Source organism: Micromys minutus (assembly GCF_963924665.1).
Source record: "Micromys minutus genome assembly, chromosome: 4".
Taxonomy (NCBI): domain Eukaryota; kingdom Metazoa; phylum Chordata; class Mammalia; order Rodentia; family Muridae; genus Micromys; species Micromys minutus.
The window spans coordinates 41,294,414-41,355,361 of record NC_137973.1 but is presented as its reverse complement, the minus strand read 5'-3'; the positions used below and the strand labels follow the sequence as shown (position 1 = coordinate 41,355,361).

At 46.6% G+C, this 60,948-nt stretch overlaps 2 protein-coding genes and 1 pseudogene across 3 annotated transcripts; 2 read left to right on the top strand and 1 right to left on the bottom strand.

Annotated features, from left to right (window-relative positions):
* Positions 1 to 1,509: 1,509 nt before the first annotated feature.
* LOC308420307 (chymosin-like) lies at positions 1,510 to 9,856 on the top strand (the record flags this gene model as incomplete). The annotated part of the gene is made up of 9 exons (XM_080916259.1): positions 1,510 to 1,571; positions 1,721 to 1,868; positions 2,712 to 2,829; positions 3,208 to 3,326; positions 5,302 to 5,501; positions 6,803 to 6,916; positions 7,656 to 7,800; positions 8,365 to 8,463; positions 9,725 to 9,856. 9 exons carry the CDS (start codon positions 1,510 to 1,512, stop codon positions 9,854 to 9,856), a joined length of 1,137 nt encoding a protein of 378 aa, XP_080772385.1.
* Positions 9,857 to 33,962: 24,106 nt separating this feature from the next.
* KCNA10 (potassium voltage-gated channel subfamily A member 10) lies at positions 33,963 to 35,498 on the bottom strand (the record flags this gene model as incomplete). Its single annotated transcript, XM_080916253.1, has 1 exon — positions 33,963 to 35,498. The coding sequence occupies one exon, from the start codon at positions 35,496 to 35,498 to the stop codon at positions 33,963 to 33,965; it is 1,536 nt and encodes a 511-aa protein (XP_080772379.1).
* A 1,745-nt stretch (positions 35,499 to 37,243) lies between these two features.
* Positions 37,244 to 39,112, top strand: LOC308420075 (mediator of RNA polymerase II transcription subunit 28-like; annotated as a pseudogene). The gene is made up of 2 exons: positions 37,244 to 37,268; positions 38,489 to 39,112. The product of its transcript is annotated as a mediator of RNA polymerase II transcription subunit 28-like (transcript).
* The last annotated feature ends 21,836 nt before the right edge of the window (positions 39,113 to 60,948 follow it).

Sequence of the window (60,948 nt, the reverse complement as noted above, 5' to 3'; positions counted from 1 at the left end):
GGTCCTGGACCGGGAGCAGTACCCCAGGGGAGGAACACAAGATGTAAGCTTCATCACTTAACACTAATTTTGCCCCTTCTCTGGCCTTAGGAATAGAAGGTGCTGAACAACAGCTGTGTGTATCTGTGACCATCTCTCAGGGGCCTGAGAAGCAGCCGTTTCCTGGCCTTCTGAGGACACAGAAGGTAGCTTTGTGAAGAGTTGTGCATGACAGAGGGCATTGCCATGGTAGAGACGAGTCTGGCTCCTGTCCTTATGTCTGTTCAAATACTTCTGTGCCTGGCGTCTTCGGGCCCTCCTAGAGCCCCCATAAGCCAAACGTGTAAAATTTCAGTTGAAACATCTTTCAAAAAGGCTGATGTATCTAGATCCTCCATATGGCCTCAGCTATTGCATCCTGCCCTCTCTCGGTTCTCCACCCTTGTCAAGCCTTCCTCTCTATGTGGATGTTTGTCCTGTTAACAGCAGGCAGCTGTCACCATGTTCTGTTGTACATCATACTTCTGAACCTTCTGCCTTCCAGTTTGCCCACTTTATCCTGGCTTCATTCCGATTTTCCAGTTCATAGGCCTGGTACATAACTGTCTCCACAAATGTTACCGACACAGGCTTTAGTGTCTTTCCTGTCTCAAATCTCTCTTAGGCCAGACAGCATGAAAATATGGCTTCTGACCTGGTCTCCATTAGGGCGCTCAATATATTCACATGGGTGTTCTCCCTGTACCTATGAGTAGGTCTTCTACATGCAGTCTCAGCCTCCCCTCCTCCTGTCACTGCCATCTTTGCTGTATCCCTTCATGTGGGACATGCATCTGCCTCCCCAGTCCTTCCAGATGCTCCAGTGAGCAGGCCTTTGCCACTAATGTTCTCAGCATCCTTTCCATTGAGGGTCTCCAGGGATGCACGTGCCTTCTCTTTTAGACAGTGTTCTCAGTGGGAACGTGGGGCACCGTTGGCCTAGGCTCGAATGTTGAGCTTCCTCTACTGGGGTGATAGATTATACAGACATTTTTGGTCTCAGATGCCACTTTGAGTCTAGATCAAGCTTTTTCTGGAAAAAATTGTCTAGGTGGCCAAAAACAGGAGGACCTTGGACATCAGTAAAGTCTGGCCTATGGGTGGGCAAAGAGAAGGGAGGTCTGTGGCTTGGTGGGAACAGGCTGCTCAAAGAGTAGAAGGCACAGCATGAAACAAGTTCCTGGTAGCAGCCCCACCTGTGTTAGCTCAGAGGTCCCGTCTAGAGAGGGATTTGGTATAAAGGGGCCTGTGTTGACTTTTCCCAGCTTGGAGGCCTGTGTACCCTTCAATGTTGAAGTCTTTAGAATGATAGACTTTGTAGTTCTTATCAGTGTGAGTCTTGGGTAGTATAGGTGCTATCTCACTATGTTTGTGAAGTAGTCTAAAGTTGGGGGTGCCTCTGAAGTCTGGGCATCCAGCCAGAAGGAGCCCCACTCTATAAAGGCTGAAAGGATGGGTACTGGCTAGAGAGGCCGTTTCCCGTGGTCCAGAATGAGGTGCTTCGTGCTGCTCCTCGCTGTTCTTGCCGTCGCCCAGAGCCATGTGGTCACCAGGTGAACGTTGGGCCCTGGGTGTGCAGGGGGACACTTGCTCTTCCAGCCCTCAGTTTCCTTGGGGCCAGAGGCTGAGCTGGAAAAGAGTATGGGGTTGGTGCATGGAGCCCAGTCTTCTTCCTTATTGTGGCTTCCCCCCACCTCTTCAGGATCCCTCTGCACAAAGGGAAGTCTCTGAGGAACACCCTGAAGGAGCAAGGACTGCTGGATGACTTTCTGAGGAGACACCAGTATGAGTTCAGTGAGAACTCCAACATCGGGGTGGTGGCCAGTGAGCCTCTGATCAACTATCTAGATGTGAGTGTCTCTGTAGGCCTTCTCAGGGATGAATTCTAATGTTCCTAGGCTCCTGCCTTGCCAGAGCATTTCTTTTTTCAAGAACTGTGGAGCCTGTGGGCATGGAGGCTACCTCCTTGCCACCAGTAGCTTCTCACAGGTCAGCAGAGTCAGCAAAGACAGTCCTCTGGTCTTCAGGGCTTCAAAAGCCTTGCTGGATGGGTCTGAGTTCAGATGGCCTTCATCCAACAGCCTACTTTTCGGGATCAGGGAAAACATGTCTTAGTGTGTGGACATCAGATCTGGAGGCAGCAGATGTCCGGTCTTTAGTTTCTAAGGCATGGGTTCTATTTTTCCCTTCTTCTCACCCAGGCAAGAGTACCATTGTGCCCTTTTCCTTTCTGGAGCCTGCCCCCATCCATCACTCACGGCACTTAACGATCAATGCTTTCATGACTGCGCCTTCATTTCTACATCTAGGTCACAGTCCCGGCCCAGCCGCAAGGGAGCTGGAAGAAGCAGGTAGACTGGAAGCTCGAATGGGCTCCTGGGACTCGGCCCTCAGCAGATGCCTTAGGTCTATGGGTAGCTTCTTCCTGCCTTGGCAGGGTAACGTGGTCTCTTCCCCATGTAGGACTTTAGTTCTGGCTCACGGTGTGCTTCTGAGCTGATTCCAGACCGCTGTAGGCCTGGGGTGAGAGTGCAGAAGACTGAGATGAGGAGCCCTCCCTGTGGAGTGAGCGCCACCTTCCCCTTTCTCCTTGACGCTCCCTCTCCCAGACCCTGGAGTAGAAACTCACAGGCATCTGTACCCAGCATCCCCATCCCTGACTACACCTCTGACCCAGCGCTGTCTGTTCTCAGAGCGAGTACTTCGGGACAATCTATGTTGGAACACCACCCCAGGAGTTTACGGTGGTGTTTGACACAGGCTCCGCAGAACTCTGGGTACCCTCTGTCTACTGCAGCAGCAAAGTCTGCCGTGAGTGACTTCCCACTCTGCCCACCCCTCTTGTCCTCTCCTTTTCTGTCCCCCAGATGAGGAAATGGATGTCCGGAGAGAAAAAGGATCTTGGCTAAAGCTACTCAGATAACAGAAAATGGGTTTGGAAAACACACACCAGGGTTTTCTTCTCTTTGTGTTTGGAATTACATGGGCAGGGGTTCGGGGATGGGGGTTGGGTTTCTGGATTAAACTATGGGACCAGGTTGCAGAAAGCCCAGGCTATATATTTTCCCCAGAGGGAATGGCTGATCCACAGCTGTGATCTTACAAGGCTTAGTGGGGTTTTCCACCCTGCCTGAGAATGATGAAGGCAAGAGGATACTGAGGATCCACTAATTTGGGTCTTTGTCGCAGGAAACCACCACCGCTTTGACCCATCCAAGTCCTTCACCTTCCAGAACCTGAGCAAACCTCTGTTTGTTCAGTATGGTACCGGCAGAGTGGAGGGCTTCCTGGCCTATGACACTGTCACAGTAAGTGAGGTGGCAATAGCCTGGGCTTCCCCTGACCTTGCCCCAAGGCCCCCAGTTTCAGTGGGTTGTGCCTCTGGTGGGAATGGGGGCCCCTTGGGTCCTGTCCACTGGGTGGCTTCCGAGAGGGGTTGCTCCTGGTACTTATTTGTGTGAAGTTCCCCTCCCTCCTCCATTGCTTGCTGGGACTGCTCTCAGAGCTCCACTTTAATGCTTCCCCAGTTCCTGGTGTTTATGTTCTCATCTTGGCCAGGACTTGGGTCACTCACAGTTTACTCGACTCCACGCACATCCTGTATATGGTGCCAGCACCTCTACTAGCCTTCCCTTCGCCTATTCTAACCCAGTCTTTGCTTCTCTGCACAATGTTACTCTACCAGTGAGCTCTCTCCAGCATCCTATAAAAGTCACATGCTGCCTATGGCCTTACCCTGATTTATTTATTCTGAGGGCTCATTGAACCTGACCTGTTCTATATCACTGCTTTTTAAAAATCCACTGTTGGCCTTTCCTGTTGGGTGAAAGGTTCTCCATGGCAGGGACTTTCTTCTACCCATTGATACATCCCCAAAGCCTTACACACAGCACATCAGAGCTCCTCGATAATAGTTTGTTGGCTGAAAGAAAGAGAATTGAGTTATGCCTTAGTACCTAGCTACTGTTCATTTGTTCACACCATGAGTGCTTGCTCTAGGAAAGATGTAGTGGGGGACAAGAGGAGAGAGGACCTACTTGTCTTGTGCTTTCTAGCAAAAGGCACTCGGGTGGCCTTGTGAAAGAGAGGTCTACCTTCAAAAGACAAGTCAAATGGCTGTGAATGTGCAGAGTAAGGCATGAAAAAAATAAAACTAGAATGGGTGGACGAATGCTTTGGTGGGCGTGGTGGACAAGCTGGAACCCAAATGATACACTTCCAGAAGCCAGGCCAGAGATGACCTGGGCTCAGCACTGCAGGGGAGCTGATTGCAAAGATCCCGGGTCAGAGGCCAGCACTGAGGATGAACCAATGTGAGCTGAGGGCCAGGGATGAGGAAAGTGAGAGGCAGGACCAGAAGCAATGATTCTATTCTGCATCTGAGATGCTGGAGGCAGGTATACCCTGCGTGGCGGGTTTGATCTCAGGTTTGAAGTCCACATTTGTTGCCCTGTGTGGAGACTAATTTTATGGGACAGAGCAGAGGCAGAACTGCTTCATCCTCCTGTGTGGTCCAGAATAGGCAGATCAACATAGCTACCCTCTGGGGAAATGGGCTAATGAAGAACAATTCCCTTTAGCATGGTACCGATAACTGTTCAGTAAACAGACATTCAGTGAAGGTCCAGTGAGTGTTCAGCTATTTAGCTTAGGCACTGATTGGAGATTTAGGCATTATTATTCCGTCCATCAGATAAGGGCCTGGGGCCTGGAGAGGAACTTATCTCAAGCTCAGTAAGCAAGTGACTGAATGGTGACCCCATGGCACCTGCTTTGTGCATGGTGATGCCTTCACAGGAGGGAGGACCACAGGAGGGAGGATAATGGGAGAAAGGATCATGGTTGGGAGGATCATGGGAGGGAGGATCACAGGAGGAAGGACCATGGGGGAGGACCACGGGGGAGGACCACAGGAGAGGACCATGACTCCGAGGTGCAGCTGCTTCTGCTGGCAGCCTTAGAACAACCACCAGGCCACTTCCTTTGGGTTTGTCCCCAACATGAGACCTGTGTCTATCCCAGCACTGTCTCCTCTTCCCCTTCTGGTGTCATCCGAACAGTTCTTAGAAGCAAACAGAAAACGTGGAGGGCCTGGGCCACTCCATGTTTAAGCTAGAACTAACCCTGTGCTGTCTATCAAAGTGGAGACAGGACAGTGAGGGCTGGGTTCTGACACTGGACTGTGATCCCAGACTGGCTGCCCCAAGCCCTGGGATCCTCCATCTCTGGCTGCAGAAGCTCACAGGTGGAAATCACCACAAGTTTCTTTTTTCATTTTCCCAGGTCTCTGATATTGTAGTTTCTCATCAGACTGTGGGCCTGAGTACCCAGGAGCCAGGTGACATCTTCACCTACTCTCCATTTGATGGCATCCTGGGCCTGGCCTACCCTACTTTTGCCTCCAAGTACTCAGTACCCATATTTGACAACATGATGAGCAGGCACCTGGTGGCCCAAGACCTGTTCTCTGTTTACATGAGCAGGTAGGAGCTTCACCCCCCAAGGGTCTGACTGATATCTGGAAAGCACTGGTGAAGGTGAATGTATGCCCCTTGGAGACACTACCTACTAAGGTAGCCACCAGCATCCACACTATCTCCATCCTGGTTTCCGGGTACCTCCAAGCTTCTGTCCAGAGTTTACTGGGCCAAAGATGAGATGATTTCCATTCTACATCCCCGTCCCCCTCAAAGCCTTGCTGGAGATGTGTTAGAGAGCTTGCATGTGCTAGGCCCCAGGTTCAATCCCTGATGCTATAAATAACAACGACAAAAACAAAGCCTATTTCCATCTCTAGATAATGTCTTTTAACATGTTCTTCCAAAGAGACAGGATCTTTGGAATCATTTGTGGATGTCTTTGAGATCCTCAATCCTAAAGAGCACAGGGTTCTCCTTTACCAGAGAAAGGGAGGATTGCTTATTCAAGAATTTGTGTTGGAGCCAGGCCTCCATCCCAGGGAGCCGGCTACAGTGTTGCTACTTTATCTTCCTGCTCCTTGTGATGACCTAGCTCCTCTTAGACTTGGGGTAGGTGGCAGCACAAGAAGAAAGAGACCACCCCTGGAGAGGAAGCTGGGCAGCTGAGGAGACGGGACCCCAGGGAAAGAGTAAGGTGGTACATTTCATTTATGCATGCACTTAGATAGTCATTCATTCATGTACTCCATGTATATTTACCAGGTCTTGTATATGCAGAGTTTAGGCCAGGACCTGGGTATACACAAATGCAAACAAGACAAGCTGGAAGATATATTTTAGCAAGAAAAAGAGACAGCACACAGCTATTCACATTGTAATCAAGCAGTTTTGAGAAGGGTGCCCCAGCAAAGAATGGGGCCTATGGGTGTCTTAAAGCATGGAATGTCCACTTTGGCATGTGCATATATGCCTGTGTGTACATGTGTGAACATATACACAGGGCAAGGCAGGACAGGCTTTATTGATGATGGATGAGAATTATCTAGGTGAGGGGCAGAGAGCAAGCACATTTTAGGTAGCAGCTGCTATGCTCTAGAACTTGGAGGTAGGAAGGACTCAAGTTCTAGGTGTGGAACAGTGTGAGTAGCTGAGACAGTGCATGAGTGTGGTCCCACTAAGCATTAAGCATGCAACCGTATCACAGAGGGAGAAGAAGGGATCTGGCTTTGGGAGACAGTTTTAATCCAAAGTGTGGGACCTTGTTGAAGATAAGATGGGTCTCTACCCATCTGTCTTGGGATGGGACTGGGCACTTTTCCCCAGCAGGATGTCTGCTGCTACAGAGAGGCCTTTCTTGGTTCCAGGAATGAGCAAGGGAGCATGCTCACACTGGGGGCCATCGATCAGTCCTACTTCATTGGCTCACTGCACTGGGTGCCTGTGACTGTACGGGGATATTGGCAAATCACAGTGGACAGGTAGGTGATCAGAACCTTGTATGGACCCCTGCTAGAGGCTGATTTTTGGTGTATGGCTATGGAAGCTTGGGTGTCACACCACAGGGCTGAGAAGAGTTGTTCCCAGTAGCTTTGAGATTATTGATTGATCTCACAGCTAGCTGGGGTTCTTTGCATGTGGTTATGCTGCAAATCCAACCTTGCACTGACTGCCTCTTGCCTGTTGGCACTGTGCTGAGTGGTTCTAGAGATGCCTCAGTGGTTGCCACTGGATTTGTAGGAGGAGGGTACCAGCATTGCTCTCAGTGTGTAGGTTATTGACTTTTTATTTGGGTCTCATGACCATCATCGGAGGAAGCTGATTCATAGATTACTCATGTACCTGTTTTGTTCATGAGAAGCCCAAGTATACAAATGGCGGGAGACCTGTCTGAGACAGGCATCGGGTAAATGGCAGAGAAGATGTAAAACTGGACCTTTAGGCAACTAGGAAGTTCTCAGTCCACCCACGTAATGGTGTAAGGTGGATTGTTTTGTTATTTGGATCCTTGCAATTTGAGCTGTTCTCAATTCAATTGCCAGTTGAGGGGAAATTGTTTCTTCATTGATCTTGAGAAGTTTTGGGGGTTCCTAGAAGAGGCTCAAAAGGATTTAGACTTCCCCCCTTCCTTGAGGATCTTGATAGGGGTAGGATGGACCCAGAAGGAAAAGGCTCTGGGTATAGGTTGATATTTTGGGGCCCTTCTGTTTAATCTTCCAGGATCACAATCAATGACAAAGTGGTGGCCTGTCAAGGTGGCTGCCCTGCTGTTCTGGACACAGGCACTGCCCTGCTGACGGGGCCTGGTAAAGACATCCTCAATATTCAGCAGGCCATTGGAGCTGTGCAGGGCCATCATGACCAGGTAAGGTCAGGCCCTCCCCTTACTTCCAGAAACTTCCCAAATCAAGAGCCTCTTTCTACACAGAAGAAATGTTGAAGGAGAATGCTGGGTGAACCCATTTTTTTAAAAAATGGCCAATGCTTCCCTTCCAGCTTTGGTCTGTCCTTGCTGTGGGGCTTTATACTTTCTTTGCACAGTGGTGATACTTTGTTTCCTGGTCCTCTGAGAGGCTATACCTTTTGTGGTTCACTAACCTTTGCTGCACCTTCTCATTCTATTCGGTCTACCACTATCACCAGTCTGCCCACTCTCCCTTTTTCCTGAGATACTTGTACACTTTGGATAGCCTTATAAGGAAGACACAGAGGCAAGCTTTTTTTTTTTTTTTTTTTTTTTTTTTGTCACATTGGGGTTTGTCCTCGTGTTGCTGAAAGCTGATACTTCCAGCGGGACTATGCCTTGAGATTCGGCCTTATCTGGAGAGCCTCCCTGTTTCCCTCTGAGAAGAGTGACACAGTGTGGAGGAAAGAGTTCTGCATCATCAGTGTCTCTCTTGATAAATGACACCCCTTTCCCTTCTCTCAGTTTGACATCGACTGCTGGAGGTTGGACATCATGCCCACGGTTGTCTTTGAGATCCATGGTAGAGAGTTCCCACTGCCACCCTCTGCTTATACCAACCAGGTATGCACTTCCAGAGAGCGAGGCTCTGGGTCCATCTAGCATCCCTTGCCCTGGGACTTTGGCGAAGGCTAATGGCATGGACCAGACCAAGAGTACAAGGTCCCTTGAATGGGTCATGGTATTTATCTTTGAGCTTCTTTGTGAGGCCACTGTAGAGTCTCGTTAAAAGAAATGGAAAACAGGAAGGACAGAGAGCCAAGGGCTTTGAGGAAGGATATAGATTGGATCCCAACTGCTCATTGGGACCTCTATTCATTGTTCAAGTGTTTAAGCCCTGGTAGTGTAGAATTCCATCTAGGGTTTCCTTAGCTCTTTTTGGCTGTTGTGGGATTGCTGGTCTCAATGTGTACCCTAAGACACCCTGAGTACCCTAATGACAATTAAGGTGATAGATGCTGAGAGTTTGATGGTAAGGGGTTGGAAATGGGGGTACAGCACATGGGGGCCAAAACTCAGAGCCACAGGGCCTCACCGGATCAGTGCAGATTAAGCCAATTTAATTTTTTGAGCTCTATTTATTTATTAAGTTTTTAATCCCAGTACATGGGAGTCAGAGGCAAGAGAATTTCTGTGAGTTTGAGGCCAGCCTGGTCTACCTAGTGAGCTCTAGGCCAGCCAGGACTACATAGAAAGATACTGTCTCAAGAAACAGAACAAAATTTTAATTTTTCTTTTATTTTTATCTGAGTATTTTGCCCACATGCACATATAAATAGTATATGAGCCTAGTGCCCATGGAGGGTCTTAATAAGATGTCAGACCCCCTTGGGATTGGAGTCACCAGTGGTTGTGAATCATCATGTGAGTGCTAGAAACTGAAACTGGGTCCTTGGGAAAAGCAACAAGTGCCTGATAACTCCTGAGACCTCTCTCCAGTTCATTGTTTTTAATTTTAATTATTTTTAGTGTGTGTGTGTGTGTGTGTGTGTGTGTGTGTGTGTGTGTAGAGGGTATATGCATGTGAGTGCAGTTACCTGTAGAGGCCATAAGATCCCCTGGGGCTGGATTTACAGGAAGTTTTGAGGCACCCAAGGTAGGTGCTGGAAACCCTGATCCTCTGCAAGAAGCAAGTTCTGGTACTTGCTGAGCAATCTCTTCAGTCCCAACTCTCTCCATCTGTTGAGTGTGATGACTCTGATTCTCTTTGCTTACCTGGGAAGGTGATTTTAAGATTTGATGAAACAACAGAGAATAACTGAGGGTTGGGGTAGAAAAACTCTGGCCATTGAATCCAACCTCATCGCAAGCTTGTTTTGTCCAGTTCCAGGGCTCCTGCTCTAGCGGCTTCAAGCATGGTTCCCAGATGTGGATCCTCGGGGATGTTTTCATTCGGGAGTTCTACAGTGTATTTGACAGGGCCAACAATCGTGTGGGGCTGGCCAAGGCCATCTGATTATACAACCACACACACACACACACACACACACACACACACACACACACACACTTTATCAAGTGAAACGCTCCCAATAAATACTGCATTTCTTCAAAGACTGGTTTCTCTTGTTTTCAAGGGCACTGGAGCTCTGCACCAACATGAGGTTGGGCTGTCCCAGCCACGTGGGCAGAGCTGTGACCACATGAATTGGGGAGGGATGGGGCTATGGTTGGTGGGTAGAAACTTTTTGAACTGAGGTGGAGGAGACTAAGTCTGCCTTGCCCACCTGTCTTTCCACTCTAGAACTTTCTAGAAAATAGTATCTGAGGAGTAAAGGTATGGTATTTGTGCTGAGTAGAGAACACTCGGCCCGTGGAGAGAATGTCTCCAGGTTCACAAAGAGCACAACATTGCTGTTGTAGACCTGGATAGGAGATGCAAAATGTCTTGGAAGGGTTCAGGGTCATAAGTTGCTATTTACCTTGGGTGGTTAGAACCGTGGGTATCGTCCTAGTCTTTCTTGGACAAGGGACCATCAGTGCGCAGGCATACGCATGTTGGCCTGCTTTGAGGCTGGTAGTTGAGGCCAGGCACCAGCAGTGAAGCTTCCATAGAAGACTGGGTGTTGAGTAGATGGAGTGCCTCTGCCCTCAGCCTTGCACATTCTTCCTGAAAGGGGAGTTCTGGAGAGCCAGACGTCAAAGATGAGAACTAAGGATTGAAGCTAGATTTGTTTGTTTGTTTTTCCCCCTCAGTCACCTTGGGGCACAGGCCAGGGGAGATCTCTGAAGTTGGGGTCGGGCTGACTCTCTAGGAAGTACTTTTCTGGGCTTGCACATGTGTGCTTCTATTCCCTTTCCTCTTTTTTTTTCCACGTGTGTGTATGTGTGCAGGAGCACATGTGGAAGTCAGAAGACAGCCTTAAACATCATCCTCAGGAACACTGTCCTTTTGAGGCAGGATTTCTCATTGCCCTGGAGCTCACCAACTAGGCTAGGCTGGCTGGTTAAGAACCCTCAGGGATTCTTCTGACTCTGCCTCAGTGCTGGGCTTACAGGTTTGTACCAATATGCCCAGCATTTTTACACAGGCTCTGGGGCCCACACTCAGGTTCTTATGCTTGCAAAGCAAGCGCCTTATTGGTTGAGGCATCATCTCCTAAGTCCTGGCACTGCCTTCATTTGACAGGCTTCTCCCGAGGATGATATGAGAGCTCAGACCCTGTTATTAGTATTTTATAGTCACAGCAATACCACATAGCGGCAGTGGAGGATTAGACTTGGTTGTACTTATGGTATTGACTCACTGCCTCCTGGAAGACCCACTTTGTCTTGACCACTGGCTGGTCCCGCAAATAGGGGAGGAGCCATAAGATAGGCGGTGTCTCAGGGGCTGGAAGCTCCTGGCTTGGCAGTAATGCTTCAGAGGAGATTAAAGACGGCAGTGGTGGTCAGAGTGGAAAGTTACTGACTGGCCCATCTGGAGGCATCTCTTGGGTCCTTCTCAGAGCTATTGAGATTGAGAGACCAGGGCAATGGGGTCTTTAGAGAGGCAGCTGTGGCCTCTAACAGCAAAGGCACAGAACTGGGTTATGAAAATGAGGAATGACCCCGGAGATCTGAGAGTCTGGGGTGGCTTGGGGCAGAGGGCATGAGACTATAAGGGATTTCAGGACAGGGAGTATGGTGGCTGCAGTGGTCAGGCCCTGGTCTCTGAGCCTCAGGGAGCCAGGAAAGCAAAGTCATTGCTAAGAAGGAGTAAGATGTGACTTCTCTAAGTCTCACTTTTCATAGACCAACACTGTTTATTTGTGAAGAGTGAGACAGAATTGGGCCATGTTCTTTATTTTCAGCCTTTGCATAGATTTAAAAGAAAGCAAAAGAGTTATCGGATAAGTTTATAAAAATCTTGTTATGCACTTTAAAGGTTTACAGTTTAACAACTGCACTTTAAACCCTCAAGCCTTATTTGGAGATCATGGAAAAAGTCTAAGTGTGGTGATTGTCATAAATGCAAGACTTGGATAGAACAGCGTCACCCCATAGTGCTCACCTAACCCTGGTACTGTTCCCTGTGTGAGCTGTTGGTGAGAATACAGTAAGCCTGGCGTAGCATCCCCATCCTGGGCTTCTCTGGCTGCATGGTAAACTGGGACCTCGATTCTTCAGCTGACTCCGGCCCATGCTCTACCTGTAATGTTCTCTATGCCAGCACCTGATGGATGCCTTTCAGTCATTACCAGATCTTAGATCAAACTGCTGGTCCTCAGAATGTCTTGACTAGGCAGGTGCTTAGTACTGACCATGTGGGTTCGGGGGGAGCACTAATTGCCTTTAGAGAATTAGTTTACAAAGGGTCTCCTGAGTGCTGGGCCTGGGCCTGACTTTTCAGGGGCTCTGCTAGGGATGAAGGAAGGAGCCACCAGCACATCTAACTATGGTGTGCCTAGGGGCCGGCATGGGGAGATGCTCTGCCGGGCTGGGCTGGCACACACACTTCCCACTATCTGCGTGCAGTGGTGGACCAGCTGGAGGGGAGAACAGCAAGGCCCCTGGATGGCTGCTGTGTATAGCCTCACCCAGCACCCAGTCGCAGGGCTCTGGGCCACATTCTGCACGTCTCTCACCTTCAGCTCTCCTCAAGCTTCAGAGCAACTTAAATATCATCTGATCTAGGAGGAACCCTGATCTGTTAGTCAGCAGTGTTGTTTAAGACAGAACATCTGAGTCATGTATCTCTGGAGATGCTGCAGACAGTGGGGTATCTGTCTGTCCTCTGAATCCTCTGCTGTGTGGTTCCTGGCACAACACTGAGGCTCAGCCTGTTCCTGCAGGCAGCCGTGCCTTTGTAACATGAGGGAGAATACCTCCCATAAGATGGAATGAATAGTGTGAGACACACACACACACACACACACACACACACCATACACACTACACATAAAGACACACAAACACACAAAGACACACACAGACACATGCAGATATACAGATACATATACAGACACATACAAACATGCATAGACACACACATATACAGAAAAACACACACAAACATACACACAGACATATAGATATATACACATAAACATACAGACATACAGATATGCACACACAGACATGCTCACACAGGCATGCACACACACACACACACACACACACACACACACACACACACTCACACTCACACACATGCCCTGTCCTACCCTGAGTTGACAAACACAAACCTCAGGCTTCGGGCCCATTTCCAGCCCCTCTGCATCCCCATCACTCACCTCCTTGCCAGTTCCCATCCTAATAAGAGGAAGTGTTAACCCAGGGAACTGCTTGGAAAGGAAGTCTTTGAAATGGAAATGTTGTGACAAAATGATGGATTGTTTCCCTGGAGCTGCACAGCTTGTTTCTTCCTAGTGGCTGAAGAGCAAACAGAATGGACAGAAATGGCAGAGTCCGGAATGGTACAGCTCAGGGATACCCTTACTGAGAGCGGGACATGAGGCCTTGGGAAAGGCGAGGGAGGCTGAGGGCGGCAGCCCCGCTGCTGTCAGGTAGCTCTGTTCATCCCCAGGGCCAGGGCCACAGCTTGCAGCAACTGTGGGGAGAGCACAGTACCAATGCCAAGTGGGACACTGGGGCTGCCCATCTGCCTGTGTTGTACCCAGCCTCACACAGCTTGCCTCAGACATCTCTGCTGTCCCCTAGGCCTCCCATCTCTACCTTCACCTGCTCCTCCTCCTTCATGCCAGCTTGAGTGTCACCTCCTCTGAGAAGGTGCCTATTATTCACAAACCCACTTTTCCCAAATAATCGATCCAGGAATAATCGATGGCTGAGTCCTATCCCGGGGACAGCTTTTCGGCCCCACTAGACAGTTGGCAGAAATTTTGACACTACCAGGACAAAAGAAGTAAGTCAAGGCAGGGCTCTGGAAATTGGCCAGGATCAAGAACATTTACATTTGAAGCTCAGGGCAGGCTGTCCTTTTGTCTCTTCCTTCTGCATGTAATTAAAGTGGTTTAAAAGAGGACTGAAATATCCCAATTCCGCCTCAGCCTCAGAACTGGCTGGAGTCATGTTATAGTTTTGTCTAATTCTCTTTTTTTCCTTCAATCCTCGCTCCTGCCCTGGGGAATCCGTTGTTTGATCAAGCTGGTCTCAGTCACCACCCCTAAATTGTTACTTGTCGTTTTAGAATGGGACACTGTGTCCATTGTGAGCACACAGAAAGGTTCTCCCATGTGGTCTTTTGGGTTTTGTAGACACGAAGACATAGAGATGCATCCGTGAGGGCCTGGGAGCAAAGCTCCCTGCCTAGTGTTTGCCCGGAATGCACCAGGACCTGGGTTCAATTCTCAGTGCTGCAAACGAGACAAAAGAAAACACCCCAAATAAAGCAAACAATGTGCATGTGGTTATTGTCATGTTTTATAAAGAGATAAGGGAGAGAAGGAATATGTTTGGTGGATGTGCAGTCAGGTACTGGGGAAGGGATGGCTCTGCGGGTCCATGCTGAAGTATCCCTTCCCCCTGAGGGACCAACCACATGACGGATGGTATAGCATAGCACAGAGTTTATTCAGGGCATGGGGAAGGGAGCTGAGGGACGAGAGAGAAAAAGGAGAGAGAAGAGGTGCAAGCAGCCCCGATTATAGTAAGTCAGGCACACCTGCTGTTGCCAGGTAACTGTGGGGGCAGAGCCTAGACTAAGAGCCAATGGTTATCAGTGGGTTGAGTGAAGACTTTGAACACAACTGAGAATCTTGAGCTTGAGAGTGAGGCTAGAGCGGTAGGGTCAATGGAATGCAATGGTTGGGCAAAGATATGAAAGAACGTTATCAGTGCACCAAGAGGGAGAGAACCAGTGGGTTGTCAGGTCTCAAACCAGAGGCAAAAGCTAACTGAAGTTCCCATTAACATATCAAAGCAGATGCCAGGTTCTCCCAGCATCCCTCTGTTCCCTACTCTAAAACCTTTCAGCCCAGGGCTAGGCTGCCCACCCCTGATGACCTTCTCTATAGAATCCAACCATTTTGGTTATCTGGCACTTTCTTTTTACCCTTGGTCTGGCTCACCCTTCGCACATGGCTCAGGGTCAAGTCTACTCTGGACTCCCAGCTGTCCCTTCTTCTGGCCATGCTCTCCCTTTATCTACAATGGAGTTTCTCCTTCATCATACCTAGGAGCAGCCATGTCCTTCCTTTTTTAAAATTTTATTTTGTTTTCATTCATGGGAAAACATAAATACATCATGTTTTGCTTACATTGTCTGGCTTTCTAATGACAGATGGGTCATTTCTAATTCTTTAGAGTGTTTAGTGCTGGCATAGAATTGTCCTGTAGCTTAATGTTGAATGAATAAACAAAACACACTTCAATTTTCCAGCCCAGGAAGCAGCTCTAGTCCTGGAGCGCCCTCTAGTGACCACACAAACCTAGAGCATCTTGTTTATACCCTGGTACATTTTTGCCACTTTGGGGGCAGCGGTCAGGTCAATAGACTTGACTGTCTTCCTCATGCAGAGCACAGTGGCAGCTTCTTCAGGAGACAGATAAGGCAGGAGGTCCTTTTACTCCACCCTTAACTCCGAATATTTCTGAATGAGATGGGTGTCTCAGGATTTCTATTGCCATGAAGAGATGCCATGGCAACTCTTATAAAGCAAAACATTGAATTGGAACTGACTTACAGTTTCAGAGGTTGAGTCCATTATAGTGGGAATAATGGCAGTGTCCAGGCAGACACGGTGCTGGGGAAGGAGCTAGGAGTTCTACATCTTGTTCCGAAGGCAGCCAGGAGGAGACTGGGTCCACATTGGGCAGAGACCTGAAGACACAGAAGACCTGAACGCCTGCCCCCACAGTGACACAATTCTGCCAACAAGTCCATGCCTACTCCAACAAGTCCTTCTAATAATGCTACTCCTCATGGGCTAGGCATTCAAACACACGAGTCTATCAGAACCAAACATATTCAAACCATCATAATGGGAAACACAGTCCTCTTTTTTTTTTTTTTTTTTTTTTTTTTTGGTAGAGTTTCACTTCCCTTTTGAGGATTATGATGGCCTTGGCTGTGTTCTCTGGTATGGCAGATTTGGTTTCCAATAGCCATGGTTGAAACTTTACCTCTGAGCTCCAAGTTCAGACCATGACACTTGAGAAGCCCCTTCTTTCCCAGGACTATGTTTAGCATCTAGATTAGAATAACTGTCTGTAAGAGGGAACAAAGAGTCTGCACATAAGCCTGTATGTGTCTCTGGCAGTGTTCTGTAGCCATACCTCTTACAGCTTTGAACTGGTGCTGAAAGTAATGTCTTCCCCTGTGACCCCCAACCACAGCTATAGTCTACGTACCAGGTCTCAGTTGCACAAATCTCAGTGCATGTTCTCTATGCGTGAGACAATAAACAAAGAATAGAGAAAAGCCTTTCCCTGAGTCTACAGGATCCTCAGAACCCCTGAGCACATCCAACAGAGAGGAGATAGATTAGAAACCCAGACCCTTCAGAAACTCTTTAGATGGAGTCAGTGGAACTGAACACAAGTCTCCACATGGATGTGTGCAGCACCGATGTCAGCCTGGCTGGTGGAGGAGATGTCCTTCCTCCTCCTCATGTTCAGCCTGTACCAGCAGCCACACATCAGGACTTCCCACTAAAGCTCCTAACAGCAATCATCCCATGGATCCCAGCCTGCCTGGGCTCAGGGGCAGAGGTCTTCAGGTAGCCAAAGATCCCTGATGTAGGATGGTGGAAAAATGGGCTAGAGAAAACTGTCATCTTTCTCACACAGAAGGCTTGGCTTGAGGTTGCACATTCTGTTGCTGAAGTACCTTTCTGTCTCATCTGCTCCTTCCTGGGTGTGCCTAGCACCAGGTGCTGAAGCCACATGGTGATGAAGACGACATTCTTCGCCCATATGGCTTTATTGAGTATGTCAGTCAGCTTTCAGGCACTGGGGCAAACTACCCTGGAAAGCTGACTTACAAGGAGGAAAGACTTATTTGGTGGTGTCACAGGCTTCTGTCTCTGGTTGGTGAATGTGTTGTTCTGTGGGGAGAAAACATGACGGTAGGTAGTTTGCAGCAGAGAAAAGCATTTCATGTCATAGAAGCCAGGAAACAAAGACAGATCGACAGGAAGGTATTAGGGTCTCCCACATCCCCTTCATGGACACACCCATGACATAACTCCCTCTTACAGGCACCTTCTACAGGTCCCACCAGCTCCCATTAGCCCCATACGGAGAGGAGCAAACATTAAACACATGTCCCTTGGGGAGACACTCTCAATTATAGCAGGAAGTAGGAGCTATTAGAAGTTTTCTCCTGGCGTCATTTATTGGGAGGACAATATTTTGGGTTTACACTTTTAATATTCTGTCCTATTGTCCCCTCAGTTGGTTGCAGTGTTCTAGAAAAGCTGGTGATTCTGAAATCAGATTCCATCTGCCAGACTGTTATTTATGCCGACAAGCAGCACAGAGATCTCCGTCAGGCCCCGGTGTCCTAGTTGCCGGTCCAGACTCTGTGTTTTCCATCCGGTGTGTGCTTCAGAGCCTGGCTGTGGAACAGGGCTTTGAATGGCAAGAAGAGGAGCAGCTGTGGCCTGAGCCCAGAGAAGTCCAAGTGTGAGCTCTCTTCTCCCCAAATCTAGTTTATCTCCTGGCCAGGGTAGGGCCTGTCTGGCTTCCCTGTCTGCTGGTCCAGATGGAGTGAACACCTGGACTTCTCCAGCTTCTCTGCAGCCTGCAAAGGCCCACAGCTGATATAATGTGACCACAGTCTCCTTAAGAGGGATTATTGGAGGACCTAAGGGCTGTGATGTGACAGGGACAGGTAGGAAGGGGGGCGGTCATAGGCTGACATCTATTCCTTAAATCCATATACTATGCTCTAGCCCCCAATGTAACTGGATTAGGAGATGAGGCCTTTCAGATTAAATTGGAGTCATGAAGGTAGCTCAGCTGAGAAGCAGAAGAAGAGACATTAGACATATGTGTGCACTGAGGAAAGAGGACACAGCGAAAGGACACAGCTGAGAGGTTTCATCAGAAACTAACTACGGCAACACTTTGATCTTGGATTTCTAACCCCCGAAAGTGTGGTCTGAGCCTCCCAGTCTGTGGCACTGTAATGGCAGCCTCAGCAGATCCAGCCAGGGGATGCTGGGGGTGACTCCCTCCAGGGAGTTAGCAGACTGCTGTTCAACCCTGTCCTGAGGGTACGGAGCGGGATTGCCCCTAGGACATGCCCTTGAAGGTTTCAGCAGCTGGGACTCTCATCTGATTGACGACCAGCCATAGTGTGGAGTGGAGTTCTCCCTTTCCAGTTCTCTAGGCCATAGCACAGAATGGCAGGTGTGTGTGTGTGTGTGTGTGTGTGTGTGTGTGTGTGTGTGTGTGTGTGGTATGGTGTGGTGTGTAAGTATGTGTGGCATGGTGTGGTGTGTGTATATGTGTGTGTGTGTGGTGTGGTGTGGTGTATGTGTGTGTATATGTGGTGTGGTGTATGTGGTGTGTGTGTATGTGTGGTGTGTATGTGGTATATGTGTGTGGTGTGTGTGTGGTGTGTGTGGTGTCTGTGTGTGTGTGGTGTATGTGTGTATGTGGTGTGTATGTGGTATGTGTGTGTGTAGTGTGTATGTAGTGTGTGTGTGTGGTGTATATGTGTGTGTGTGTATGTGTGGTGTGGTGGTGGTGGTGGTGGTGGTGGTGGTGGTAGTGGTGTGTGTGTGTGTGTGTGTGTGTGTGTGTGTGTGTGTGTAGACAGGCCATGACTACTTTTCTGGGTGAAAAAAGACCTAACTTTCCAAGTAGAAAACCATCTGGGGTTCATCCCTTCTACACCAGACCCTGGACATCACTGGATGGTCACCTTCTTGGGAGTCTTTGTCTGGTGTCTGCTGCCACCATACACGGCCCCTTGAACATTCTGTTTCATCATGAATGCATGGACTCTCACTTTCTTCAGAGCCTTCTCTGGGCATCACCCATTGTATGGCTGCTGCAGGCCAAGTCGTTAGAATTCTACCTGGTATCTCCAACATCTATCCCAAACTATGCAGGTCCACTGAGAGGGCCCGAAATCAAACCATCACCACCAACCCTCCTCCCCACAATCTCATCCCAACCACCCTGCCTCTCCATTCCCGGTGAGAGCTGCTTCTACAAGGAGCAGGGAAAGAGTGGACTTTTAATGACAAAGACATGGACCAGCCTCCATCGTACACAGGAAGGGGAAGGAAGAAACCCTTTAAAGCCCTGGAGGCTATGGAGTGCCTCTCCTGTCCCAGGACTGTCACCTGAGCCCAGTTTGAGGCCGGTTTCCATGGGGACATGGAACTGCTCACCAAAGCCAAAAATCTCAGATGGGAGTATTGCCTTGACACTTAGCTTTAGGGAAAAAAAAAGGGTGTTAGAGTTGGTACTATTTAGTTGTAGAAATAAACTACAAAGTTCAGATAAATTTGAGGATATTAGACTGTGTTCAACTCATTAGGATACGTGACCTTGATCTTCCTAGGTTTATAAAACTGGACCTTTCTGGGTCCATGATTATAAAGTTGAATCACACAAGAACTGTGGCAATGGTAGTTATAAGGAGACAACGAGAAGTGAACATGAGTGTGAAACCAACCATGTCGGAGTGTAGCTACTAATGTAGGAATATCAGCAGGCCAGAAAGAAGCTCTCAGCTCTTAGGAAGTTGGGGACCAGGAGGACAATTGCACTGCCTTCCATCTTGCACCTTGGCGACACCTAGTGGTTATTTCATGGTGGTAGACTGAGAATTTTCCAGCATTTTGAGTTACTCCTCTCTTGGATCCAGCACCGCCTGAGCAAATGAAGCTAGCATATAAAATGCCTTTCCCGGTGAGTAAGGCTCAACTGCAGTAAGGCTCAACTTCCTGAGTGGCCTCTGGCAAGCCCCGCACAGTCTGCTCCCCTTGAGTGTGGTCTGGACCCAAGGACTAGCTGGTAGCAAATAGAAGAAGCAGCCCAACAGGGCATCACTTCTGAAGTTGGGCCGCAAAGAGTCTAGGATCCTCTTCTGTCCTTCCTGCTCACTCTGGGGAGGCAAGAAGTGTGCTGTGAGCGGTGCTGTGGTGGGGTCTCTGTGGCAAAGGTCTGAGGCTGACCTCTAGCTAACAGCCAAGGAGGGACTGGCCCCGTCAGTCTGTGAGCTTGGAAGTCCTCCAAGCCTGGCAAGGTGTCAGAAGAACGGGACAGCCTCCCCGGGGATCCAGGTAATGTCTGGGCGATGTCACGTTGTTTTAAGTTGGTGGGCATGTGAGTAATGTCTTATGACAAAGGATGAAACTGTTACTTTTAAAGTAACACACCCTTAGTCTTGGGTCAATTCTTTCCTCATTCCCCTGTTTTTGCATTTCACAAAGATATGTTGAGCATCTGCTATGCACTAGGCTAATATACAATGCACTATACTATACTATACTATACTTACTGAGGTAATTATATCTAAAGGACACAGGCAAGTGATCTGAACTCAAACTGCAGGTAGGTTTTGTCCTAGGCACCCTCCATATCACAGGCTGATGTTTTTATATTTGCCATGGGTGATTACGTCTCCATCAACCTCTGTTCTTCTTTGGAAGCACCAGTTACAGTTTGCTAAAGTCTGTCACGAAGTATATTTTTTGATTCTCACTTCAGTCTCAGGAGCTTGTGTTTATTGTAACTGATAGTGAACGGGGAAGCAGAGGCCCAGGGAGATTGCAGTTAGCGTCATGAAACCTCTGGGGACATATGACACATGAGATTTCCCCACAATGTCCGCGGTTCGCCTTTCCGGCAGGCTGGGCAGAGGTGTATCACTGTGGAGGACCTGGGTCCCAGGCACAGACTGAGGTCTTGCCTGTGCCACCTGCAGCTCTGTGTCCAGCTGGGGTACCTGCTCCTTCCGGACTTGGAATTCAAAGCTTCTGGGGATCTAAAGCAGGAGTGATTCACTTAACACTTTAGAAAGATGCAGATGACCAAAACAGGGATTTCTGCCAGAAAGGGTGGCCTGCTCACTCTCTGGTTCCAGATAAGTCCTTTATGTGATGTGTCAAATATATGCTCCTCTTGTCCTTCAGCCATAGGGGCTCAGGGAGGGTACAGGCACTTGTGTGTGTGTGTGTGTGTGTGTGTGTGTATGATACATATTTCTATTCATATAGAGATTTAATCTTCTCTATGCCTTTTTTCTCTTTCCCTTATTCTCCTCCTCCTTCTCATTTTTTCTCCTCCTCCTCCTTCTTCTGCGACAGGTTTTCTCTATATTACCAGGGAAATGTAGTTTCTATTTTGGGTTCCTAATCTCATTATTAAAGGACTTTTGAAACATACTCAAAAGGAAGCCTGAGAATAATTTTATTGAAGTTTGAGAGAAAAACAACAGCACAGGCAAACTGGAGCTCCCAGCAGTGTCCACAGAGGAAGACAGAGTTAAACACAGAGGTCAGAGCTACAGCGAGAACACTTGGAATGTCAGGAGTGCTGAGTTGCAGATCTGAATTCATGGGAAATTAGAAAGGACTGTATCAGGGATGTGCATTTAGAAATAGAATAAATAGAAATAGAGGGGCCAGAGAGATGGCCCTACAATTAGAAGCACTTGTTGCTCTTCTAGAAAACCTGGGTTCAGTTCTCAACACTCACAGCACTCATGATCCCAGTTGCAGGGTACCTGACATCCTTTCCGGCCTCAAAGGTATTGGGCATGGTGTCTACACATACATGCAAGTGAAATATTTATTCTTTTAAAACTGAGGCTTAAAAATCTAAAAAAAAAAAAAAAAAAAAAAAAAGCAATAAAGCCATCTTATAAGGAAGGGTAAAGTGACCCCAATAATGGGAGTGGGGTAGTGGGGGAGGAACAATTTCCAAATGTGGCTTGTGACCTTTTATAGGACATTTGTATAATATTCTAAGTTTGTGCTTTTGTACTCTGTGTCTAGAAATAGCCCAGGTGTCTTAGTCAGGGTTTCTATTCCTGCACAAACATCATGACCAAGAAGCAAGTTGGGGAGGAAAGGGTTTATTTAGCTCACACTTCCATATTGCTGTTCATCACCAAAGGAAGTCAGGACTGGAACCCAAGCAGGTCAGGAAGCAGGAGCTGATGCAGAGGCCATGGAGGGGTGCTGCTTACTGTCTTGCTCCCCATGGCTTGCTCAGCTTGCTTTATTATAGAACCCAGGTCTACCAGCCCAGGGATGGCACCACCCACAATGGGCTGGGCCCTTCCCCCTTGATCACTAGTTGAGAAAATGCCTTACAGCTGGATCTCATGGAGGTATTTCCTCAACTGAGGCTCCTTTCTCTGTGATAACTCCAGCTTGTGTCAAGTTGACACAAAACCACCCAGTACACCATGTAAGGATGGACTTCCTGTCTTCCTCTGTTAATTGGTTTTCATAGGTTAACCTTCTTTTTCTAAAACAAAAATTTGAGATTTATTTGTGTATTTTAGTGTCTTGCCTGTGTGTATGTATATTTACCACATGCTTAGTTCAGAAGAGGCCACTGTATTCTCTGAAATTGAAGTTACAAATGTCTATGTGGGTGCTGAAAACTGATCCTAGGTCCTTGGCAAGAGCAGCTACTGCATGTGACCGTTGAGCCACTTCTCTATTGTCTTACACGTGAATGTTGTCGTTCAGAGCCCGTTCTCCTGTCACATCTGCATATACAGTGTGTGCTGGGAGTACAGGTCTGCGCATCACACCTGCCACCACACCTGGACACTGCTGGGACCTCCTGCTTTCCTGGTATGAGGTAGGGACCAGGAGACTAAGGAAGCAAGATGTGATTAAAACAGCTGCATGAAAGCAGTTTCATTTTCCCCTTTTCTTTTACAGAGCACTTGGAACTGTTTTTAGAAGCCAGTCAGTCTCCTAAAGGAGAGCAGAGGGCAGAGGCCCCTCCTTCTGGGGAACACTCCCAGTACCCCTCAGCCACCACTCCTTCCTTCCCTTCCAACCATCTGGCTTCTCTGTGCTTATTCCTCTAGCTTGAGATGCATCAGGAATCCTAGACCTCAGTCCTTCAGCATGTGGCTTGAGGCCTGATTCAATATGGCCCATGCCCTTCTACAGACGGGGAGATTTGGACCAGAGAGACATAGAGAGGGAAGGCAACGTGAAGACACAGGGAAGACAGCTATCTACAGCCCCAGGGCCCAACTCTAGTTTTGTTATTAAGCCATCAAGCTGTGGCCTTCTCACACTGATACGGGCACTCCTTAGAAGGTGCAGACTACATGTCCTGACCCAGCGGAGCTCATATCTTTTAGGATAATAAAGGGGCTGTTCCTCTGTTCTTTCTCATTTTCTCTTAGAGCAAATGCTGGCTCTAAATGCTAAGTGTACTTGGTGGACAGTAATGACTTCAGGGGAGGCTTCTGGGAGACATGATGACCCTCTGAACTTTTTAGCACCTGGTTCATCAACACGAAAGCAGGGCAAGTACTCAGACCTCTCTGACAGTGTGCAGGGGTGCTGCAAAGCCCACATGGATGCTCTGGGTGTCCCAGAGCCACAGCATTGATCACTGCGATGGTTGCTCCTATGCTAGGAGGCTATTCCGAGAAAAACACTGAGTGTCACAGGGGACCTGGAAGGCAGTCCGCTCCTGCTTCAGGGAAGATCTGCAGCTGTCCTAAGGAGCTCACATGATCATAGGCCAATGGCTGCGCTCTGACCTGTTGCTAGGACTGTCCTAACCTGAGTTCAGGCACACAGTTACCAAGTGACAGGGGGTGGAGGGGGAAGCATGCTCACATTTCTAACCTTTTCCTAAGAACCCACATGGGAGAAAAATGACTATTTATTTAGTTCTTGCTCTGTAAAAGGACCTTTATATCTGATATCTTTTTATCATTAGTTTCATTTACTATATGTTGCTGGCAAGTCTTAAGTTAACTTGATACACAAACCAGAGTTATCTAAATTTATAGAACCTTAATTGAGAAAATGTCTCTGTAATATATGGCTGTAAGGCATTTTTAAAATTAGTTATTTATGAGAGAGTGCTCAGTCCATTGTGAGTGGTGCCACCTCTGGGATGGTTGCCCTGGGTTCTATCAGAAAGCAGACTGAGCAAGCCAGGGGAAGCAAACAAACAACCAGCAGCTCTCTATGGCCTCTTCATTAGTTCCTGCCTCCAGGTTCCTGTCCTGTTCCAGTCCTGACTTCCTTCAATGATGAATATGGAAGTAAAATCCAATCAAACCCTTTTTTTTTCATAACTTGCTTTTTGTTCTATTTTTGAAGCAATAGAAACTCTAAGACATCATAACAGAATATTTACAATCATATTATAAAGAGAAACTTTATTTGGCCTCACAGTTTTGGACTCTTCATCTCTTTTTCACTTGGCTCTACTGTGCTATATTATGGAGGAAACTGTTGCAGAGGCAGTCCCTTCACCAGAGGTCACAAAAGAAGGAAGAGACGTACATCCCATTGTTCCCTTTGAGGGCACATTCCCCAGTGGCCTAAACTGGCCCCAAATCTCTCACCTTCTGAAGTTTCATCCACCTCCCAAACACTCCAAGCTGGGGACCATGCCTGTGACACATGGGCCCATGAAGGACAGTTCTGATACAAACTTGGCAACATTTTATTTAATTTTCTTATAATGAATCGGAACACAGCTGACAGAATTCAGTCACCGAGAGTTTGAGTGCTTTGGTCACGGTCATTCACAAAAGTTGAGATCTTAAAGTTAGGCATAGAACATAAAGCATATAAATGTGGCCCCTTCATATAGTGCCTCAGGATAAACAGCATGCTATCTCCTGCTTGGGTTTCTCTAGCAAACACAGTACACCAATTTTTATTAAAAAAAAAAATCATCACCTTTAAAATAGTTCGATCTGAAGAGTTCCCATTTAGAGATAGTGCAGAGCAGGCTACAACTGCATTCTTCGAGCTGCTGAAATACCCCTTCCCTCTTTATGCAACTGTTTTACTTCCCTTCTCTCTTTTTTTACCTCCATGTCTCTACCCATCTACAAGGAAAACATTGCTCACTTTGCTCTTTCTAGTTGTTTAAACCTAAAAACAGTTCCTCATTCTCTTCACGCGTGCTTTGAGTGCCCTAGGAAGAAGCCTCTTCCTTGTCTGTCTCCCTGTTGCCTCAAGTCCTTGTCTCTCTCCTTTTGGCTGTGTGTCTGTCTGTGGAAACAATGTGAAGTCAAGCCCATTGGGTTTTGCTCTCGGGACATCAAGCTGATACCAGCCTTTTGCCTTTCCTGCTGCACCAGAACGTCCTCGACTTGCATCTCTGTTCAACACTGAGCTTCCTCCCAGGCTTCAGTCTTTTCCAGTTGGTTGTGGCCAAGAGTTGTTATTCAGTGAGAAGAACGTGAACTTCCTCAGTTACACTCCTCACATCTAGGGATGATTCACAAAAGGGCAGTGTTGCCCCTTGATGGGGAGAGGGTACCGGTGAGGGGGAGGCAGGCTTGCTTCCTGTGAACTCACAGGGAGAGATCAGGAAGTCAGAAGGGTAAACTACAAAGAAAAGGCCTTTTCCTCGCAGAAAGGGTAAGAGTTTCTGGATCTTCTGTAGCTCATAATCAAGGGCAGAGATGCCCCTCCTTGGCTGTCTCTGTAACTCTGGAGACAGACTGAACATCTGGCCATAGCAGGAACTTGAGGGAGGAAACCAGCAGTTTTCTGTCTATACCCCAACTAAGCTAGTCTTTGGTACCTTGTGGGGAATCAGCTATCTTCAGTTTGGACTTTGAGGAAAGAAAAATAGAGAATCCAGGGCCTGCACACAAAATTCAAGGCCAATAAGTTACTTAAATCAAGCTTTCTGGGTTTGCCTAGGGTTGTAGTTTTGAGTGTAGAGTGCTTACCCAGAATGTAGGGGCCCTGGGTTTGATCTCCAGGGTTGCATAACACTGGCAGTTGAGGTGTGTGCCAGTGATCTCAGCACGATGGGGGTGGAGGCAGAGAGATCAGAAGTTCAAGGCCATCCTGGGCCATATAGTTTGTGCTATATAAGAACCAGAGACTGGGTCTTAAAAACAACAACAAGGACAACAACAGTAACAACAAGAACAAGAACAACAACTGGCTACAAAGTTACCTCAGTTAGTAATGGGCTTCTGTAAGCATAAAGATTCATCCCCAGAAATTCAAATTGGGAATTAAAAAACAAAACAAAACAAACAAACAAACGAACAACAACAACAACAACAAAAAAAAACCAGTCATGCTAGTACAGACTGGATAGGGAGAAACAAATAGGTACAGGGGCTCATTGGCTTCTCCAGTTTAGCCTATTTGGCAAGGAGTTTCAGGTCACAGAGAGGCTGTCTAAAAATAAAAAAAAGTTAACACCTGAGAAATAACATTTGAGGTTGTTTTATGACCTCCACACACACACACATGCATATTTGCATGCATGTCACTTGTGCATACATTTGTACAAACACACATGAACACATACATACCATCAGTACCACCACCACCACACAAGAAACAATATTTTCATGCGGACCATAATTAATGTCAATTTGGTGTCAGTTTGGGAGGCATTGGGATTCTTGGGGAGTGTGTCTGACTTGGTCCTTTTAGCCTCAGTCCTTCAATCCTTGATCATCTGTTAGGTATCCAACACAATGTTGGGGCTATTACACTCAAAGGATGCAGCTGTCCCCCTGCAGGGCTCATAAGTTACAGGAGGGTTTTTATCCTGGGCACTATCCACTATCCACAAAGTATTTATCTGTCATTTAAGTGTCAAGTCACTGTTCGCACACTCCTCTTTTGCATGGTACCCTTTACAGCTTGCTGAGTCTCCCAGAGCACCCTGTTTAAATCTCATGACAATCTTACCAGTGTGGTGTTTTTATTACTTCTGTATTGTCATATTTATATCATGTGCATGTAGGAGCCCTGGGGACTGCAGAAGAGGGCTCAGCCATCACCCCTCTGGTTCTGAAAAGTACAAGATCACCCAGAATTCCTTCCTAAGAAGAGTCACGCCTTCTCTCCCCAAGCCCCTGACTGACACTTCAGCAATGGGAGTAAAATAGCATTCATTATCTCGTGACATTTCCAAGGAAGCCTTTACCTCCGCTTCCCCTGAGATTCCAACACAAAAGTTTGTCTGATCTTTCTCCCCCCACCGCTGTGCTCTTTGCCACCCCCAGCTCCTTTTCATCTCCTTGTTTGAGGGCAAACGTTCTCTTGACAGCAGTCCCCAGGGAGACTGGGCTGTCTTTCTTCCTTTCCCTTCAAAGAGCCTTTGAGCACTCCACTCAGCCTGGCGGATGGGGTATGTTTCATCTTTCAGTAGGCTCCAATCAACTGCTGAGCAGAACACCTTGTGAGTTTTCTTTCCGCCCCCATCCCCTGGATCCCATAGAGAGGGAGAGGGCGGGACTCGAGCATCTGGTCTGGGTGTACTCCCTATTCCTGGGGTGGGCTGCTTTCCTCTTTTGAGCCTGCTGAGACGGGCAGAGGCTGTTCCAGTTGGTGGGCAATGTAAGGAGCCAGGGTTGAGGGAGAGGGACCACCAGATTGTTGGTCCAGAGCCTCTTGAAGGAAAGTCCTTGAAGAAAAGGAGGTGGCAGGGTCTTCAGAGAAACCTTCAACTGCATTTTGGGTTTTCTCTTTCTTACCCTCCTGGGTCCTCACTGAAACCTGAGACCTGTGGGCTCCTCTGGTAGAAAGTTCCTCCCCTCCATTTACAGAGCTCCATGACAGCAAGTCAGTGTATACACCAGGGCACATAATACAACTTGAACTTCTAGATGCATTTCCTGCCTCAGTTGAGTATAACTACTTCAGCAGGCAGCCAGTAACTCTCAGGGAGAGTTTTACATGCTTACTAACTCTAGCAGTCAGGTCAGGGACCCCAGAGGGAGTGGGGCGAGGTGGTGACCTGGAGGGCAGCCTCCCCTCGCTGTACTTCTCTGGGTGGCCTGTCTTAGTTAGCTTTCTGCTGCTTTGACAGTCACCAAGACCAAATAAACTTGGGGAAGAAGGGTTTATTGGTTTTATTACAGAGTAGAGTCTACCATCAAGAGGAGCCAAGGCAGGAACTCAAGGCAGGAACCTGGAGGCAGGAACAGAAGCAGAAGCCATGGAGGAATGCTGCTCACTGACTTGCTCCCTGCAGCTTATTCGTCCTGCCTTCTTAAACTGTCTAGGACTTCTCCAGAGTGGTGCCACCCGCAGTGGCAGGGCCTCTCACATTAATCATCTATCAAGAAAATTCCCCGGCATACTGCCTACAGGTCGATTTGATGGACGCACTTCGCCATTAAGATTGCTTCTTTTTAGACCATCTAAGCTTGTGTCAAGATGACAAAAAGCAAGCAGCACATGACCTCCATCTCATTTTCCAGTGGAAACTAGAGATTTAAACATTTTCAATGACAAAAATTTTAGACATGCACAACAATAAGAATACTAAAAAAACCAAGCTGCATAAACACACCACCTGCGTTCGATAGCTTTCAAGAATTTGGTGCCCGTGTTTGATGTATTTGCAAGCATGTGTGGCATGAGCATGTGCAGGTGCTTGCATCCACATGCATGCAGAGGTCAAAGAAGATGCTGAGTGTCTTCTCTGTCGCTTCCTTACTTTGTTGTTTTGAGGCGATGTGGGTTCGTAAAGTGAGAGACTAGAGGATCCAGTTTGGAGCAGGAGTGAAGTGGAGACATGTCCAAATCCTGAAAATGTCGTCCTGAGACCAGCAGGAATAGGATGGCTTCCTTCTTGCTCTGGGCCTATATGTCTTGGTACACATAGCCTGCACTACCCCACCTCTACCACCCTCGAGGTGGTCATGTAGCCTAGTGGTCAAATTACAGGTTTAACTTCTTCTCTCTTGTATAAGGACATGTCCAGGAAGCACCTAGCATCTCTCTTCAAGCAAATGAAGAATTCCCAGCACCCCGGCCCAGCCAATGATGTACAATTACCTGAAAATCTCTACCCATTCCCAAGGGTTTATAAAACCCGTATTCACCCCCAATAAACAGAGCTGTTCTGCTAAAACCTGGGAGGCTGTTTCTCCCTTCCTTCACTGCAGACCAAAGTCCCATGCAACCCATCCAGAGGGCTAAGCTTCTTTATTTCCAGTCTGGCCTGGTGCACAGTGGTGCATGGAAACCCTAACGGGAGAAGCATACCTGGGCAGGCAAGGTGGGGTTTCTCACTGAGGAAGAATCTTCCTGTTTCGGCTATGTTGTCTGGCCTGGAAGCTCTCAGGATCAACCACAGAGTTCAGTTTGTTTTCTTTAGGGTAATTAGAAAAGAGATCTTAAAGGGATAATTAATTAACTCAACAAATATTAAATGCCTACCGTATACTATAAACAGGCACTTCGAATATAGCTGGATTAAAATAAAAACCATACCTTTTTAATATTAACATTTAAAAACATTTTAAATGAATATTCAGTTAATAAGGGACATTATGTGTACAATACACACACACACCTCCCCCTCTCCTCCCCCCCTCTGTTTTGATTAAGTAGGGATAAAGCTATGAACTAGTCTCTGTATGCTACACTACACTCTCCCTGCACACACACCTTCCCCTTCCTTTCTCCTCCCTTCCCCCTCCCTTTCCCCTCCCTTCCCCCTTCCTTTCCCCTCCCTTCCCCCTTCCTTCCCCCTCCCCCCTTTCCCTTCCCCCTCCCTTTCCCCTCCCCTCCCCCCTCTGTTTTGATTAAGTAGGGATAAAGCTATGAACTAGTCTCTGTATGCTACACTACACTCACCCTGCACACACACCTCCCCCTCTCCTTCCCCCTCCCTTCCCCCTCTCCTTCCCCCTCCCTTCCCCCTCCCTTCCCCCTCCCTTCCTTCCCCCCCCCCAGTTTTGATTAAGTAGGGATAAAGCTATGAACTAGTATGTTACACTACCCTCCCCCTGCACTACAGAGAATGTTCACTCCGGGCATGAGGAGGCCATCCAGCAGAACATGGGAGGAAGAGCTCTGAAGTAGAGTTTGTCCCCAGATGTCACCAGTCTACTCTTGGCCTTTCTGTTGGCATTATTCAGTTGTGGGAACCATGCAATCTAAATAAAACTGGATCAGTTTGGGCCGGGTTTCTGTCTCTTTTGACAGAAAGCATCCTGCCTAATTTACTCCTACTCCAGCTTGTGTGCTCCCATTGGGGACTGAAGAAGGCCAAGTGGCCCAACAGAGCCAGATTCTGAGAGCCTATGGCAGCTGTCTGTGTGAGCAACTGTCTTGGGAGGCCATGCTGGGTCTGCGTCCAGGTGATTGGGATGCAGTCTTGTAAAATCCCCCTTCCCAGACCAACGGATACAAGTGTAGACCAGGAGAGGCTGGGACAGTGGAGGTGACTCCAACCAGCCTGTCCAATGTCCCAGGACCTCAGGGAACAAGTTATCCAGGTCTATGCCATGGCACCTTTAGTTTGGTTGGGAGGAAGAAGCATTGAGGTTTACAACACAGGTATTAGGTTTCTGACCAAGAAGATGTGAGAGACAAATTGGCTATTGTCACATCTGCCAATTTGGTGTCCCCTTCACTGAGGTGACTCTGCCACAGGGGAGAAAATTACTAAACTTGATGAAGATTTAATTTCTCACTAGTTAAATGGAAATAATATCTACTTTGTAGTAGTTAAAATGAGATAAAAACCACCCATGCAAAACAGCTAGAACAGGGCAGTTGGTTATTATTTATGATAGTATCAAAATTCTGGCTACAATCTGCTTTCTACATCAGATAATTTGATTATCTTATGTGTATGAGTGTGCTTCTGTACATATGTGTCTATTTTGCCTGTGGAGGCCAGAGGATAACGTCTGATGTCACTCTTCATATATTGTCTACTTTTTTTTTTTTTTGAAATAGAGTCTGTCACTGTCCTGGAACATGCCAAGTAGGCTAGACTGGTTGACAGAGAACCTGCAGGATCTGCTTACCTCTGTCTTCTCAACACTGATGTTACCTGTGTGTGCCATCATCTTGGACTTCTTAAAAACATGGGCTCTACGTATTGAACTCAGTTCTTTGTGCTTATAAGACATTGTATTGAGTCACACATTTCACCAGTCCATTGATCAACTTTTATGTTAGCTAGACTCAATTTCTTTCTGCTAAGGGCCATGATCTGATTGGGACTATAAAAGCAAGTTCTTTTGATAACTGTTAATTAGTTCCAAAGTAAAGCATTTATAAAGTAATAACTCATTTATTTATGTGGGCCCTTCCACATAAACTATCTGTTCCTATCTATCTATCTATCTATCTATCTATCTATCTATCTATCTATCTATCTATCTAATCTATCATCTATCTACCCCAGTGTGTGGGGTCAGCTACTGAGCACAGTCAACATACCAGGGACCACACCCTCAAAGAAACCTGATTCCTTTTCTAGCAACCACCACCTGTCCATAGATCTTCAGGTAGAGTAGGGAAGCGCTCATGAATTCTCATCACTCTATGCTGAAAAGTTGATTAACAAGAGCCTGGGAAGCTGCTGTGAGCTCATGAGTGCAGTGGTCCTGTCATGTTTAGGAAACTGTTTTGCCTTATTCTTACTTGATTTGCAGTATTAGTGTCCCTCCTTGGAGATGTCCCCTGAAGATGCCTGTGGGAAGGATGGGTGATATATGTAACTAATTCATGGTTGAGCACTCCAATGAACTTATTCTCTGCATTTTGCCCAGTTGTGAGTTCTAGTATTAACTATAATCCAATGCACAAAGAAGCGTGTGAGGGCTCTACTTGGATTTTGAACCAGCCAACCTCCAAGCTGGAACTATGCTACTAGTTCCCTTGGGTTTCCAGCTTACCTGTTCACCCTACAGGTTACCAGCACTCCCTAGAAGCCTTGAAAGGCATCCACGGCACATAAAAGGACTACTACTTATGTAATGATTAGGTGTGCATGTAAGCTTATCTATGAAAATATTTATATGCAGATCTTCCTAGCCACAGACCCACCACCTTTGGTTCTATTTTTCTGAAGAACATACATGGACACACATGGAAGAATTGTGTACTGTGGGCTGTGCAGTGACTTAAGGCCCAGGGACATTGCACTTGTGCTGACTTACCTTTGTTATGAGGCTAGAGTTTCGGTATTGGGACAGAGGGAGACACAGGCTTTGTTTACTTGAGAAGGTGGGTTGGGAGGAACAGAGTAGAGGCTTCCTTTCCTATCTCTTAGGATTCTGATTCTCTTATTCTGGGAGCTTGGTGGGTTGACCAAGTTCCTTTCTCAGGAAGGCCATGTTTCAATTCAGGTTAGCTTGACACAGCTGTCATCCTTGGATAAGCCTGGCTTCTGGACACATGCCTACTTTTTCTGCTCTAGCTGCTCCTTGGCCAATTCCTGATTATCCTATGGGAGATGAACCCCAAGGCAGGCATGCAGGTCTATGATTCAGGAGCTGTCCTCCAGCACATTTCTCACTCATTCTTAGGATCTATAGTGTCTGAGCTGTTCCCTGGTGTGGGCCAGGTCAAAACAGTAAAGAGTGTGTTTCCTGCCCACTGTCTAAGAAAGGGCTGAAGACCAAGGGGGATGGGTATGTGCCATATCTATGGATTGGGAGGAGATCTGGGGACAAGTGAGGGTTGAAAGTCAATTTCAAACTCCTTTTACTCTTTCCCCAATATATTCAAACCCTCTTCATTAAGGCAGAGAAAGCAAGACTCAAAGGTAGGAGATTTACTGCCCTTGTTCCTTTGTGACCTTAGGGTATGCTTGTCTGTAATATAGAGTGCAACAAGACTTACCAGTATCAGAGCCTGTGCCCCGACAGCCCTAATGGGCTGGGTTCCACCATTCCTCCTTAATAAGCCAATCTAAAGAGCCAAGTTAGTATTGTGTGAATGAGAGTTCCCAGTAGAAACTACACCTTATGTAACTGATTAGCATTTCAATGGCTGTGGAGCATCTTTGGGGTCCCAGCATGAGGGATAAATTTAAGTAAAGGACCAGAAGTATTTATAGCTAAATAGTCTCAGTTAAGATATGGTCCCGATGAATGGACCCATCACAGTCTCTGCTCCAGTCTCTCCTGCAAGATGGTTTGACAGGTTGTAAACCTCTTTCTGGGGACCAGTTCTTTCTCTGGCTGGTGTCAGGATTCAGTATTTTTCTTCCTCTGGCATGAAACTTCTGGATGAGATTCCAATCTCTTGAAGTACTTTGAATAGTTTTCTAAAAAAAAGGAGGGGGCACAACTATTTTTTTAGAATATGCCCATTTCTACCAGACAGGCTGGCAACAGAAACATAAATCAAGCCCACTGTACAGGTCATACTGGGAGACAGCAATACGATCTCAGTGGATGGACTTAGCTTATGCAGGTGTCAGTACTAAGCAACTTGTTTACATTCATTGTGATGGCTCTGGCTTTTTATATTACTTACTTAAATTTTATTTTATATGTATTTTTTACTTGCATATGTGGTGTGTGTGCATATGTATATGCGTGTTCATCTGTGTGTTGGTACACGTTCATATGAAAGCTCAATGTTAAGTCTCTTTTTCAACATCCTTCATCTCATATTTTGAGGCAGAGTCTCTCATTGAAACTGAAACTTGCCAACTGGGATAGCCTAGCTAGCCAGTTTGTTCCTGGGATTTCCTGTCTTTGCCTCCTTAGTGATAGGACCACTAGGCCATACCTGCCTAGCTTGTATGTAGGGGTTTGGCATTCAAACACAGGTCCTTGCATTTACACAGAAAATTCTTTACTAACCACCTCCTCAGTCCAGTTCTGGTCTTTTAATATGCAGCATTTAAAGAAAGACCGAACCCTGTACTTCTTAATCTTTATTATGTTAAAAGGTAGATTCTGATTCACTAGGCCTGGGCAGGCTTGGCATCTACACTTTCATACTAACAGATAACATTTATAGGTCTAACGCAGGGGCTGAAATAATACAAAAGAGGAAATCTTGTAATGGGTTGAGAACAAACAGCCCAGGAAATAGAACAGAAATATGGATTTATTAAGACAGCTCACAGTCAGAGATGGCCTCTTGGCCACATAACAATTTTCATCTTAGGAAAACAGGAGAGGAGGGAGAGAGAGAGAAAGAGAGAAAGAGAGAAGTTCAGTGACCCTAGAAGCCTTGGGCTGGTCACTTCCTGGACTTCCCTGCAGAACAGCTGCCATTGGTCTTGTTAAGAGACTCAGTACTCCCCATTCTGGAGCCCATGTTGTTGAGGATTTTGTCAAGTTCTCCTGGGATGTTTGGCTTCTCCTCATTCTCAGTCTCACGGTGGTAGAAGTAGTTGAAATTGGAGACAATGACAGGTACAGGGAGGGCGATGGTGAGGACACCAGCAATGGCACACAGAGTACCCACAATCTTCCCTCCTGGGGTGGTTGGGCACATGTCACCATAGCCTACAGTTGTCATGGTGACCACAGCCCACCAGAAGCCATCAGGAATGCTAGAGAAATGGGACTCTGGCTCATCCACTTCAGCAAAGTAGACTGCACTGGAGAAAAGGATGACCCCAATGAAGAGGAAGAAGATCAGCAACCCCAGCTCCCGCATGGAAGCCTTCAGCGTCTGCCCCAGGATCTGCAGCCCCTTAGAATGGCGGGAGAGCTTGAAGATGCGGAAGACCCTCACCAGGCGGATGATCCTCAGGATGGCCAGGGACATGTTCTGCTGGGCACTTGGCTCCGTCTCCTGTACTAACTCTGTTATGAGGGTTGCAAAGTAGGGGATGATGGAGATGATGTCGATAATATTCATGATGTTCTTGAAGAAGTCAGTCTTGCTGGGGCAGACCACAAACCGGAGCACCAGCTCAAAGGTGAACCACACGATGCAGGTAGACTCCACCATGAAAAAAGGATCAGTGAACATGGTCTGGGAGAGGCCTGTTTTGTTTGTATGGATGCTGGGGTCTCTGACCACCTTCAGCTCCCTGTCCTCTCGGAACTCTGGGAGTGTCTCCAGACAGAAGATGGTGATAGAGATGACTACAACCAAAACCGAGACCACAGCCACACCTCGAGCTGCACTGGAGCTCTCAGGGTACTCGAAGAGAAGCCAGAATTGCCGGTGAAAGTCATTGGTGGGCAGTGGTGTTTCAGGGTCCTTAATGAAGCCTTCATCCTCCCGGAACTGGTCCATGGCCTCGCTACCCAGTTCATAGAAGGAGATCTCATCAGCAAAAACATCGATAGGCACATTGGCTGGCCGCCGTATTTTCCCACCAGACTGGTAATAATATAAGATTCCATCAAAACTAGGTCTGTTTCTGTCAAAGAAATACTCATTTCTCATGGAGTCAAAAAATTGCATCCTTTTCTCCCGGTCTCCCAGGAGTGTCTCTGGAAATTGATTGAGAGTTTTGAGCTGAGTCTCAAACCTCAGCCCAGCAATGTTGATGATCACTCTTTGGTTTCCCTCATTCAGGACCACTGGCTCCGGCCCTGGGGTATCCACATACTCTCCTGGGATCTTGGAGAAGGCAGTTTCATGGCTGGCATTGTCACTGATGAGGACTCTCCAGTTGGAAAAAGGACTGCTACCAGGCCGGCCTTTTGAGCTGTTTGCATCAAAGTCTGTGGCATAGCCTGGCTCTTCATGGATTTCATCTGAGTTATCAAAATTGACCAGAGCAACCTCCATTTCCTTCCAGCCACACACATCCATTCTAGGGAGTCAGAAAAGCAGCATGAAGACCCTCAGTCTTTGCTACCAACTGGAAGCTGTGGAGAAGAAGGAATTCATTATATGGGAACCAGGGTAGGATACAGCTGGCTCTTGACTGTTGAGGCAAGGCATAGCAGTAACATGTATATGCTTTATAATGTAAGGTATAATGACTTAGCATTAGCTTGAGGAAGAATTGAGGGAGAATGCTGTGGTGTTTCCAGCAACAATCTTTCCCTGGTATTACTTTGCTCCTCTGAGTTTGTGTACACCAACTACTACTTTTAAAAAAGTATGAGGAATGATCTTAGTGATGAGGGCCAAGCTCTCCCCAGAATAGAAAAGTTATAAACATGGTGGCATAAAGGAGGTCTTCATAAAGCGAAAGTAAATGTTTCTTGGTAATAAAATATATGGTTTTGTATTCGTGTGAAGTCTGTAATTTTATCCAGCATGTTCCCACACTCATTGCTACCTTTAACTCTTCTCTGCTGCACCCAGTTTCTTAAAAATCTTCCTAACCAAAGCTCTGTTCTTTTATGTTTAACCCTATCACTACCTGGAGCAAGACACGAGGTCCTGGATGGTGTTTAGGAAGACCAAGAAGACAGAGGCAGGGTGGCTGATCTATAGGCTTCTTAAAAAGTATGCTGTTCATGATGGAAGCCCTTTATCTGGAAGGACATCTTTGAGGGTAGAGTTAATGTGATACACATGTGAAATGCTTGGCAGAAAGAAGATTATATCCATTTCTGTGTTTGTCAACGTTTCCACATCACAGGAAATCTAGAAGTCACTAGCCAGTGGAAGTTTTTGGCTTTAAATCAAGGTGAATAGAGTTCACCTTGGAACTCTATCTCTCCAGCTTTTCCTCCCTCTCTCTCCCATCTCTGTGTGCAGGGGGCATTTGGGGTAGAGTTAGGACAAAAGCACAAAGGCTTGGATATGCATGAACATAGATGAACATTCTCTTTCCAGGTTTCTACCAGCTTCTGTTTCTATTGAAGAACACTAGCCAGGCAGGCTAGAGTGAGTGCAGAGAGAGAGGTAAGTGACCTAACCTGAGGTGGTATCTGTAGTGACATTACAGGGGACAGGTAACCCCTGCTGTGCACAGTGTACTAGTTTCTTCAAAGTGATTTCACATTCTCTTACCTCACTGGATGGCAATAGTTAGGAGACAGCTGTATTGTATCGTATGGGCAAATGACTTCCGACAATTCTATAGCTAGTGCTTCAGAGTCCTGTGAGCTCTGGGCCCAGAGTCACCTGTACTCCACCACAGGAGGCTGAGGTGAGGGATCCAGCTCTTTGGAGGCTCGCCCTGCCCACCTCTGCACTCTATATACAAGACTGAGCGGTTAGGGCAGAATGCTGAGCGCTTGTTCTGCCTCTTAGACACGTGTGGCCTTTGCTTGGCTTCCTCATTGCACTGAGTTACTCCTATAGACTGCATGGTATGAGGTGTGGAGAGGAGCAAGTGGCTGGAACATAGGATGGAACTGGAAGCTTTTTTTGAGAATAGAGCCAATTGATAGCAGCTCAAATCGTGGGTCTATACATGTGACCCTAAAGTGTTAGTCATGTGGGTGAAAGTGACATGGCTTGGACCTTTGTGTCACCACTCAGAGGCTGTGTAGTTTTGAATAAACTCCTGGATTTTATGACTCTTTAACTCCCACCTCAAAGACGGTGCTGAGGGGCTGGGAGGAGGCTTAGTTGGTAAGAGAGCTTGCTGTGCAAGTATGAAGAGATATAGTTGGATCCCTGGTACCCATGTAAAAACCGGTTACAATCTCATCTAATCTCAGTTCTGGTGTGTGTGTATGTGTGTGTGTGCATGTGTGCATGTGTGCATGTGTGTGTGTGTGTGTGTGTGTATGTGTGTGTGTGTGTGTGTGTGTGTATTGAGGCAAGAAGCATATATGCTTGCTGAGACATTCTGGCTAGCCAGTCCAGCTGAAAAATCACTGAGCTCCAAGTTCAATGGAGAGCCTGTCTCAAGGGAATTAGGCAGAGACAGATACAGCAGGGAACTAGATGTCCTTCTCTGCCCTCTGGGCATAGGACAGGTACACCTGAACTCACATGTGCAAACTCGAATTCCAAAAGAAAATGTGCAATGGGGGGGGGGGGGACTGAGAGTTACATAGGGTGTAACTTTATAAATGGTAAGCTGTCTTTTCTTAAAGTGTAGGTAACTGCCCCTCACCCTTCCTACCTCCCTTCCTCATCATTACAGCAAACTCAAGGGGAGAAACGGGATTCATGTGAGAAGATGCCGGAGGAATCTCAGCTCCACACCCTTCCCATCTGCCCTACCTAACCCACCTCTAAACTGTCCTGCTTCTAGGCCACTTTCTGTCCTTTGTCATCTTCCCTCCTCATGTGGAGACGGTCTACGACCTGCCATGGAGCCTATTCTGGCCAGTCCAGCTTTATCTGCCTTTGTGTGTCCCAGCCTGCTGATGGAACACTCGTGGGCTCTCCCTGTGGAGGGACAATAACCACAGGCTCAGTCTCTGCACCTAAGGCCCCTGACTAGTGCCCAAAGCACAGGCAATGCCATACAGGGCATGACTTCTGTTTTTTGCATGTTATTGAAAAGACAGGATTCATCTTGAATCTCTCTCTGTACCAGTGTCCAGTCTGAAGTGGCCGGTAGGAGGATAGTGGAGGGTTTGGGGGATAGCATCATTTCACGCAGTGCACCCACACTGAGTGGCTGTTTGGTAAATGCTATTTACTATGCTGGTTAATAAAGACAGGAAGGAGTCATTGCATGTTCCTGAGGGGAGGGGCCATGTCTGGTTTTACACACTCAGCCCCCCCCCCCACCAAAGTGCTCAGTTAATGTCTGGTGACTGAGTGACGGAGTGGTACGTATCAGTGACAAGTAGCATCCCAGGCTCCAAGCCAGGACACTTGCATTGTCTACACTAGCTGCTTGCAGTATCTTATCAAGCCTCCATGTTGTCATCTAAAATAAGAAAATGGGGCAGACACGGCGGTGTCCCAGGGAGGGAAGCTCGCCGGGCAGCCTCTGGACCCTCCTCCGCTGCCGCCTGGACTCCCAGGCCAGGCATTGCTTCTGACAGCAGCCCCTGAGGCTCTGAGACCATCTAACAGCACTTTGGTGGACGAGTTGGAATCATCATTAGAGGCTTGCCTTGCTTCTCTTGTGAGTCAAGATTATGTCAATGGGACTGATCAGGAGGAAATTCCAACTGGTGTTGATCAGAGTATCCAGAAGTTTTGGGACATTGTGAGACAGACAGAATGTTTTTTCTTACAAAAAAAAAAAAAAAAAAAAAAAAAAGGTTGCAGTTGTCTGTCCAGAAACCAGATCAAATTATTGAAGAGGATGTCTCAGAACTAAGGAGTGAATTGCAGTGGAAAGATGCGCTGGTCCAGAAGCACCTGACAAAGCTGGTGCTGGAGGCCATGACAGTGTGCAGTTCAGGAAGCCAGCTGACACGCCTCAGGGCTCCTTGGCCTACCTGGAGCAGGCATCTGCCCACATCCCTGTACCTCTGAAGAACCTAAGCACTCTGGCCTGCGGTGCAGCCCTGCAGTCTTGCCAAACACCTTTCCTTACAGACCCGGCATATTGAAAGGACTCTTGGACAATGAGTTGGTACTAGTTTATGTCCCTATTTACAAGGTAGGGTTCCAGTATGAAACCCGGACGGGCCTTGAACCTATGATTCCTCTAGTACTCTAAATTCCTGAATACTCTATAAAATGCCTGTATCTTTGGTAAAGTTGGGTTTTGTGTCTTATTTAGTTTTTAATCTTTAGTACTGTTTAATCTCTATACTGTTAGTCACCGCACACATTCTTACTTAGCCTTTGTCATTTGTTTTGACAACGTCTTGTGGCTTGGTGTCTCTCTTTTTTTTCTTAAGCTATGAGTTTGGTGAAAAACCTGAAGGAAAAAAATGTTTAATAGTTTGAGAAGCCAGGAGATGTGGAGTTTGGTTATCAGCCTTAATAATAACCAGCGGTAGTGTAGACAAATACGTCAATGTGCTGTTCCGAAACTGTGATCTACCTCATGAGGAATCGGACACAGCAGCGTTGATGCCTCCAGGGTGGCATAGGCTGAGCGTATTCCACAAGTGGCTCAGAAGTTAAACTATGCTGCTAATGTAGGATTACAGGAGGATACTTAATGCTGGAGTTCTATCTGGGCTGTTACGTTTTCAGAGTTCTTATTCACTCTGCCTTGATGGCACACATGTTAGGAACGTGGTGTGCTGAGTACTCTCGGGATGTGCTGTGCTGCTCAGTGTAAGGAATGGAATCCCAGGGAAGGTTCGGTGAGGTATGAGGCCAAAGGCCTGCTTGGATGGCCTCTGTCTCTGAGTTTTGCTTGTTTTTATGTTTGCTTGTTTTGTCTCCACATTCCCCAAAGCCAATCACCTCTCTTTACCCGAAACAAATACTCCACATCTCTTGAATGGATCTCCAGCTTGGTTTTGTCCATTTTGGTTTCTGGAGTCTTGAACCCTAGGTTCTAAGCATTAATACCCACTCACTGCCTGCCTAGTCTGGGCATGGCTGTCTGGTCTTTGAAGCTTCAGAATGCCCCTTCGCTGCATCCCAGGGCATAGTGTTTTGTTTTGAATTTTTTCAACTTTCTTAAATTCTACACATGCTCTGTGAATTGTGACTATGCTAATTGTTTCATTGTATGTATGCCTGTTACAGTTAGGAATTTCCTTGATTATTCAAGATTTTAGTATTTTCATGTGTATGCTTGATTGTATGATATTTAGTGCCTGAACCAATTAGAACCAGCCTGGGGCCATCAAGTCCCCTTAATTAGAATATATAAATTAAACAGAGCATTGAAAATTTAGGCTGGCATGGTAGCATGCTTGTAGTCCAGCATTTGGTAGGTAGAGGAAGGAGGCTCGAAGTTTAATTTCCTCTTCAGCTACATAGCAAGTCTGAAGCTGTTGTAGGCTTAAGGTCTGCTCCCCTCCCCCAACCTCTGGCAAAACAAACCAAACAAAAAACCTAGAACCCATGCATTTTCTGAAGCACTGATTAACAACTTAACTGTTTATTTTAGATTTCTTGGCTGAAACCTAAACTGGTTATGTTTTGGACAGTTTTTCAATAATAAACAGGATGGTGAAAATAACAGGGGTGGGGTGGGGGTGGGGAAGAAAATGGGCCGAGTCAAAGGAGCCAGATAAGAACAGAGAGAATAATTTCACGAATACAAAATGTCAAAAATGGTGGTCCACAGCAGCAGAAAGCTGATCAGCAGTGGCTTGGGAGGGAGGGCAGGGTGACAGGAGGAATTACAAAGTGGGGGCACCAGTGATTGCCTTATAGGTGTTTACACATAGCAGGAAGCACCAGGCTGCATGCTTTAGATCTAGTGTGCATCTTGGTACGTCACTGAATCCCTAAGCATCAAAGCAGATCAAGCAAAGACCAGAGTGCACGCTCTGCCACTGCAGGATCTGGGTAAGGACCACGGGAGATGGCATGGGGTGTGTGCTTTGAAGGCTAAATAAGCTCCAAGACAGCTCACATTATAAGGGCTCCGCAGATGCTTTTAAAAAATAATCTTTTGAGAAGTTCCCTTGTGAGTACAGTGTTTACATTACTTGTACCTCCCTCTTCCAATTCATCTATGTCTCCACTCTCGCAAACTCATGTCCTACTTTATATTTATTATACACAGATAAAATCTATACATCTATATGATCTACAGAGTCTATTAGTGTTGCTCATATTACATGTGTTTAGGGTTGTTCACTTGATACTGATTACTCCATTATGGGACTTGTCCTTGGAGAAAACAGATTCTCCCTCTCAGAAGCCATTGTCTGACTGCCTCTTCATGAAGGGGCGGGGCCTTGTGTTGGCCCATGTTGGCATGTTAACTGGTGTGTTATTTATGCAGATCTTGTTTAGGTTATCATACTGTTGAAATTTGTCAAATGAATCGTGTCTAGAAGACACTATCTTGGCTAGTTGGCTAGGATCAGAAGATATTTATTAGCAACCTGTGACCTGGGCTCACTGTGGTTTCTGAATCCATAGAGGAGGGCTGCCCCTCTGAGGACCAGGCAGTGTGTGTGTGTGTGTGTGTGTGTGTGTGTGTGTATTACCCTAGCAGAGAAATGTCTGAAATGGGAATGCAGTCTCTGGCCATGGAAGCTACCTTTCACTCCAACCCCTGCCTCATGCCATTTTGTAATATGGAAAGATCCATTCCTCTGGAGAGAATTCATTTTGTTTCGATGGTCATTTAGAGTAACTAAGACTGTATTTCATTCTTTTCCTGGATTCACAGTCTGCAGTATTGTTCTCTGGGTCAGAAAGGTCCCACAGTGAGGAAGGAGCTGAGGATTTTTGAAGCAACTTTCGTTGTTGTGTTTATTGCTATGACATCTAATAGCAGTCTTGACTCTGATTTGCGGGGCCCTCTGAGGCTTCTGTAGAACTGCTCTGACTCCAGGCAAGGCTCTTACCCAGGGCTGAAGGGATCACAATGCCTGACTCCTCTTACAATCGGAATGCTTGCCTGGTACGGTGCTGGCTGCATCAGTGTGCAGATGGACCTTGTTCCCCACGGCACACTTACTTCCTCCTTGTAGGCCACCATGTGTGCAGGCCACTCTTCTAACCTTGCCTGAAGGGAAAGCTTTCCTGGAGGGTGCCAGGTGGAGACACTTCTGTTCTCCTGAGAACGTTCTAGAAGTTCGTCTATACTTTCCAGGGCCCAGTACTGCCTCGAAGCATGTATAGGACTCAGGAGGGGTATAGCCCACCCACACAGTGCAAGGGTATGTCAGATACCCTAGGACTTGCTTATCATCTTACCGTTCTTCCAATGAGCCAGACAGACTTGTCGTATGGCCTAAGGCACATCATCTAGATACCGAGAAGCCCTTTAAACCCATTTCTATAACCTTTGCACAGATCACAGTGTCCTTAGCTTCCCAGTGACTCTATAACATGTCTGGAATTTTGGTCCATCCATAGATGTTGATGAGTCTTTGTGGTGGTCTCTAACATAACCAAACCTAGAACTTTCTGCACAATCCACCACAGGCTTCCAGAACAGGTATGCAGATGTCTGTACTGGTGTTGATGCTGCAGATCTAACTTTGCAAGGTCACTGAGCTGTACTAAGCTGAAAAAAAAAAAAATACCTGGAGCCCATTCCTTGGCCTTTCTACACAGGTTGTCTTTGGTTGCCTAGCAACTTAACACCTCCTCCATAGTCAAGTAAGGTAGCAGCTGTCAGGGAGTCTGATAATGACTATGAGAAGTCATCTGCAAAGACAACTGTGTATACTGTGCCTCGAGGCCCCATGTCTCAGAGACAAGGAGCACACAAGCATCTGTCACTGGAAAGGTCAGATGTTTCAGGGCTGTCAGTTGGTGGAGACCAGACCAGGGAGCTTTCAGGCAGGGCTAGTTTGGAATTGGGGTTTCACTCTCTTGTGGGGCTGACTGTGGTACTGCTCTGTCTGGACAGGAGAGGGCGCAGTTGTCTCGCTGGAAGCAATTCCTGGCCTCTGTGTTCCTGTCATCTTCAATTTTCCTCTTACCCTCTATGGCCAGCAAGCTGCAAGTCTTGGAGGTCCTCTCCAGGCTGGGTTTCAAGACTACCACTTTCTTTTCTCTGTTCAGCAAAGCCCTGTCATGTTGAGTGGCTATGGATGCAGGCTCTGGAGGCAGAGACAAGGGCCAGCTCTCAGTTTCCGCCTGGCTCTTGATGCTGCATCAAGACAAGTTGGTGGTTCCTTTGACTTAAGGTCTCTCAATCTTATGGAGACTTCTTTGCTTCCTGCCTCAAGAGTTGCCACACAGATGTGATGTAGGTGGCTCTGTGGATGCTGATAGTATCAGGGTAAGATTAGTCCTTTCTCCTTCCTTTCCCTTGGTACCATGTTCTATACCTATTGGTACAGGAGCAGGGCCCTCTCAGAGGCTGCCTGAGATGCATGGGATGCTCAGTGAGAGGAAGGCCAGCAGAGGCCAATTTCTGTGGCCTGATCTCTATTCCCTTGTGCTCTGATAAGACTATTTCCTCCTGTCCTGGCACAATGGTAGGGTGATTGCTCACCTCAGATTAACAATGCATGTAAAATCTGTAAAGGGTTTGAACCCGGCAGTGTTTACTGTCATTGGCAGGAATCTCTTATTTGCCTTTAACACAGAGAGTCTCGGAAGTCCAGGAAGGTGTATGACTAGTCCATGCTAGGAAGCTGTGACTCACACATGGGTGTTTTAATTCCAAACTCAACATTCTTTCTATTATCCTCTAATTCCACAATAGCAGACCTACATTGGTGATGCTCATGTGAGTTCATTCAATTTGTCTAGAAACTGATACATACATACATACATACATACATACATACATACATACATACATATATACACACACACAGGCATTCATGCATGTACTTGCATGCATGCAGAACAACATACGTCTACACATAGACATGTAATTACCAAGACGTCTGAGAAAATATGCAGATACATAGGGGCAGACTCCTGCAGCCCCACCCATACTACACACATGTTTCTATTCCAGGGGTGCCCGGCCCCTTTCTTCAATCTAATCTTTTTGCCTCTTGAAACAGGAGAATATTCTGTTGCTTGCAGCAACTGAAGAAGACAGAGAGGACTGGAGGGGGCTCAGATGGCTGGTCACATGGCTCTCTTCCTTGTTAGAGTGGCTATGGGCACAGCGTGGGCAGTGTGTCTCTCTCTCTCTCTGAGAGGACTGCTCAAGGACAAAGCTATCTTCTTAAAGGGATGGAAAGATACAGGCAAGAGCTCTTTCATTTAAACCCTGAGTAGCAACAACAATGCTGAAAAGAATGAGCCCAGGATAATTCATTCCAATAGTAATGTGAGGCTTAAAATTCAGCTGCTATTAACCATGGGGACCAGAACCTACTGATCTTGTGGAAAATAATTTTACTTTGAAAGTCAGCTAGGAAAAAGGTCCCCTGGACTCTTCCCCCCAACCTCTTGGCTTTGTGCATTATTGCCTCCCTGTTTGCCTGTGAGAGAAGGGTGCGTCTGTCTCTATGGTGACAGGTTTCTAGACACCAGGGGAAATATGGGGAAGCCTTGTGTTTGGTTGCTGTGTGCTTTTTTGCAAGTTTCATAGTGGTGAAACTGAATAAGCAGAGTTCCCATGGTGGCTGCTCCCAAACAGGCTCATGGAAATGTGTGGAGCCAGGAGCAGCCTTACAGACAACTGAGGCAGAGCCCAGGACAGTCTACAGACTAACACATCGTGTCCTCAACCAGGTCCCCATGCAGACTCTGTATCCTGCTATTTGTCATCTCAGGAGTTTAGATGAACCCCTCTGAATGTCCCTGCTAGTTACCCCCACTGCTGCCTCAGATAGGTAAGGCTATGTTCCTTTAAAAATTCCTCTGCCCCACCCCCAAATGTGAAGTTGTTTCTAGCTATTCCCAAATAACACAAGAAAGACTGTTTTTAGGAAAATTCTATCGTTGGGTATGTGACTTGTTAACCCTCTACTCCCGCTTAACCTTGCCTGCGGCCACTGATTCCACACAGCCTGTTTGTCAGTTGGAAATGGAGCATGTGTGGGCTCCAGGGATATGAGCCCCAGTTTGGCCTCTGCCTCTCACTAGGGAAATCACTTTAGTTTGCTATGTTTTCATTGTTTGCTTTTAAGATAGGCAGAGAGGCACCTGCCTGCACCCTCAGGACATCCGACCTGTGTTGACCAAAGTACATGTGACATGACAGACAGTTAAAGTAGATTTGCAGTCTTGCTCCATCTGTCCCTGCACGAGGCAGGAGGAAGCAAGGCACAGGAAGCCAGCAGCTTCCGGGACCCTTCCACTCTTGTGTCTCATGCCGCTTCCTACAACTCCTTAGACATTGTTTTATATTCTTGTTTTCTTTTGACGGGCACAGCAGGTATACTTGAGATGGGAAGACTGCGATTCTTGTTCCCATTTAAAGATGAGGGCACCACTCCCCTAGAGTGGTTAGGGAAGGATGCGTATGGTGAAGCAGGGACCTGATGGTGCTGTGTTAGAATCCGAGCCTAGCACTGGCCAGTGCTTCTCAGAAGCCCACACCAAGGTTTAGGACAGGTTCTTTCACCTTCTGAGATCTGACAATGTGCTGCAATTCATCATGGATGAGTTAACCTAGGATCACCCCCCATCTATTCCTCCCTGTATCCTCCCTTGAGTCTCTTTGCTTAGCCATGCACGTGTATTCACAAGCATGGGTGCTGAGGCAGCTGGCAAACTCCAGTTCCTGTGGCCCCATAAAGTTTGCTTCCTCTCTATGTTTCTTCTGTCTATGGTGCAGAGGCTACCGGCATATGAACTCTTAGGAAAACTCTAAGTACTATGAGAGGTGCTATGTAAAAGTTGGTTGTGATTCATGTCAAAAGCTGGGCCTGGCTGCCTTGGACTGTGTTGATAAAATTCTTATCATCATTTCTCTTATCATTGTCATCAACATTAGCTTGACACAGGGTCCTGCTCTGTGACCTAGGTTGAACTTTAACTTGAACTCCTCCTGCCTCTGCTTCCTGAGTTATGAGGTCACAGGTGTGTGCTCCTCTTCCAGTTGTGGCTTTGTTTTGAGAATACTGCTAGGGCTGACCTTTGCTCTCATGCTGGCCTGAACTCACCCTGTTTTTCCCTTCCCCAAGGCATGCCCTAGTCTTTCACTGCTCTGTAAAGGTCTCCTTCTCCCCAAACATCTCGCTCGGTCATTTCCAAAGCCTTTGAGATCTGCCTTTACGATGTCCCCTGTCTGCCTGATCCTCCCTGCTCTCTGTCTTACCATGGCCTATTCAGACATTCCCTTCCTTCTAGATGTCTGCTGTGGATTCCTTAAACCTTCTGTACACCCTGTGCTGCCCCCAGGGAGTTCCTCCTTCCAGCTAGAATAGACTCAGGCGTCCAAGCCAGAGGTCTGCAGGGAAGTCCCATTATTCCTAGTCTAACATCCTCCACGTGCCTCTGTCTCCTATGTTTGGTGAGACTTGGGACTGATTCCAGCTGTGTAGACACATGTGACATCTATCAAGGATGGAGGGGAGCGATGAGCTTGGCTGTTGTTCCAGATGGTAGCAGTCACTCCCCACACATTCTTCATTGTTTCCCTTTCCCTGCATAGATGGCTTAGAGCCAGGCCACCCTGGGTCTTCATGTTGACACTGAATACAACATGGCAAATGCCACTGCCTCTCTTTTGTAAGGATCCCAAACTTCCTCACAGCTCTGTTTCAAAATTGTTCCCCTTCTTCCTCCTCCTCCTCTTCTTCCTCCTCCTCTTCTCTCTTCCTCCTCTTGTTCCTTGCTTTGGGTTTTTAAGACAGGTTTTTCTCTGTGTAGTCCAAGCTGTCCTGCAGCTCCTGATGTCCTTGGTTCATCTTTCTTGTGTTGGAATTGCAGGTGTATGCCACCATAGCTGGTTATTTGCAGGATTTCTAAGCTATGTGACCTTGGGATATTTACTTCACCTCTTTTCTTTTAAATCCCCTAATCAGAAAAGCAGGCACAATAACAATGTTTACAGAGAGATCTGGGAAGAAGATTCACATCCTTGCCTAACCCCAGGCCTTAGAACAATATGTTATATTGAACACAGAAGAACCACTGAAAGAAAATATTTGTTGAATTATTCATTGTTTAGGACAGAGAAGCTTCATTTAGGAAATAAAGCACTTATAGTAGAATTGTAGGCATCTGCCTATGGGAGTGGAGTGTGCTTATGGAGTGGGGTGGGAGGAGGGGTTTGCTGTGTGTTTGATAGAACACACTAAAGCTAGTGTCTTCCTTCCTCTAGCTTCCCAAGGTCTGCTCTTCTGTCGACTTTCATGTGGAACAGCGAGCAGGAAGGTTGTGGAGGGTATTCAGGGGGGGTGTCCTTAAATCCCAGCAGGACTTCAGAATCTCTGGAGCAAAATTACACAGAGGGTGGGAACAGCTATGCTTTCTTCTCACAGAAAGTCAAAACCCAGACTGGAGCTGGTGTTCTTGGAATACCTCAAGCTAAACAGCTAGGAAAGCAGACCAAAAGAAGAATGCAGCTTCCTAAGAGCATGCTGGGAAGTGAGCCAGTTTGGCTGGCTGACACTTGTTGCCATGCATGCAATTGAATTTTCCCAGAATGCCTCCAGACCTCTTGGAGAATGCCACAGGAGCTTGGGATGGAAGAAACTGAAGAGTGGGCCCAATGAGGACAGCATGGGTTAGCACTCACCAGCAGGAGTGGTGTCTCACACCCAGTGAGCCTCTGAAGCTCTGCTGAGGTCAGCTGGCCATAGCAGAAGGGATGTGCTGGTCTTGAGGTTCCCAGGAAGACTGGCAGGGAGGATCCTGGTCAGCGGATACTTGGGATTCAGAAATCCTATCCTTGAGTGAAACAGGATCTCTCTGCTTCTCTCTGCCCATGGAGGAAGCTCCAGAGAGAACATCCAGCTCTGTTGGGTGATAGGGTGCAAAATGCCTGGGCCAGGGTATAGGGCACAGGTTGAGCTGGGGTAAGGACAACTGGCAGCTTCATCACTGAAGGCACACAGGTCACTTACTGAGCAGGAAGCTGAGTTAGCCACTAACTTGGGACACATTCTAAAGCTAGTGTAACACGTGGGCAATGGAGTTGAACAGTGGAACTGGGTATCTCCACATGAGTGCTAGCAGCCAGAAGACCTTGCCATAAGTGGTTTTAAGAAGTATCCTGAGTTGTTATTGTTGCTGTTATTGTGTGTGTTTATATGACATGTGCATGTGAGTGTACGAGCATGCTAGAGAGAGAGAGAGAGAGAGAGAGAGAGAGAGAGAGAGAGAGAGAGAGAGAGAGAGAGAGAATAAGAGGATAACTTTCGGAAGTCAGTTCTCTCCATCCAATGTGGGCTCCTTGGCTTAAACTCAGGTTGTCAGGCTCACATGTGGCAAGTGAATTGTGGGAGCTGCTTTGTAGATGACCTCAGGCAAAAATTATCTTTCTTTTGTCAGTAGGATACATCAAGGCTCAGCTGCCAGGCATTGACTTTGACCTCTAAGAAGGCATCCATGCACAGCTGGTGACAGAAAAGGGGCCTTGTTCAGCTTGCTTAGGACCAGCAACCTGGGAGAGATGAATACCAGACCTTAGAAACAGAGAGCCTAGCTGCTGTTGGTGGCACTGTGATGTCACCACCAGTCTGAGAACATAGACTTCACACTCTCCTCCTGCCTCTAACCCAGACCTCCTGCCATACTTCTCATATGATGCTATTTGGGGCTAACTGTCTCTTTCTTTTCTCAGTTCTAGTCAGACCATGGAGGGGCTCACTGGGGATGCTGGGGCTCCTGTTTGAATGTGGGAGTCTGGATGGGATGCAGTTACTGAGTCTCGAAAATTCACTCAGATCTTAGTCTACTAGGGATGGGGGAAGAGTTGGTGATGGTGGCAACTTATTAACTTGTTATGTTTTTATCTATTCCAACTGGCTGTATTGACTAAAGTTCTCTAGAGGAACAGAACAAATTGAATGTAAATGTAAGAGGAGGGGCCTTATTAACCTTAAGAGAGACTTCATTAGGTTGACTTGCACAATCAGAAGTTGAGTGGTCCCACCATGGTTGGCTATGGACTGCAGAGCTGGGGAAAGCAGTAGCCATTCCAAGAATCTAGAAGCCATATTGTAGGAGAGACCAACACTACAGCCCCAGCCCCAGACTTATGGCTTGGACCTCTCTGGAGCATCATTGATACAAGCCTGTCTGTAAAAGCTGAAGCATGTGGAGATTGATGGCTGTGGGTGACATCAGCAAATGACACCCACTCAAGAAGAACCAAGTAGGCATTTGCTTGTGAGCTCTGCTTTCTGCCTCCAGCCTACAAGACAGTGTCACTCATGTTCAGAGGGAGGCTTGCATCTGGGTTGACTGACCCACATACCTAGTGTTTCTGGAAGCATCCTCGCAAACATACTTAGAAGTGGGCTTCTTGGTCCAGTCAAGTTGGTAACTAAGAGAAACCATCACATTAATTATTGGATGAGGAAACTGTGCTTGGATAGTTGAGTGACAAGGAGTCCAAACATGAGCTTCTTTCAAGGTACTTATGGTCCAAAGGGTGCTCTAACAGAACCGGCCAGTTTTCTATTGGGAGATAAGCATCATGTCACCGATGATCTCAAAGGATGTTGCTCCCCTTGGTCAGGCACTGTTGGAATCACAGCTGACAGTAGGAGAAAACAGTGGCCCCATGAGAAGCAGATTTTCTATGGAAAGAGAAAGCCCCATCTTTCTCATATCTTACTTGTTCTTTACTCTCTACATTTCTATTCTTAGAAGAATCAATTGAGAGAAGTAAAACATGAATATGTTTGAATTTCATGTGCAAACACATTCATAGAGAAAATACACAGGAGACAGCTTGGAGCTGGTCATAGCATTCACTGAACACTACACACAGCAGTTAATATTTCTCAAGCACTTATGACAGATCAGGTACAGAGCCTAGTGCTCTGCCCGTGTTAGTTCATTTAATCTCATAGCACCACGAGTGTGTTCTAGTATTATTCCAGTTTTACAAATGGAGAAACTGAGTCACCAGAGAAGTTAAGTCACTCAAGGTTTTGAGATATTAGAGACGAATTGGGAGTCTATCTAGGCTTGAAGATACCAGCTGTATGCTCATGGGCTGAAGGGGTTGCAAGCAGGGCAGCAACCTGTGGCTGTGGGGTAGAGGAACCAATTCTACTTGAGGAATGCAATGAGAGCTTCTTTGCAAGGGGGTATTTGAATCAAAACAAAGGTGATTGAGACTGAGAAAAGGGTGTAGGGAAGAAGGCATCCTACAGAGGGGAGAACATCTGAGACTGATGTAGTTAAAATCCAGAGAGCAATTCTCTTGTGACACAAGTGTGGAGCGTAGGAAGGAAGGGTGTGTGTACTTTGAATAAGATGGTGTGGCGCGTTGAATAAGAATGGCTCCATAGACTCTTAGATTTGAGCACTTGGCCCTTAGTTGATGAAACTATTTGGGAAGGATTTGGAGGTGCATTGCTTTTTTGGAGGAGGTGTTTCACTGACAGGGTGTTGATATAACAAAAGATTTGCACCACCTCCAGTGACCTCTACCCCCGCCTTCTTGTAAGTCAAGGTGTATGCTCTCAGCTGTTCCTGTAGCTGTTTCATTTTTCTATGATTGATAGACTTTAACACTTTAAAACTGTTGGCACTAGTAAATGCTTTCTTTTATGAATTGCCTTGGTCATGGTGTTTTGTTACAGCAACAGAAAACTAAGACCGTTAGGTGGCACCTACACAGGTTACCACACACTCAAGACTGATGGCATGGTCTATTTACCAACTGGAATACATGCTGGCAACTACCCAACCTGGCTGAGCCTGAGGCCGGATGACCAGGGAGGAAGGAGCTGGGATGCGAGAGGCAGGGCATTTATACCCTGTCATCATCATCATCATCATCTTTTATTCAGAGCAATCTTCCCACAGAGTCCAATATTTAAAGTAGGTGAATGAAGGGTGGGGTCCTGAGTCCTGCCTGCTTGGCCTCCTGGCTCCCTGTTCTTTGGAGTCCTGCCAGCTTCTTGGAGCACAATCTTCCTACTGGCAGCATCATGGCTGTTTCCGGTGCTCCCTGGGTGAGAGTTCTTCTGTTCACTTCTCTGCAGCAAGCAGGCAAGTGACATGGTGCCATTTTGTCCTTGCCCGAGAACCTGATCTCCTTGTTCTCCACTCTGACCTCTGGATCTTTCACCACCCTCAGCCCTGGAGCAGGGCCAGAGGCCTGGTGCCTCTATCTGACCAATTGGACACTGAGTCATGTAAAATGAACTCCCCTATCAGATCCTGGGACCTCTCAGGCTTCCATCTAGGTTGGCCTTCTGGTCTAAACTCCCCTTCTCCAGTTTCTGGGGTAAAAGGACGAACAAGGCTATGCAACTATCAAGAAACCCCCATCACCCCAACTATTATGTTCTGGAATTCGTCTTGGCTGGAAAAGGGAAAGGGGAGAGGGGAGGAGTGAGGCCAAAGGTAGAAGCAAACAAGAAGCTGTTACTTTTTGCAAGGTTAATGAACAAACTACCACCAGATCTGAATGTCAGAGTTGGATTTCCTTTTATATTGTTCTGGACCAGCACAGACCTGTTTTGTCTCTCTGCATCTAAAGACATTTGTGCACCACGCAGGATATGAGAGCTAAGCTCTTACTGTATACCTTGATGTTGCGCTCAGTGTTGGCTGGCATGGTGGGAACAGAGGGAAGCAAAAAGCAAAAAAGACACAGACTCCTGCCTACATGGAATCAGAGAGGGCCACCTCACGGGATGCTGGAGGGCCTAGATGAACGTGGCATGCATTTTGCTCTGAGCAACCTGGGAAGCTTGCACTAGATAGAACTGTGATGATGAAAATAATATGAATAATTTCTACTGAATCACAGAGGAGGGAGTGTAAACAAAGGAGCCACGGGAAGACATCATCTCCAGGAGCAGCTGATGTTGAGTCCAAGGATAAATGGGATCTCTCAAAGCAGAGAAGGAACTGTGTGGAGAGGAAGAGATATTGAGAAGCATGTTCTGGGGATGTGTGAAGGAAAGAGGGGTGCACTTGTGCCTGGCTTCTCTGAAGTGATACCACCTTGGGAATGTCCAGCCTTTCCATGTAACATGGTATCAAAGACTTGAGAGTCTTGGATTCAAATATGGCACAGATTAGAATTTTAATGGTGTGATCTTGGTGCTCTTCTTAGCCATTCTGAGACTCACGCCTCCAGCACGGAAGTGGAGTTTGTTGTCTTGCTAGATCTTTTTCGTGGCTTGAGGCTGAGAAGAAGCAATGAGGCCACAGGCAGCCATCAGTGGTCTCCGCTTCTGCTTCTGATATAAATCACAGAATCTGAGACCAGAAATTCTGGAATTGAAAGGAGTTAGGATGGCCTACTTCATTTCTTTCTCAGTGTGGAAGTTGCTCTACAACCTCATGGTTGGGTGGTGTCCTTTGTGTAACACATCAGGCCTGTGCCAAGGTCAGTCAAGGTCAGTAGATCAATGTCACCTCTACTATAGCTGTTGCTATATCCATTATATACCAAAAGAGGAGGTGACAAGAAGGCGAGGAGTTGAGAAAAGTGGCCACTGGTTATTGATTTAGGCTATGAAAGGCCTTATAACTCATCAATGCAATTCCTGATTTGTACAGGCACAGGGGGCTGCAACTCGACAAAGCTCACACAGTGAGTTTGGGGGAGTACTTTTAATTTCTGTTTCGCAAGTCTATTTCCCAGCAGCCTTTGGCTTAGCTGCCTCTTGCCTAGTGACAGTTTCTGGAAGAAATTGACCATTTTCTGCAAGCTCTGTCTTAGGATGTGGAGGCTGAATCCCTGGATAACTGTGGGATGTGGTCCATGCATAGTCAGGAAAACTGGGGCAGAGGAACACACTAGAGTGGGCTGGTGGGGTAAAATGTGGGATTGGCTGCTCAAAATTGTGAGGCCATGAGCAGTTAAGGGTGCTCTGATACCCGATCAAGATAAGTTGAAGCCCTGGGTACCCTAAGGGATGGCAGAAAGCTTCCTAGTCTCCCTGGAGATCAGGCCCCTCTCACATAGCTACAGCTCCCCATAGCACCCTTTAGAGAGGTTTGAGTTAAATAGGTCATGCTCCAAACTCCTCCTCCAGGTGAGGATGTGACAGCCTGTCACAAAGACTCAGGACAGAAGCAGGACCACACCCCCAAACATGTAGATGAGGTATAATCAAGCTCTCAGGCCAAGCCAATAAGAAATATCTGTTGCCAGACTCTGAACCATCCTAAAACTGTATTTAAAAAGCTTATTTAAAAATATTAAAGGTGTGCAGAAATCACTCCATTATCTAAGAGTTTTTGTCATAAGAACTGTAACACCACTGCAGGGGAAGAGATCTGCTCTCCCGAAATCAAAATCGCAGTCAAGAAGCTCCCCTGAATTCCTTGCGGACTAGCCAGTCTCCCGCTGGCTCAGCCTGGCCAGGCGTCCTGCAGCAGTGCAGGGTAGCACCAGCAGCCAAGGTGGTAGAACCAGTTTCTCCTCCCTGCTGGGGAGTCTCTCTCCCCTTTGCCTGGACCCACACTTCTAGTCGGACCAGAAATCTAAGTATGAGTCCTTCAGCACACAGCCCCACAAGAAATTATGGAAAGGAGGTCATGTTGAGGAACCTTAGAGTTGTTAATTTAGTTAAGAATTTAGTATTTGGGGGAACATGGGCACAGGTAGCTATGCTCCACCATCCAGGCCTCCAAAGATGCTGATGTACATACGTCAGTACAGGACCTACACTTGGGAATATCTCTGGCATCAGCCCTGGAATATCACTCCTATTTTATCTAAAAAAGGAACAAGATAGAACCTTATGCTAGTAGAACCCGGTCACTGCAAAGTCCCCAGTTGTAGGTTCAGACTCTGGGGACAGGGAAAGGCTAGTAGTGTCTGGAAGAGGCTGATAGCTGTGTAAGATGGCTCAGCTTTATGGACAAATGAGTGACTCTAGAACCCAGGGACCATGCAGGTCACAACAGGCTGCCTAACCCCACCTTGTCCAGCTGGGCTCCACTAGGCTGAGTTCATAACTCAGTGGTATTGATTTGGAGGTAAGACCTTGGGATGCTGGAGGTAATTTTGGATCAGGGCTGTTATTCAGCATTTAATGTAGTCGTCAGCAATCCCATTAGTCTTCCTGTGCCTCAGCTTTCCATCTGTAAATTGGGGATAATACCCAGGTTCATTCTTTCCTACAGGTTCGTTCTATCTATCTATCTATCTATCTATCTATCTATCTATCTATCTATCTATCTATCTATCTATGGCTTAAAGTAAAAACCTATGAGGCATGGTACCAAAGTGACCAGCTGTCTCTTATCTTGTCATGAGGTCCTTCCATCTGCAAGTCCCCCACAGCAAGAGCTTGGCCTCTGCCTTCATTTTTGCTCCCCACAGTGTTCAGAATGGAGTTATGTCCCACCGTGCAGACCAAGCAAGAGGACGGGCCACAGCTGAGGCCAGCCTGTGGGGCTCTGGCAGCCAGCAAGGTTGCCAAGGAAGGAGCAGCCTGGTGATGGATGCTGCTGCCAGCCTTTGCCCATCTGGCAGCCCGAGCGATCTGCATAAAAACAAAGACAGCTCCAGTGACATGAAATATTGATGCCCCGAGACTTAGCAGAGTGGCATCTTAGTCTCACAGCAAAGGCCCGGCTCCTGGCCTGGAGGATAATGGCACCTCTTTCCTCTTCAGGCTGGTTCCAAGGGCTGTAGGGAGGGAGAGTCAGTCTGGTGGAGAGGGCCACCCGAGAGTCCTGGTAGACAAACATTAGTTTTGAGTTTCAGGTAATACTGACTTTAATTAAGCTGAATTGGAAAAAAACCCACTGTGGATTAGATTTGGATAGCTCAGTTTTTGTGGGTCGTGACCCCTTTGAAGGGCGAGTAACCCTCTCACGAGGGTAGCACATCAGATATCCTACATATTATCTATTTACATTATGATTCATAACAGCAGCAAAATGGAAGTTATGAAGTAGTAATAAAATGATTTTATGGTTAGAACCACCATATATGAGAAACTTTATTAAAGGGTCACAGCATTAGGTAGGCTGAAAAACATTAGAATCTAGTCTGAATGAAGGCAGACGGGGGCTTGGCCTCTCAGCAGGCCTGACTTATGGACCCTATCTGACCCCCAGAAGATGCTCTTTGCCTCAGTGCAACCTTTGGGGAATAAGAGCAGGGGATCCAACTCTGGAAAGATATAGCACGGGGAAGTGTGACCGTGGGAGTACATTGCCACTAATACGCGGGAGGGGGCTACTTACAGAAATTGCTCATGCAGCCCTGCATACACACAGGTCAGATTTTCTAACCTGAGCAAAGTTGGAAGTCAGGTCGGTGGAGGCCAAGGGGGGAAAGAAGAAGTAATGTAGACACTGGAAAACAGTGGGTCTCTGTCCTCAGGGAGAACCATGGCACTTTGCCCCCCTCTGGCTTTTCCAAGGAGGGGTGGTGGTGGAGATATACAATCTGAACTCCATTCTCAGCCTATCCTGTAGGCATTCCTTCTGGCCCAGGCCTCTTCATCTCCATCTGCCAAATGCGCGTGAACATTCAACAGTGGCCAGATTCCTACTGCCAGAGCAGGCTGGTTCTAATAGGTCTCTCAGTGTGAGCAGCTCCAGGCCCCCAGCCAAGGCTTAGTCATCCTTGCTTCCTCAGGTTTTCGTGAAGAGGAGCGTGGCAGGGAGACCAGGGCTGACCAATAGGATGAAGGGAGCACCCAAGGTAGATAGCAAAGACCAGTAACTCCTGTTACAGAAATTTAGTGGGAAAGGGGTCTCCTCTGAATTTGAAAGCACCCTCCTTGGGGGTTGGCAAGAGTTAGCCGGCTTTTTTTCTGGTGAATAGGTCTCACCTTGCCAGCAGAGCTACAGAGCACAAGCTATTTGGGTGTTCTGTTTTATTTTTATTTATTTTTAATTTTTTTTTCTTTTTTAAAAGAAGAGGCACATTGATGATGAAAAAACATGATCATAAAAAAAGAAAACAACTGTGGTGTTTGGAGCCAGTTGAGTCATGTTTTTACATTCTTACTGTAAATAAAGCTGCCTTGGCTGGGTTGGGGTTAGAGAGGTCTGCCTCTCTCATCTTATAAGCAAACAATGACAGCTGTTTACCCTCCCATTCCTACCCCTTGACTTGGTATTTCCCATGGACCAGGTAGCTTTTGGTGAACACAAGCTTACCTGTTTTGAGCTGTCTCTATTAGGTCTTTGTGAACAGGCTGAAGAACCAAGATGTATTTGGACCATTTTCCTTTCATTTGCTTGGTGATCAGAATGGGGACACTGGCCTGTTTCTTATTAAACTGAGTATATGTGGGCGGGGACTGGGAAAGGACAGTAGGATACATTACTTTCTTTGATAGGAAAGATTACTAACTCAGTCTTTTGAGACCAGAGATTTATCATTCAGTCTTTATACACACACCATCCAGAGTTTGTTGTAGTATGCAAATTTAATCTGTCAAACCCCTTCTCAAAATTTTTTAAGGACAGCCATCTGTTTCTGAATCTTGCCTCTCTTCCTTTCTTCACATTATAATTTTTGGCTAGCCTTGACATTGCAAGAATGAAAACCATAATCCTGACCTTCCTTAGAGTTTTGGTCAACTGACTTTCAGCAGACCCTCCCTGACAGGAACAGGCCTGACTGACACTAACCCATAGATGAACAGGACCTTAGAATTGACCGACTCAAAGCCCACTGAGTTTGTGGACTGGTTTGTGATCTTACCACACATAACTGACAGAGTAAAAAAGCATCAGTCAAGATGCTTCCATGAGAGGCATAAAGAGCAAGATAAAGCCTACAAGATGAGAAAGACTCAATGTCTAAGAACAGGTGAGTGAGTGAATGAATGAATGAATGACACAAGGCAACATGTGCATGTGTGCATATGAATGCACACACACACACACACCTTTCCACACACAGCCCCTTCACCCCCACTCTTTATCCCAAAGATTAAGGATTATCAAGAAAGATTATAAAAGCCAGAGGTTGCAAAGGATTCCTGCAAAGCTGTGTTGTTTGGACACAACAGATCTGCTGCACATATGAATTCAGAGGGTCACCTCTGGAAAACCTGTCTGTGCAAGGTCAAGGCACTCAAAACTGCAGCACGTATGGGAGAGAACTCACAAAGGAGGGACCTCACAAGGTCTCACTCTTAGTAGAGCAGCTATTGGCAGTTGGTGGCTGAAGGAGGGTCAGTTTTCTCCAGGAAAGCTTCTATGGGTAGGTTGCCCATATTCCAGTGGATGGCCCAAGGCTTGTACAAATACTGGAAACATCAGCCAAACTCAGTGGTTTAAAAGAGAGGCCATAAAATTTGGAGGGGGCCTTGGGGAAATTTGAGCGCACTAGGGGTGGATTAGATTTGATCAAACACATTCTATACATGTACAAGATTCTTAAAGATTGAAGAAAAAACATATATAAAGAAGAAAATTAGTAAGCAATGGCGGTGGAGAAGAGGAGAACCAGGTAAAAGTGTCTTTGGATAGAGGTCATAAGAAGGTTAAAAGGAACTGATCTACCAAGGGTGAATATTAATGATGCCAATGTCCATACGAGCCCAGTAACATAATAAAATATTTTAAGTAACTTACCTTGGATGATTCTTTAGAGTTTCTTTCAGGTAGCTCTATAGAGATACTATGTTCAGATGAATAAGTTTGTGATCTTTTGGAAAGTTCCAGTTCTTTTGAGTTAATCAATATTCAGCTCACCCTCACTGGTGTTTGTGCAAGGTTGGTGTATACCCATATCCACAAATTGACCAAATGTGATTGAGGATCCCAACAGAATTCCCCAGTGGCTGGCCAGCTCATCAGAATAAAAGCTCCTTTGGGTGTCCAGCCAGCTGGCCTTTCATAGCCTTTTGTGGATACCACCAGGCTTTGTATTCTTATGACTGCTGCTGTTACCCTGATGCACATACATCTTAAGTGAGACTAAAGGGAGTCTTTCTATGATTGCCTGAAAGGCATTGGGCTTGACTTTCAGATTCTCTGACCTGCCGCCTACAGAAGCTCCCTGGCCCCTGTAAGTCAGTTTCTCAGTCTTGGAATTTTTTTCCTACTTAAGCCTTTTTGCTTTACAGCTGGAAATAGTGAGGCCTCGAGAGTTCATATAAAGTTGCCTAAACTCAAATGGTTTCTGAATCTTCTGCATAGGAGATTCCCCTATGGAAGAACTACCAATTTGTTCTCACTGTGGTGTGACTGATGACTCAAGCAGGCTGGCTACATTCCCCTCCGAGGGCAGGAGCGCTACCTGGGCTTACCATCAAGAACCTGCTGTGTGTGCATCTGTCAGGGGTGTCGGTAAGTGCTGTGGACTAGTTGAGGTTTGGTGCTAGGGTATGGTCTTCCCAGATTCTCAGACTTGGGTTTGGCTCTCTGGGGCTTCCCTTCTGCTGTTCATTCTCCCAAGCTGTGCTCTTGGCAAGAACCACCCACTTACTTGCGCTTGATTACCTGCACCACTTTCCAACTGGTCCTACCCGCAGAAGGCAATAAGAAAAGCTCTTCTAACCAGGGGTCATGGAAACTGCTTTTCTTTGTATTTCCTACTTCTTCTGAAACATTCAGCCTTAGCACTGATGTTGTCTGAGTCCTGAGAGCAGAGGGTAAGCTTAAAACAGAGAGGCAGAGTAAGGGTATTTGTGAGACTCTGGGTGCTAGTGTCGGGCAAGCACTAAGCAAGGAGCTTGGGGTTAGAGGGCTTGAATTCCAGGGTCTGGGCTCTGGGATATTCAGCAGGCCATTTTATTTTCTTTTAATGACATCTTCATCTATAAAAACAAAAATGTTGGGCTTCTTAATGGTCTCTAGCACTAAAATTCTGTGGTTTCATTTCTGAATTCACCCAAACTGTCTTGGTAGTAAAGGCTGAGACATTGGACAAGTCAGAGACTCTGACTGTGTGGGCTCTGTCCTTGGTGCTGAGATCCTGGACACTGCATCATTGGCCGCTGGTCACCCTGGGGATGGTGGGAGGGAGCTACTTCTCACATACACATAAAAAAAACAGAACCACTAAAATTTTTTGATAGTTCCTAAAAGTTATTTTCTAAAATATTACTTTACCCAGCATGACACAGACTTTGGACTTGAAGGCCTTTAACAGAACTATTTATTGTTAAAGAATTTGATTTGGAACTGTTTGCTGAACATTTGAGATAGTACCTCCCAGGACCACTCTGGAATTTGCGGGCATAATAGTAGATTCCAGGAGTTTAGGACGCTGCTCAAATAGTAATCATTTCTTACATGCCTTCAACAAGTCATTACAATGTTCCTGAAATCATAATATTTTGCTATATGTCTATAACTAATCTTCATGCTATCTCTTGGTTACGGCAGTAGTTTAAAAGTCTCATGTCTACTGATAGGTCTAGATTGAGGGCTTTAAAATTATAACTTTGGTGTAGGTAGAATCTGTTTGATGTTTTCTGTGTTGATATTGTAAAGCTCCTGGATGAGAATTTACCAGAATACTCTCTCTCTCTCTCTCTCTCTCTCTCTCTCTCTCTCTCTCTCTCTCTCTCTCTCTCTATCTCTCTCTCTCTCTCCCTCTCTGTGCCTAGGCTATGTTGAGAGCTCATATTTTGTGGGTGAGAAGGCTGAAGACAATACAGCCCTGCAGGGGTTCTTCTGACTGTCAGCATATATAGAGTTAGAAAGGGAAAATGTAACACAAAATGTCCTCCACCCTAAGGTATTTAGTGAACCAGTTAGTTGTTTTGACACTGTGTTGAAACAGTAGTGATGACAGAATGAGGATTGTCATATGAATCAGTCGCCTAATACTGGATGAGAAAAGGAGGTCACCGATGGCCTAAGAGATACCCACTGGTTGATTTTAAAGGTTCTCAGAGTCACAGGAAACATGACTATCTCAGGATGTTGCTATACTCACTAAAATATTTGATTCCTTGCCTTTCCTTTTCTTGTAGGACAGAGCCTCTTCATTCTCCCAGCCAGGGAACTCAAGCCAATGTTGACCCTGGTCATTTAATTCAGGAGGTATTTCTTGAGCACCTAAAGAGTATGTACCACTATGCTTGCCCATAATCTCAGTGGACTTGAAGGCTAACTGGCAGCTAGCCAAAGGGGCCAGAAAGAAAACTGTGGGGTAGGGATGGAAACAAGTTGAGATTGATAGCTTTGAGGCCTTGGAAGGAAGGCAGTGGTACAGAACTGTGACAGGGGATTCTAGAGCTGGTCGGCTGAGGCTCAAGGCCCATCTTAGGTGCTTAATAGCTATGTGAATGACCTCTTGGTTGGTCTAAACACATTGTAAAAATATTAATAATAATACTCTCACTTCCCACGTTGTTGGTGGAATTAAATAAGACAATTTATGTCAAGAGTTTAATTGATGGTTGTGAGTGCTCAATAAAAAGTGGGTGGTCTTTTTTTTAATTATAGACATTTGATCTTTACAACATATGGATTGCTCAACAACAACCAACTCTAATATCCACATGTTCTCTCTCCTTGGAATATGAAGTCCTTCAATTTGGTTTTTATAATTTCTTCTTTCCCTTAAGTCATCTGTTTGTCAGGTTTTTCCTTCACCTCTTGGCTGGTGTTGAAAGAGTCTTTGGCTCTGTACCTGGAGGACTGTCTCTGTATAAGAGCCATTTCCACAACAGTCCTCAGGGGTGTCTTCCAACCTCTGTGTGTTTAAACATAATACCTCACACCTTTGTGAGATACAGTTTTCTGTGTGCCTCAGGTCAAGGAACAATGGGGCCAGTTGGTTATAAAATGCAGCTCCTGAGTGGCTCTCTTTAATTATTTTCTGTCCTAATCAAGTATGGCTTTTCATTCTTCA